This window comes from Megascapheus bottae, chromosome 21, assembly GCF_031878675.1.
Source record: "Megascapheus bottae isolate mThoBot1 chromosome 21, mThoBot2.hap1, whole genome shotgun sequence".
Lineage (NCBI taxonomy): Eukaryota > Metazoa > Chordata > Mammalia > Rodentia > Geomyidae > Megascapheus > Megascapheus bottae.
The window spans coordinates 35,802,238-35,874,326 of record NC_143529.1 but is presented as its reverse complement, the minus strand read 5'-3'; the positions used below and the strand labels follow the sequence as shown (position 1 = coordinate 35,874,326).

Below are 72,089 nucleotides of genomic sequence, written 5' to 3'. Positions count from 1 at the left end.
CCCATATAGAGTCGAATTACTATACACTCAAACAAATGGCAGATGATTATAGGTCTGTTCAAAAAGAAATTACAAGTGTGTGGGGGTGAAAAGGGGGAATAAGCACAAATAATTCCAGATCTCTTTGTAGAGCAAGGACTTCTCCAAGCTTAAAACCAGTGGAAAGTATATAAAGGAGTGGAAAGGAAACTGGATGAATCTGAATACACACAAAGAAAATAAGTGTTATTCAAAACCAAAAGAAAATGAAGGGCAAATACTTTATCCCAATAAACAAAATTAAGAAATGATTTAAAATAGTGTATAATATGCCATAAGGAAAGTTTAGAAGCTTCAGGAAGTTTATATACAATTGCCTTGCTAAGAAATAACAATGTAGGTAATCTTACAAAGAGTCAAGGAAAAGTAAACTTGAAGAACAAGAGCCAATGCTTCCTTTGGGACCTGGAGCACAGCTTACAGGGAGACAGGGGGTAAACCCCACATACTCATCTTTATTGATGGGTAAAAATTTACAATCTTCTTGAAAATCAATGGAACAGTATGTGCCAAAAGTTAATATTTTTTTTCAGTCCTGAGGCTTGAACTCAGGGCCTGGGCAATGTCCCTGAGAGCTTCTTTTGCTCAAGACTAGCACTCTACCACTAGAACAACAGAGCCATTTCAGGCTTTTTCTGTGTATGTGATACCGAGGAATGGAACCGGGGGATTCATGCATGTAGGTAAGCACTCTGCCACTGAGCCAAATTCCCAGCCCAACTTAACACATTTTAACCTCCTTTAAATGGAAGAAATCTGCAAGAGTATACACTTGTGCATGCGTGTGTGCGTGTGTGTGTGTCTAATGTAAAGTATATAAAAGTACTGGGGAAAATGAAGAAAATGGGTTCAAATCTTGCAGTGGAGCTCTTGGATTATTTGCTATCATCTTGTTGACATGACTTTCTAATGTGGGGATATTTGACATTGACATTCATTTCAGCCAAAGTAAAGAAAGTCAGTGACCATATGGACACTACTAAATGTGCTGGCGGCAGGGGCAGGGGCGATGCCCAGGGGGAAGGGCCTGCTGGGGGGATCCATGCAGGCACACTGGACAGCCTTGAATGCTTTCAGGTAGAGACTATGCGGGAACAGACCTGCTCCTAACAAGGAGAGTGACCTTAGCTGACTCCAACTCATCAACAGTGGCTTCAGTCAATGAAAAGGACTTTTCTCTATTCCCTTCTGGAGAGTTTGGAGTCTCTGCCCAAGAAAGACAATTTACAGGAGGCCTGAGCAGATGTAGGCAGTCTGGAGGTGGTGAGAGAAGGTGGGGAAAGTAGAGGAGAGAGGTGGAGGAAGAAGGAGGGTGAGAAGGTGAGTGGGAGGCAAGGCTGGACCCTGAGAGGCTGCCAGAATCGTCAGCAGCTCCTGGCGGAGGCTAGCGTGAGGAGGTGCACATGAGGAGACTTTGGGGAGACCTGAACACAGAGGGGCTGTGATCACGGGGCCTTAGGAAGGCTGGGCAGGGCCGAAGACGCACAGGCGGGGCAGGGGTACACTGTGCAGAGGGCTTTCATGTGAGGCCTGCCGGGGTCCTCCTGGAAAATGAACGACCCCAAGCAAGGATTTGGGTTCCTGTCTATTTGCCCAACAGGTGGAAAAATAATTGGCCAGTAGTTTTACATGTATTTGTTAAATGAATAAATCGGTAAAAAGACACATGAAACTGCCCTTCTTCCTTCCCTCCCTCCTCAGGACCAGAAGTTGAATTTGGCCACATGCTTGCTGGGCAATGCTCTACCACTTCCTGCTTTTTCTGTGTATGTGGCACTGAGGAATCGAACCCAGGGCTTTGTGCATGCTGGGCATGCACTTTACCACTAGGCCAAACTCCTGGCCCTAATTTTCTTATCATTTAATTTGGTTTGTCTTAAAATGCAGAGCTATTTCTATGTTTGCAAGCATGTCAACCTATCTAAGAGTTCTCCAAACCGTGAAACACTAAAGCAGTGCCAGCTCCTTGCGTGTGCTGTTAGACTACCGCTCTGGATCGCGTGACTGCTGGCGAGACACCTAGAGAGAGTCTGGAATCTATTTTACTTCTTATAACTGTATGCTAATCTGCTGTAATTTCAAAAAAAGGAGCTGCAAGGGAGAGCCTCTTGGTTTACACGTACGCATTGAGAGTGATTCTGTCTGTGTTTTCTTATGGGAGAGCCTGGGAAAAGCCAAATCATTGTCTCTCTTCAAGAGGTCATCCTCAACTTTTCTTCCTTCTCTTACAATTTTAAAATTACTGCTTCACGCTTTGATGGCCTCCGTCACTGAAAGCCATGCTTTGTTTTGTTTTTCTTGAAGCAATTCTGAGTTCTATCAAGTCTTCTCGGGATGTGGTTTTTCTGTTTCTGCTTAAAAAGATGAATCACCTCTGGGAGCTCGTGTGCAGAGCGAAAGTCTCTCCCTTCCCCTGACTCTGTCCCAGCCCCTCGGGGGTGCTTCCTGTTTCTGATCATTGTCCACAGCTGTCTGTGAGCAGACCCAGCCTTGCAGCTGGCAAAGACAGTTCCAGGTGTGTGTGGAGGGACGTAGAAGTGCCCAGGCCAGGGAGGTGGCCCTCAGCTGCCTTTGTTCTAACGGACCCTGCCAGGTGTTGCTGACCTGCAGGTGTGCTGTACTTTACACATGGAAGCACCTCACTCCCACTTCTCACCCCCAGGCTCCATCTTGCACCTCATGGCTCCAGAGACCCAGCTGTCAAGTGGCTAGAGCTCTGCTCTGGCCTCTGAGAGGTGCCTGGGTGGGTTTGCTGGACGTCCGATTTTGTCTCCATCTGTTGTCATGATGTCTGCATGCCAAGATGTTAACCAGCCCGCCCACCTCCCACGGCCTGGGGCAGCTTGGCCTCTGCCACCCCAATTCTTCCCCTGCAGATGGCCAGAGCCGTCTCTTCTAAACACCTGTGGCTTACCTTGCTCTTGCTGAATGCCATTGCTATCTCCACGTGCTCCAGGACGAGTGGAAATGTGGTGTGGGTGGCTCTGACCTTGGCGTGCCCGCCTCTGGCAGTGTGGGGAGGCACCTGTGTTCAGTGGTGATAGCTCTCCCTCGAGAGACCATGACTGGACAGCCACAGTCACCTTGGAGCCCAGGAGCCATCGATCTTGGTGGCCTTGTCCGTATCCATCCCCCGATCTTGGCAGAGTGCTCCACGATCTTGGCAGAGTGCTCATCTCTGGCTCTCCTTCCCACTCAGGCGTCTGGCTTCAGGACACCAAGAGATGACACCTGCCCAGTCACCTCCACCTGCTGGCCTGCCGACCTGCCATGCTCACAAGAAGAGCAAACATGGACTCTGGGAGTTTCCCCTCCAGATTCTAGCCAGCAACTCCCTGGTCCTCTGTGGGGGTGCTCTGGCTCAGGCAGGCTGGACTCTAGAGCACCTCAACCACCCCTACCCCTGTTTCCTTTCTGCCCACACATGGGCTGTGCCCACTCTCCTCCAGCAGGTGCAGCCCAAGGCTTGCATGTGTCCAGGAGAGTGTGAACGCCTGTGCTTGGGGCTTCCCCTCGGGTCCAGAGGTGCTGGAATCAGGCCCAGGGCAGCAGCAGACTTAGGACAATAGTGACAGAGGACAAAGCTGGGATCCAAATCCATAAGCCGAGCTCAGAGGCCCCAAGTTGGAGACATTGAGACATCTCTAGAGCAAGGCCAAAGACCAGAACCATGGTGGCAGTGCAGCGTGGCATGTGTACATAACCAAGCTTGGAAATCACTCCCGCTAAGTACTCTCAGGACGCTGAGATCTGAGGGTCGCAGTCTGAAGCCAGCTTATTGTCAATAAAAACTAACCCCCGCCCCCTTCCCCCTCAAACAACAAATCAGAAATGGAGCTGTGGCTTAAGTGGTAGAGTGCTAACGTTAAGCAAAAAAAGCCCAAGGCACCAGGACTGGTACATACACATACAGAAAAAAGAAAAGGGAGGGAGGGAGGGAGGAAAAAATCACTTGAGTGAGCCCCTCACTTTACAGTTGAGGAATCGAAGCTTCAGAGGCATTCCGAGACTCCCTGAGCTCACAGCTGGAAGAGCCAGACCAGGGCCCAGATCCAGACCTTCCTGAGCGGCCAGGGCCACACATCTGGATTGCAGCTGGTTACCTAGCTGCAGCTGAGTTGCTGCTGCAGCCGGCTAGGACATGGAAAGGTACAAGGTGGGAATCACACAGCAATGCAGTAGAACCAGAGCTGGGAAGAAAACCTCAGGAGCTTCTCTGACCAGAGTGCTGCCATCCCTGTGTGAGTACACAGAGAAAATAAACGTAGAAAGGTGCTGAGCTGGAGCCTGAGGGCAGGTCGTACCCACCACTGGGTACTGGCTGTGGAAAGGAGGCAAGAGCTGACCCTTAGAGGAGCAAGACAAAGGCCCTTGTCCCAGAGTCCAAGAGTCATTCCAGGAGGTTCCAAGGTGCTGATGACTGAGTCCATGAGCTCCTGGCTCACTGGGCCAGGATCCTTCTGGCCAGGCTGTGGGTCAGTCCACAGCCTGACCAACAAGTCAAATGGAGCAAGGTGCAGGGCTCAGAACAGCTTTATAACCAAGTCCTTACAATGCTAAGGGGAGGTCAGCAGGAACAAGACCAAGATAGAGGCAAATGCAAGAGGGCTCGCAAGGCGAGTCTGGGCAAAGCTGCATGCATCTGCACACTTGGACATGAAGCCTGGAGTAAGACGTAATGAAGAAGTGCACCGCTCACGGGGCAGATTGGCTTCTAGCTTGCAAACCATCAGCGCATAATTCTTGTGTGACCTTCAAGGAACACTGAGATGAGGGTGTTTCCTGTCCCTGTTGCTGTGAATGTCCCAAGTGAAAGGATAATGAGGAGCTGGACCCAAGTTCTGGCACCTAAGTCCCAGCACCTGGTGCGGGATCTGCCTCACGTCGCCCTCTTCTGGCCATCTAGGAAATGTCCAGTTCCTGGCTTTGAATGGAGAAGGAAGCATTTGCTAAAGTGATGGGTGTGTGTGTGTGTAAGCAAATAGGTGAGGGTCAAATAACCCGAGTGATGGGGTGGGGGAATCACAGTAAGTTGGGAAAAGCTGAAATAGGGGCTCTCATCTTAGAGACTTGTGACTTTAGAGCATTATGAAGGTGGCCAGAGGACAATTAGCATATCTGTCTGCCTCCCTCCCTCCTTCCCTCCCTCCTTCCTCCCTGGTCCAGCTGTTCCATCTTCTGTGTTTCTACAGGCCTTGTTCAGTCCTAGGTTAATATCAGACTGTGCTTTGAATTGTCTTCCTATTGAAGTTCTGTGCTCTAATCCAGCCTCAAATATAGAAATCTGATTTGAGTCTATATGCATCTCCCTCTGAATCCTAAATACAGTATCTAATTTTTTGCATTTTGAACAATGTTTTATTTTTGTTTATTAATGTTGCAGTGCTATTGTTTTATGAGTACTTGTTTTTTACAGACTTATTATATACCATCTCGTGGCTGCCTTGTCATTTTTAGTGACTCTCCTGCTAGATATTGTAATGGCTTTTTCCTTCCTTCTTTCTTTTCCCTCCCTCCCTTCCTCCCTCCCTTCTCTCTCTCCCCTTTTTCTTTCTTTCTCTTTTCCTTCCTTCCTTCCTTCCTTCCTTCCTTCCTTCCTTCCTTCCTTCCATTCTCTTTCCCAGTCCTGGGACTTGAGCTCAGAGCCTGAGTTCTGTCCAAAGCTTTTGTGCTCCAGACTAGTGCTCTATCACTTGAGCCACAGCTGAGACAAGAGTCTCACATAATCTCCTGCGTAGGTTGGCTTTGAACTGTGGTTCTCAGATCTCTGCCTCCTGGACAGCTAGGATTATAGGCATGACCCACTGGTTCCCAGCTTCCCTCTGATTCTTGATAAGGACAAAGGTGCAGAATGCAAGCCCACATGAGAACCAGATGATTTGGGGATGAATTAGGAATCCAGGATCACCCTTCTCCCCGGGTCTTCAAGTACTCCACCACTAGGCAAATCTGACTGTACTTAGAGCTGGAGAAGGCTGGCCTGCATGGGACAGACCCGCCTAGGCTGGACGCTGCCCAGAGTTTAGCTTGAAGCAGAGGGTTCACCTTGCAGGTATCTAGAAGACGAAGGGGCAGGTAAGCCGAGTACCTTGAGGTTGCTTGTCTGAAACAGACTGACCAGAGTTGTCCCCTTTTCTAAAGAGAGGGCCAGAGGAAGGGCTGCAGTGCTCACGAGGACTGGGGTAGGACTTCTCAGTTGCATCACCGGTAACTGTCTTCTAAGACTTCAGCTCTTTTCTGTTTTCCACTGGAGGTTGACACGCTAAGGTCACCCATGAGAAGCCTTTGAAATGCTCTGTTTGCCTTTTGCTCTTACTTAACATAGGTTTGAATAGCAGAAGGCTGAAATCACTGTTTAGTGAAGGTCACCATTCTTCTAGATCAGCGCTATGCATCCTTCCTCAGATTTGAGTCCTCCTTATCCTCCACTGAGTCTGCCATATCCTCCTTGTCAGGAAATCCTGGGAGCAGCTTCTTGAGGATGAACCCTGCGTCCACACCAAAACAAAAACACATTGCCCTTGACATGCAAGAAGTAGGGTCAGGGTGGTTTGACTCAACAGGCCGTGAGCCCAGCCAGGACACCTTGGAGCCTAGAAGAGTCTCGTCAGGGTTCCCATCCCTCAGCCAAGGGGTTGTGTTCTTAATTACTCTGCCAGGAAATGAGCAGGCCATTGCTGATGTTTTATTTTATCTTTGTAGGAATGATACACATTCCTATTCAGGAATGATGAAATACTTCGGGAGAGACTGTGACTCGTTTTAATGCTCTGCTTTCACAGACATTAAAGGCCAACCCAGATTTATTTGTCTGCAGAGAGACACAGCTGTTCCCAGAAAGTATCTGCACGCTTGGTACAGTTGGCAGCCCCTTTCCCGTGACTGGTTGTTTTAGTTGTAGGAGGAAACTGTATTTGCTGAGTTAGTTCACAAACGACAGCTATGTGCTTAAAAACAATTCGCCAGCCCACTCTCTCTTCTGCTATCGATCTTTTAACACAGTAACATTTAAAACTAAGTCCTTAGTTAATAAATAATGAATGGGTTGAATAATACTACTCAAATAATAGATACTTAACTAGCCACCAATGCCACCATCGTGGTGTGTTTCCATTGTACCACCAATTCGGTTGAACTCATTCACTAACACAACACAATACTGGAATTTGACACTATTCTTATCCCTAGTCACAGATGAAGAAACCGAGGCACAGAGAAGTGAATAAAAGGCCTGTTTCCATAGTTAGTCCCCAGAAAAGGGCTTCAGCCTTCATGCTCAGAAGGCAGGCTATGTTTGTAGCTGTCTGTTCTGTTGGGGATAAAAAAAAATCTCACTTATATTAATGTTCTTTGGTTAAACAAGCAAATGCAGATGTAGATGAGAAATGAGTGCCAGGCCTTCACCTTTTCTTTTTCTTTCTTTCTTCTTTTTCTTTCCTTGTTCTGGGGCTTGAATTCAGGGCCTGAGCACTGACCTTGGGCTTTTTTTCTCAAGGCTAATGTTCTGCCACTTGAGCCACAGCACCGCTTCCAGCTTTTTACTACGTATGTGGTACCGAGGAATCGAACCCGGGTCTTTGTGCATGCTGGACAAGTACTCTGCCACTAAGCCAAACTCCTGGCCTTCTTTTTCTCTTTAAAGAAAAGTACCTTCTATGCTACAATATGTTTGGGCATTTCCACAGACATAAACACAGATAAGTAAGTGCATTATTCCATGATGGATTGACAGACAATTGTGCAGATTTCCCTTCTTCAAGTTCACAAAAGTGCTTTTTCTCAGAAGTGAAGTCCTGTGGGAAGGGTTGCAGTTCCACACAGTTAAAATTCACCCTTTCCTGGACCTATTTTGCTTTATTCTCTTGTGTCCGCCAAGTGTTTTCACTGTGCCTAGCTGGGCAATGCCAATCTGGTCCTCTGTCGATTTGTGCTGCAGGAGGGAGAAATCTGAGATTGTTTCTGAACCATAATTGGACTTTGGGTGCCTTCTATGTGCTTCGGAGCTGGAAAGGGGCTGGTACCATAACAAAAGCTCTGCAAGATTCAACACTGGCATTGGAGTTTCCATGAGCATCAGGATGGCAGACTCCAGATGCTGCCCCAAAAGCTCAGATACTGATGGTGGGTCTAAGGCATTGGAGGGAGAAGGCATGGAGTAGAGACCCTGGAGTGTGTTCTTGGTCTTTATGACCTGCGTTTGATAAAGTGTTCCATGAAAAGTGGGGAGGAGAGACTCTGTGAGTTTACAAACAGAAATGAAAAGAAGTTTGCCAAGGCCTTGCTGCCAACCTACCCCTGCCCTCCAGAAATGAGTTACGATCAAGACCACCCAGCGTGCCATGCCAGCAAACCCTTACAGGGACTAAGGATTGTCTATTGCTGTTTGATTGTTTGGTTGTTGTCTCCCAGCAATATCCACGTGGCCTGTACCCTTAAAGAAAAGGACATGGAGTGGGAAAGAAAGAACGGCCTAGAAAAGCATCAAAAGTAAAGTTACCATGAAGTAATCAGAAGCCCACAGAATGCCCAGGAAGCTGCCTCACTGGAGCAAATTACATGCAATGCTATGGTTTGTCTATAAAACATCACCCAAACAGGCTCATATGTTCTTGCTTGGTTGTCATCTGCTGGGCCTTTGGGTAGGGAGGCCCCTTCTGTAATTAGTGGGTTTATCCCTTGACACTGAAGACGGGGTGGGGATGTTTCATAGTTCCTGAAACCCGGCGAAACTGGCTTTTGAGAAAGAGAAAGAGCAGGAAGAACTACCCAAGATGCCAGCCTCCCTCTGTTGTAGTAGGACGAGAGAGAAGCATATTGCTGCACTCACTCGTATTTCACAGTCTGCGTCGCAGCATTCTCTTCATCTGTGCAGACACAAATAGGAACACGGATAGCTGGAGTAGTGGGAATACAATCTGTGAAACCTCCCCTTTAAAGATTAATTTTAAGTCACGGAGCCGGGAACTCTGCAATTATAGCATCACTGGTGATAAGGGGCTGTCAGTGGAACGGGATGCCAGCCTTGCCTTCACAGTGCCTGAGCTTCCTCAGGCACTGGTGAGGACACAGATGGACTCAGGTCTGGCTGAATCATGCCGATTCTGTAGCATCGATAAGGAATAGGAATGCATTCAGTCATTGAAAAGCAGAGATCTTTCAATTAAAAAATCCTTTCCATGAATCACTACTATGCAGAATTATGAGTACAAAGAGATAAGCGAGGATGGGGATGTCTAGTATTCGTCTAGCATGCACGAGGCCCTGGGCTCAATTCTCAGTGTAGAGGTTGAGGAAGAGGTGAAGGAAAGGAGCCACATGGCCCAGTGGTAGAGTGCTTGCCTAGCATGCATGAAGGCCCAGCTTCAATTCCTTGGTACCACATACATAGAAAAAGCCAGAAGTGATGTTGTGGCTCAAGTGGTAGAGAGCAAGACTTCAGAAAGCTCAAGGACAGTGCCCAGGCCCTGTGTCCAAGCCACAGGACTGGCATAAAAAGAACTCTAGCTAAATAATAATAATAATAACAACAATAATAATAAACAGGGAAAGCATTGAACAGAGATTCATTTCCTATGGCAAACAAATAGGTTCTTATGGAGGAAACATTGAGAAACAGACTCAGAAGACAGGGAAAGGTAAATTTTAAAAAAAGATATAGGAAATCTTTGTGCTTTTCATGGTTCTTTTGCTGCACCGGAGGCAGCATCCCAATCGTGGAACCCATGGAACAATCGCCAGGGACATCATGCCATTCTAAGAGAAGCCCACTGAGTAGCCCTCTAAGAACGGGTAACCATGGTCTTCCCCTCTGAGGTGGTGAGCAAGGTCTTGAGCCTTCCTGAGGCAGGGACACCTCCCTGCTTGGTAATAGCCACTGGCCCTAAACCTTACGCATGCAGGTGGCTTTTTCTTAGATAAGCTCAATTACATTGAAGATGACCATTACCAAGTTCTATTTGTTCTTTTACGCAGTTTGTGCTTTATCTTATCACGTGAAAACCCTAGAGGCTTCCACTCCAGAGACTTCTTTCTCCTCAAAGAACAACTCCTAGCAACAGAAATCTAAACCACATGCTCATCCGTTGAGCTTTCTCTTGTCTTCTAAGAGACGTAGAGGGGAATGAAGAAGCAAAGGGCCCTTTTCCTTCCTACTGCAGCTGACTTGGGGGTGGGCGTTGAGTGTGGTCATCTCAGGGAAGAGCCCCTGGCCCAAAGGGAAAAGCAGTCCTGAGACTTGTTTTCCATCATCCTGATGGAAAAGAGCTGGGGCAGGTAGTGATAAGGAACTTGAAGGTACCAGGCAGTGGCTACCAGAACCCACAAGTAGAATCACAGCATCACTGGATCTGAGCTTGGTGGGTGAGGGCCAGCCTCAGGCATTTGAGTCAGACCTTCAGAGACCGCCATATTGGTGCTGGTGGGTCCCCTGACATCTCCAGGACAGCTGGCAGCAACCACAACCAGGCTGTGAGTAACTGAATTTGAATCAGCGTAAGAGAAATAGGAAGTCCAGAGGTGGAATTAGACTCAAAAGCTCCATTAGAGAATGACAAGGATACTTTCAGGAATGGCTTTCTCTCCTTCCTACTCTTTCTCTGCCCTAGGCTTACTGAGACCAACTGGAGTGAGCTCTTCTGCATGTGACAAGGGATGTGGCCAGGGGTGGCTTTGGTCAACATCACCCCTATGATGGTTCACCTTAGCTGTGGTTCATTTTACTGATTTCAGAGAGGCTAGACGACTGGGCAAGCACGATTGTGAGTGTGCCTGTCAATAAGCTGGGATCCCAAATGCAACAACGACAGAAACATGCTAGGAGGCCCACGATGCACCCTCGCTCATTCTCCACCAGCTGCATTTTGTTGTCAGTTTGCTATTGCAACTGACATCACCCTTCAGCCTTGGAATGGGTCAGACTTAACAGCCTCGTAGAAATTTGCACACAAACTTTCCATTCTTTATTAAATTGTCAGTTCCCTGATGGCAAGACCTTTTAGTTTACCAGAGAACACAACACAGTGCCTCAGAAGAAGTACATGCAGAAGATGTGAATACTGGTGGAATGAGTGAATTTGTATCCTACTTGTCCTTATCTGTCTCTGTTACTTTGGGGCATAAGTTGTTCTCTATTGCCGAGTCAGTCAGGTGCATGCATTTCTGCCTGATGTCTTGCTGCCTGGTGCCTCATGCCTCGTGCAGGATGCCTGGTGCAGGGGGCCTGGGACTCTGCCCACGACCATTACAAAATAAGCTGTCAGTGAAAGTTATAAAAACCTAACAAGTGAAACTTTCATCCTCCGTCCGTGTCTATGGATTGGAAAGAACACTGGCTGTGGTGGCATCTGGGTGAGGAACTAATGGCCTGCGGACACTAATAAACCCAGGCCACACCCAACACCTGGTATTCTTGCTTCCCACGAGAGGCCTGTCCCCACACATCTCACTGCCTGCGAGTGTCCGCTGGGGGTTGGGTAAAGCACTTCCCTCAACTTCTCAATTCCTGTGCAAAAAATGATCCATGGATGAGAAACAGTTCAAAGCATCTCACAGCAAGGAGAGTCTTCCATGGGGAAGCTTTTGGCAAGGATTTATCTTAGCTCGACAGGATAGCCGACGTAGGGGAAGTGGGAAAAAGAGGGACAAACATCTCCTGCTCCCCAAGCCAGAACATGGAAGTAAAGGCTTGGATGGTGGCTCTGGTCTGTGACCACTGAAAATGGGAGGACCCCTGGCAGGGTTGGAGTTGAGGAGGAGGTGTGGCCATGGTGGATGCCAACATCACCCCAGCCCCTGGGAACCGTCTATGGTCTGAGGAAAGCATCACCTGGGCAGTCCAGGATGTGACCTCAGTGGATGAGGAAGTGACCTCAGAAACTAGGGTCCTTTGCTGACTCACAGTCAGGTGATTACTGGCTTCAGGAAAGTGAAGAGGAAGGGAAGGGGCTGTTCTCCTGGGCAGACCTAACATTCCAGGCTTTAGATAGATATAAATGGGCACTGATTCACTGATTCTCTTTGTCTACTTCCAGCTGGCAAAGGGTATCAACATAGAAGTAGAAGGTGGAGGGCCGGGAGTTTGGCCTAGTGGTAGAGTGCTTGCCTAGCATGCACGAAGACCCAGGTTCGATTCCTCGCTACCACATACATAGGAAAAAAAAGCTGGAAGTGGTGCTGAGGCTCAAGTGGTAGAGCTCTAACCTTGAGAAAGTCCAAGGATAGTGCTCAGGCCCTGAGCTCAAGCCCAGGACTGGCAAAAAAGAAAAAAGAAAAAGAAGTAGAAGGGGGAGTTTTATACAGTAAGCAAGCAAGTGAGTGGAAGAGAGAGAGAAAGGAAGGAAGAGAAGGAAAGAAAGATGGAGAGAGGGGAAGAAAGAGAAGGAAATTTGAGTTCCTAGCAAGATGAGGAAAGATGGCTGGGAGACCATGAGCAGAGAAGAGCAACTTGAAAAACCACCCTGGGATTCTCCACTGTGATGCTCTTTCATTGGGTAATCTCCAGGCTCTCTGGTGTCTTAGCAGGGATGGGCTGGCCTTGGGCCAGGGGGCAGGAGAAGTTATACAAGACCGATAAGGTTCAATGGCTCACGCCTATAATCCTAGCTACTCTGGAGGCTGAGATCTGAGGATTGAGGTTCAACACTATCCCGGACACTAAAGAACCTGAGACTTTATCTCCAATTAATCACAAGAAAATGGGAAGTGGGGCTGTGGCTCCAGGGGTAGGGCAGTAGCCTTGAGCTGAAGAGCTCAGGGACAATGTCCATGCCCAGAGCTCAAGTCCTGTGACGGACAAAAAGATTGATAAGGGCAAGAGATAAATGCCAAGAGTAAGGAATGTCTGGACATTCAGAACTTCTAATCATACTGTGTTAGCAGAAAGAGAAAGGTGTTTTCAGTCTTCTAGTGAAAAAGACATCTAGATATGGTGAGGGGCGGTGGAAATTCCACAGACCATAGAAGGGAGTGGTCTCACAGGACATAGAAGGGAAGAGGTCTCCCAAGGCATAGAAGGGCATGGTCACATAAGACATCGAGGGGGAGGAGTGTGTTGAGTGTTAAAAAGTTAGGGGTGGATGGCATCCCTATTCACCCCCCGTGCCTCTTCCAGAAAGAAGGTCAGATTCTCTGATTTAGGCACCCCAAAACAGGAAGACTGGACAAGGAGGCATAGCAGCCCTCTGTAGTGGTGTCACAGCTGAACAGAGAGCAGAGGGCTCATGGAGTAGCCACTCACCAGACACTGAGGGAGGGAAGTCACTCATCAGATGTAAGGAGACACTGTTGTGGATGTGTGGCCAGCAATGGCATCTGTGAGAAGTTCAAAATGGGGTTCCTCCAGCTTTTGGCAGCTTGGTTCAAAGTTGGGGCAGTCAAGGAGGCAGATTAACCCTCAGAAAGAGAAAACAAGGAGACCAGTGACTCCTGACTCTGTCCCCTCCTGGGTTTCGGCACCAGATAGAACCTTTGCTGATAGAAAGTGACATGTGGTTCGGGCAGAAAAGAACTTATTAGGAAAAAAGCAAACTGCTGACCTTCCCCTAGTAAGGATCCGTGGAAAAGGGTGGACCGCTGGCAGGGTTGGGGTTAAGTAGAAACCTGGAGGAGGTTTCGCCACGGCGGATGGGGATATGACCTCAGCACCTGGGAAGTTCCCATGATCTGAAGGAGATGTGGTCCGGGAGATCCAGGATGTCACCTCAGTGGATGAGGAGGGGACCTCAGGGTCTGGGGTCCTTTGCTGGCTCACAGTCAAGTGGTTGACAGTCAGGTGATTACTGGCTTCAGGCAGGTGAAGAGGAAGAGGGAAGGAGCTCCTCTTCAGGGCAGACCCCACAGATTATTTTGGTTATTCTAAACATAGCCATGTGTTCTGTCCTGCCTACCTCATGGGGAGAGCAGGTGAGGAGCATTTATAGGGTCATTTGCAGGTATAGACAGTCTCTTTAAGTCTCCCGTTCTTGGATCTTAACATCTAAAAGCAGGTGTGATGGGAAGGAGATACCCTGCTTTGGTTTTCAGTTTTTACTGGCTGGTGTTAATGTTGGACTCTAGCTATTTTGATATTTATTACTTTTCAGTTCCATATCTCTACAGCTATTTTGCTTCACTTCTTTCAGAAGTGAATAAAGCCACGGTTGCTGCAAGCTACAACTTTTCTAATATGGAATCATCTGATTTTTTTTTTCAAATTATAAATGAAACATAAAATGTGGGCTGTCAAGTGGGATCCCATCTCATGGTGGGTCTCCGTAATCCAAGGACTTGGCCCTTGGGGTGCTCTCAAGAAAGCCATGGGGAGACCAACCCATGTCTTTAGAAAACTGTGTAAAGTATGAAAAGAAGATGGCTGATCTTGTACTCCTCCCCCCACCCCCGTCCCGCTTTGCCTCCTGGCAGGATCACATCTTATGACTCATATAACTATGCTCACAGGCACAAAGAACCCCATAGGGAGCATGTGAGGCCATGTCTAGGGAGTGCCATTGTCAGACAACAGCTCCCACAGACATCCGTAAACGTGCTGGAGCAGGCCACGGCGAGAATGGCATTTTCTAATCACTTGGCTTGGAGACAGTCCTTCGTGTCTGAGGATTTAACAGAGCCCTTCCACCAAAGGCCTCAGAAGTGTTCTCCCTGAGCTTGTGCTCTCTCTTTGGAACCAGTGACACAGTCACATCATCCTCTTGGTGTCACACCCAGAAGGTACTTCCTGAAGCCAGGGGTACATCTGTCTCAATGCCAGGCCAAGCTTTCTGGCCTTCTCACCCTCCACAACATACGAGGTCCTGCTCCTGCCTTCCCAGGTCCAATGTGAAAACCTGGTGTATGTTTAGGGGGTAGATTTTTTTTTATTTTTTTGTAAGCCAGGTGTCGGGTACTTGGGGATTCAGACTCTGCAGCGGCAGGGACCTTGTTCAAGTCCCTGCTTATCCAGTACAGGCAGGAGAGCCAAGAAAATGACAAGCCAGCAAGTTCTAACCAAACCGAGGCTAAGCTGCCCCAACCTTCCATGAAGCCTGAGTGCTTGCACTTCTTTTTTTTCATATATTTTTATTGTAATTAATAGAAGGGTTACATTATATTCACCAGATAGAAAGTGCATTACTTCACAAACATTGATACCCTTTCTCATGACTTGGTCCCCATTTCCATTCCCCCACCCCCCACCCCTCATCTTGTTTTCCCCCTTCCCTATCAGATTTCAAATAACCAAATACAAATATATCCAATATATCAGATAACAAAGTGAGATACTGTAACAATATGAGATAACCAAGGGACAGCAAAAGAAATGAGAGATAACATAGAACATTAAGGACAACAATCATTCATTATACGGCTTTTGTTTCTATATCCTAGATGTCCTTTCATTTAGCATCATACTATATGGCCTTATGTATCCAGGTTTTGTTCTATTGTAAATCTCTGCTAGGAGAGCCCAAGGTTTCTACTGATTATGACAAATGAGGGAAACCATTGAGCCTATGTTCCTTTGAGTCTGGCTTACTTCACTTAATATATTTTTTCAAAATCTTTCCATTTCCTAACAAATGGGGCCATGTCATTCTTTCTGACAGCAGCATAGAATTCCATTGTGTACAAATACCACATCTTGTTGATCCACTCATCAACTGAGGGGCATCTGGGTTGGTTCCATATCTTTGCTATGGTAAATAGTGCTGCAATGAACATCGTTGTGCAGGTGGATTTAGTATGTCCTTGTTTCTGGACACTTGGGTAAAGGCCTAGTAATGGAATTGCTGGGTCATAGGGGAGCTGTATGTTTAGTCTTTTGAGGAACTGCCATACTGCTTTCATAGTGGTTCAATGAGTTTTTTCATTCCTATTCTCTCTCGGTCTCTCTCCATCTGTCTCACCCCCTCCCCACAAAGTTCCCTCTGCTCTCACCTCTCTCTCCCCCTCTGTCTGCACGAGAATGTAAGCTTACTGAGATCAGGAGCCCTGATTATCTTTTTCACCTCCTATAAGCAAGCATACCACATGATGAGGGTTCAGTCTATACTGTTCTATTTACTGACCCTCAAAATGAATACTAAAATATTTATAGGTCAGAAAGGTAATACAATGTTCCTATTGCTGCCTCTCACCCTGAGTTCCTCCATATTCTAAAAGGATAAACTAACACTTTCTATGATGCTATTATAGAGAACCTCACAACTCACGCTGGACAATCTCGTTTAACCCTTTAAAAGCCTATGACATTGGTCTTGTTCTTGTCCAGACAACAAATCCAATGTTTTGCAGTGAAGCCTTTTCTTCAGGCCCTCCTACCTGTGGTAGACGAGTGGGGACTTGAGCCAGGTCCTGTCAGAGGGTCTGCGTTTGTTTCCAGGCTTATTTCCTGGTGAAATCATCCCTCATGTGACTGATAATCTGACAGAAGTGACATTTTCATGGTCCAAGCAGGGATGAATCTGGATTGATCACATCAAGGTTGTCTAGGACTCTGACAGCCAGTGACAGAGAAACCCAAGAGAGAAGCGAGCTCAAGGCAAAGGAAGTCATCACCATACGGACACACTGGCATTCTCCTGAGTGGCAGGACTGGGGTTCAACTCTGCACACAGCTTTCCTGACAGTGCAGTTCGGCTGGTGGACCAGCAAAGCCAGGTTGAAGGATGGCCAAGTCCTACATCCTTGCCCAAACAACCTTGCCACATTTCTTAGGGCTTCTGAACTAATTGTGGGCAAGAAATTTAGATATTTGTTCAACTTAGACAAAGCTTTTTAAAAATGAATTATAACACAATAAAATATATGTGAATACAAAACTCCATTAGTCCTCTCTCTCTCTCTCTCTCTCTCTCTCTCTCTCTCTCTCTCTCTCTCTCTCTCTCTCTCTCTCTCTCTCTCACACACACACACACACACACACACACACACATCTAACATACCCAGACTTCTTCATCTAATACAACTGAAGCCCACCAGCCATCATTCGAGCAGCTGAATGCAGAAGCTAGGTGCTTAGACTGGAATTCTTTTTCAACTTTGCCATTGTTGACATAGTGACAGGTCTATGGCTAATGGCACAGGGGGACTGGATCAGGGGCATTTGCTTATCTTGTCTGATTTCTGCACCTCAGCAGGAAACTTCACCAGTAGTTCTGTGTCTGTCCTAATGGTGGCTGAGCAGCTCCCTGACAGCCATGCATGGTGGCCTCTGCCTTTCAGCTCTGCCTGGATGACTGTGCAAGGCTGTCTAGCCTAGAACCATGTTGCTCATGGGAGTTTTGTTTATCCTTTCATTTGGAAGAGTGACCCTGATTTCTCTCTCTTTGAAGTCTGCTTTTCATGAACCAACAACAAATTGCTGAACAGGTAAGTCCAAAGTATTTAAATTTAACAATGACAGCTGCCCTGGTTTTTGTGAGCGGTCTATACATTTTTAGATTGTCTAATACAGGCCAGGCACAGGTAGGTCATGTCTGCAATTCCATCTACTCAGGACATTGAGATCTGAAGATCGTAGTTGGAAACCAGCTTGGGCAAAAAACCCCATGAGGCTCTTATCTCCAATTAACAGCTAAAAAGCTGGAAGTGGAGGTAGAGCTCAAGTAGTAGAGCTCTAGCCTTAAGCTCACAAAAGCTCAAGAACAGTACTCGGGCCTTTCGTTCAAGCCCCAGTACACACACACACACACACACACACACACACACACACACACACACACACAGAGTCATATAGCACAGATCATAGAGAATCCAACCCTTTTGATTTTTGATGACAATATCCTATACGTTCACTTTCACTATGTATAAATTTGGAGGTTCTGGGGAAAAATACATCGTAGTCTCAAAAAACGTAACCTGCTCTGATCCAGACAGATTCAATATGCTATAGTGCTCCAAACAAGAACGCTATATAAAGAGAAGTTGCTACTTGGTATTATTGTAGTGTTCAAATAAACATCTTTTTTTTTCTTCACAAAAGATTAGAGAGAACCAGGTGACTTTCAGTGGACATGGACTTCTAACAACCACTGCGTGGGGGAAAACCACAGTGCCATCTCCACTTGCTCTTGTCTAACCCTGAAGACGGGGATGGAAAGTTAATCCGTGTAGGGAATTGCAAGCAGGACTCTGACTTCAGTGATACATAACCATGATTCATCATCTAATTAATTGACGGAGGAATAGCTGTTGGCTAGAGCATTCTAACTTATTCTAACCAAACAGCATTTGCTAAATCAAATATTACAAAGCAATTGAGGAAAGATAAGCATGTGCAAGGTTCAAGGCATTGACTGCCTCCTCCTCCTCCTCCTCCTCCTCCTCCTCCTCTTTCTTCTTCTTCTTCTTCTTCTTCTTCTTCTTCTTCTTCTTCTTCTTCTTCTTCTTCTTCTTCTCCTCCTCCTCCTCCTCCTCCTCCTCCTCCTCCTCCTCCTCCTCCTCCTCCTCCTTCTTCTTCTTCTTCTTCTTCTTCTTCTTCTTCTTCTTCTTCTTCTTCTTCTTCTTCTTCTTCTATCATGGGGGGGGGGGAGGTCCTTGAACTCTGGGCCTGGGTGCTGTCTCTGAGCTCTTGTGCTCTACCACTTGAGCCACAGTGCCACTTCCAGTTTTCTGGTGGTTAATTGGAGATAAAAGTCTCACAGACTTCTTTGCCAGGGGTGGCTTTAAACTGCGATCCTCAGATCTCAGCCTCCTGTGTAGCGAGGATTACAGGCGTGAACCACCAGTGCCAGCTCTGGCACCTGTTCTTATATCCTGGCTGGTGATGTAGGATGTGGCTCTGAGCAGGGAAGAGGCCCTGGATGAAGCCTGGGATTCCTCCCCTTCTCCACTGCCCTCCTTTAGGTCACAGTGACATCAGCTATCCTGACTCATCTTCGAAGCCACTGTGCATCTGTGGTCTCTCTCTCTCCCTTGGTGTCCACAGGTGACTGTAAGTAACAAGGTCAAGTAGAGCCAACCTGGAGCCGGAAATTACTTGTAGCCCAGAAGCTACCAGGGAGTTTTCCAAATATAATGTGGGCAGGACTAGCAGAGATGGAGGAAATACAGCTGTACCACATGACAGAGACGAACGTCCCCTCACTCATGAGCTGGTGACCATGAGAATGATGGCCCAGAAGCCACAGTGTGTTCCAGACAGCACTGTACTTTGAATTTCAGTCCACACTCATGGAATCCATTTCCAACCAGTACTTTGTACTTCTTTCATGAGTGTTTTCTTCTTAATCCAGGGCGGCAATTTTTACTTTTATTCCTAAGTATTTTGTCTTTTTGTTATATAGAATAACTTAGTTTGCAAACAGGAACTAACTTTCTAAATACCCTGATTTTGATTACCACATGATTTGTATATATGTATCCTATACATGTCAAAGTATCGTGTGTCAGTGAAAAATGTAATTTAAAAATGAAGCCACACGTTCTTCAGAGTGGAGGTCTCTGGGCTTCCTGGAGTGGTCTGGAGCCTCAGCTTTCCATTCATATGGCTCTAAAACTCCATTCTTGCATGGGTCTTGCCTCTTGTGGGTAGGCCATCACAGACAGAGAGGTACGTGTGCGTGTGTGTGTGTGTGTGTGTGTGTGTGTGGTGTGTGTGTATGAGGGGGGGGAGAGAGAGGAGCATTTCTCTGGAGTTCCATCAGAATCTCTCGGGACCTACCTACTCTGAGCAAAACCCATCTCCCCACCAAAGATCATCCAAATTCCAGGTGTTTAGAAGCCCAAATCACTGATTAGCTGCCGATGCTACATAGACAAATCAAATACAAGATGCTCCATTTAGTTCCATTTCCAGTGCTCTGTTCCTTTGTGTGTTTTCTGTAAACACTCTCTCCCTGCGTGACTGCCTCCCCAGGCCTTCCCGCTGCCTGCCTTCACCCCCTTGTTCAGGCTCCAGCCTCCTGGCAGACTCCTCCACCGCACTGGACCTCCATTTTCTCATCTGTAAAATAGGGAAATGCTACAGTGGATTTTTCTGTTGTTAGAGAGATGGAATGATTTGCCAAAGAGCTTTGTTGAGTTCATGGATCTGGAGTTTGGGAGTAAAGCCAAAGGCCTGGTACCAACTTCAACACGGCCTTTCATGTGGATGCTGCAGCGTGCTGAGATGGCACAGAGCGCTGTACAGTGACACAGAGCTGGCTTAGCTGGGAGACTTTCTCTTCTTCCTATAAAGCCACTGACGCCACAATTGGGGGTCTCATGCTCATGACCTCATCTAACCCCGATTACTGCCCCAGAAATCGACCCCTGAGCAACATTAAGATACCATTCAAGGAGTTTTCCCACATGAACTTTAGAAGACACATTCAAGCCACAGCGCCATGGACTATCATAATTTTACCAATTTGGATTCTGATAGCAGGAGGAAATGGTGCCTGCGGGGCGGGGGGAGAGTGGCGGTGATTCTGGTGGAGGAGGAAGAGAACAGACCTGACTACAGACCAAAGCGAGGGACCACTGCTCTTCCCAAGGCAATTTTTAAGAGGTAATATAATCTTGCTCTGCCCCCCTCAACGCCCGCTTCCATCTATGCATTTTAATTTTGAGCACACAAGAACTTGGAATTCACACATTCTAATATAAACAGATAAAAATCTTCCAACAAAGCTGGGAGAATTGTAGCCCAAACATGGAGATGTTAATGGGAAAATAGCAGGTGTACGCCTGCCACGTCAGTTCCCACCCTGGTCCTGCTGGCTTCTTGGCAGTCACCCTGGAAATCGTGAAAATGACTGACACATCTATTCTCACACATTGGTGTGCCAAGAACAAGGCTCGGGTAGAACAATCGGATTTGTCTCTGCAGCACTCCCCGGCAGCCAAAGAGAAGGTAAGGTGGATGGCTCGATGGAAAGCCGACGGTCTTACACCTCCATCGCCACAACAACTTTTCTGTCTTCCCACCTTGGCCATCCATCTCTGGGAGATACAGACTTTTGTACTCAAATCACTTGAACTTGCCATGCTTACAAATCCCACTGTCTTCTCCGCTTGTCTGTGTTAGGAAGCCAGTGGCTAGGAAGAGATCCACCACCCCACCTGGGTGATAACCACCGGTCAATGCAGCATCCATCTCTTCTCGGTGAGCCTCCGCTGTGTCTGGCTGGGCGATCAACAGGGAATGAGCCGGGTAGACAAGGACGCTGGCTCTAGGGATCTCAACTGCTAGGTAATCAGAAAGAACCAACTTACACAACATAGTGATAAAGTGGTAGATTCCTGAAGGGAGCAGTTTAGAAGAGGGTGGGAGTCGGGGCTTGATGAGAAGCTTCCCTCCTCTCAGAGGCAGAGCTCAGAGATCTCTGTCTCCCTCCCCACACTATCTCTTCCTAAAACAACAGAGGCAATGGAATGTTGCATGATGGGAAGGCAACCAGATTGTAAACCATCCCATGCAATTCACAAAACCAGCTCACGACTGTGTCTCAGCCAGACAATGAGTCCAGGGGCCTGATTAAGGTGATGGAGCGTGCCCTGTACACAGTGCTTGAGCTCTGCATTGAGTTGATCATTTGTTGTCTTATATTTTTAGTATTTGAGAGTTTCTGGTTGATCTAGAAAGATGTTTGCTTTTCTTTTTTTTTTTTTCTTTTTTTTTTTTTTTGCCAGTCCTGGGCTTGAGCTCAGGGCCTGAGCACTGTCCTTGGTCTTTCTCAAGGCTAAAGTTCTACCACTTGAGCCTCAGCACCACTTCCGGATTTTTTCTATGTATGTGGTACCGAGGAATCGAACCCGGGTCTTCATGCATGCTAGGCAAACACATTAACCACTAGGCCAAACTCCCGGCCCCATGCTTTTCTTGTTTAGAACATAGATCCAATATTTTCTCCAAATTATTATTACTGTTACTATGAAGGAAGTTGTTGCTGAGAGATAAAAGCCATCTAGGGCATCCTGCTTTCTTCCTCTGGGTCAAAATTGGATTACTCTATGTTTGCATTCACTATTCAGTATACAGCAGCAAGTCTGTATACTGACCACACTGGCTAATGAACAGGACGACACTCAGCTAGAGCTTGGGTAGGGTTACTGGAAATTTGGAAAAGGGATTCCCGAGGTGGTTTCCTGGGGACGTCTTCAACTCTCAGCATCTCCAGCTCTCAGTCTCCGGTGGTTTTATTATTTTTTTCCTCCAGGACTTCTGTTTGTTGTTGTTGTTGTTGTGGTTGTTGTTTTACTGGTTTCATTTGGAATGGCAGGTATGGGCTCCCATGGACAGTTTTTTGTGTGGATATAGCGACTTGTGTGCAGGCCTTTCGCCTGGGTTGGTCTGGTACCACAAGCTTCCTGACCATCTCACTTCCTGGAGTCTAAGATGACAACCGCCTGGAGATGGCACCTGGAGATGTACCGTGTATTTTCTACTCGGAGATGGAACATGAGCTCTGGTATTATTTTGCGACTCTGGCATATTGCTTCACAAGGACTTTCTCTAGATATGGCTTGTTTCATTCTGCCACTCTTTTCTTGGCTACAGACACATCATACTCAGAAACTGAGAAGAAGATGGGTTCTTGGAAAGACTGCAGCATGCAGGCAGAGAGAGCTAGTAGAAAAGGACATAGCTTTCCACAAGAATAACCACCTTTGCAGGTGCTGGTGGCTTATCCTTGTAATCCTGGCTACTCAAGAGGCTGAGATCTTCACAGTTTGAAGCCAGCCCAGGCAAGAAAGTCCATGAGACTCTTATCTCCAGTTGGCCATCAGAAAACTGAAAGTGGCACTGTAGCTCCAGAAAAATTTCAGGGGCAGTGTCTAAGCCCTGAGTTCAAGGCAGAGGAGGAGGAGGAGGAGCAGGAGGAGGAGGAACTTTATTGTGCATGATTTGCATTTGCTAATTTCTCTGAGACTATCTGATCTTGTAAAGTCCTCACGATCCCATTTATGCATTCCAGGTTGAAAAAGATGCCAGGAGATAGATAATAGGGTATGTGAATATGCCTGCATGTCACATATACATGTATACATATATATGTACATAAGTATATACACATATACATATATTTGTGTATACATGTACATATACATAAATGTACATTTACATATTATGTATATGATGAGGACTCAGGAAAAATGTCTACTGATCCTACCCCATCAGGTTGCTTATTTTTCTATTCATTCTTTCTCTCTCTCAAGCTTGTCTTCCTTGGGAACAAGCCTGAGAAAGCAGCGTGTTTAGTGTTAGCCCCAACAGGTCAAAGAAGGCCATTTGTTGATCCTTGATCAACTTTTTGTATCAGAGTGACTAATCTGAAAGCCAGCAGTCGTGTACCTGGAACTCAAGTCCTCATTTGAAGTAAAAACAGGTTTCCAAGGCTTTCATCCCCTCCAGCCTTGGGGTTCTAGTGAGTGATTCACTTTCTCCTTCCTGTTGGTATAAATGTTGCCCATTGTTAAAAACCTTTTACTTGTTAGGCCTGAGTCATCTCCAAGTAGCCAAGGGATGAGTTGTTCGTTGAAAAAACAGGGAGTGAAAGTATTGTGTCGTGTCACATTCTTTTTCTTTTCTTTCTCTCTTTGTCTTTCTCCTTCCCTCCTTCCTTTCTTTTTTTAAAAAAGTTGGTGCTGGTCCTGGGTCCTGGGCCTGGGCACTGTTCTGAGATGCTTTGCTCAAGGCCAGTCTCCGCCTCTTAAGCCACAGTTTCTTGGTGGCTAATTAGAGCGAAGACATTCATAAACGTTCTTGCCAGGGCTGGGTTTAAACAATGATCTCAACCTCGCAGTTACTGGGATTACAGACGTGAGCCGCTGCTGCCAGCCATAAATGCCACATTCTTTAATTTGATGACATCTCTCCACTCTAACCAGGATGATACAGAGAAGAACCAGTCAACACCCATGTGTAAACTTCTAGACAGGGAAAAGTATGGCCCCGGGAATATACATCATTACCCAGCCAGAGTTCTGCCAGGCCTCTGAGAACTCATCTGCTCTGCGAGAAACCTTTCCTCCAGCTGTCTCCTGCACAGTCACACCCAGCTGGGCTCTTGTGAGAACTCAGTGGCTTTCAGGGCAGAGCCCCTGGAAGGACTGTGTAGGCAGTTTTAAGTACCCTGGCCTGGTAGACAAATGGAACTCCAGCCTCTTCCAGGAGGATGTCTCTTCAGAGGGATAGCTTTTCAGAGCAGTTCAACAAGAACTTGGCAACTCTATTAATCTCAGTGTCAGGAGACAGGGCCAAAAAATATCAAACACAGAAGCACCCAGGATACCTGAGTGAATGAGTCCAGAGAATGCTGTAATGAAAACTGGAGGTTGAGGAGGGAGATGGTTCTGAGGACCTGAAGTTGAGGAGAGAGGCCATTTCCGGTAGACACCCTGCACTGTGTACAGATTCCTCAAAGAGCCATATGGCCTGGGATGGGCTCAGAGCCCGTGAAGTAGCCGAATTACGTAGTTCTACTAAAATATATCCTTGTTTAGGAAAGACTGGATAGTGTACATTACGTATGATTCGCACAAGCTCCTTCTCATTGTTCTGGCCCTTGATAAGCCCCAAGTGTGAGGTGAAATTATCCCTTTGACCTAATTTAAGAGCAAGCTAAAATGTTGCTGTTAAAGAAATGTTTCTGAAGTAAATAATGAAGGAGAAATAAAAAAAGGAAAGTTTAGAGGAAAACCTGCCTTTCATAAACACAGGGAAATACAAAGAACCATAAAACAAATCTGCCCACACTAATCAGTGATAGTGAATTTCATATTTGCCAGTACTTATCTATGTAATTTTGAAATAGCTGTTGACATTCCTCATGTTTGATTAATATCATAGCACATGCCTTTTATTTTGCTATTCAAATCTCTTTGAAAAGCAATTCTTAGTGACATAAGATTATTCTACATTGGTCACCTAATTGTGCTTTGCATGAGTGTTAATCATTTAATTCGTGGTTTTTAAATCATAATTCACTGGTTTAGGCACATGCTGATGGCTCATGCTTATAATCCTAACTACTCGGGAAGCTGAGATCTGAGGGTCACAGTTTGAAGCTAGACTTTTTTTTAAAAAAGTCTATTAGTTCTTATTTTCAATTAACTAGAAAAGCTGTGGCCCAAGAGGTAGAGCATTAGACTTGAGTAAAAAAGCCAAGTGACAGCCCAAGCCCCTAAATTCAGCCCTCAGTACTGGTACAAGAAAAGTAATAATTTAGTAACTTAGACAATTCTGTGATAAATATGGTCAGTTATAAACATAGTGTGTGATAAGCATTATTTTCCTAGGGAAACAGAAGAATCATACTCGGGGAAGTATTTTGAAGGTACTCACTTATACTGCCACAGAATGGTGATTTTTCTCCCATTTCATTAGATATGGAACACTAACCAATGGCTCCACAAAATCTTTCAGGATTCAGTCTACTTTTCTTTTTCTCTTTTGGCCATTTTTGTCATTGGGAACTTGTGTTTCCCAGACCTGTGATTTGTCATAAAAACCCTTGGACTTCCAAGGATAGAAGAGAGACTCATTTCATGCTTGAGCATCTCAGACCCCAGAGATCAGATGTACATCTCCCATTGCCTGAGAGAAGCCTGTGCAGAGCTGAGATTAGAATATGGGTCTCAATCAGACAGCGCCAGGTTTAGCTAGTACTCATTAAAAGCTGAGTCATTAATTTAAGAACAATAAAAGCATTTGGGACACACCAAGTTCTTATCTTTACTATTGATGATGTTTATTACTCAAATAGGGAAAATACTCTTAGTTGAACGAAGCCAGTTAGTCTAAATAAAAATGAGGTTAGCATTATGGCTTGAATGTGAAATTCCCCCACAGGCTTATGCATCAAAATTGTGTTTCCAAGGTGGTGGGCCCTATTTTAGGAGGTGGTGGGAACTTCAGGAGTGGGTCCCCACTGGAGGAATATGTCACTGGAGGTATAATTTGAAGGTCACACTCAGTCCCCAGTCTTTTCTTAAGTCTCTGGTTCCTGTCTCCCACGAGGTAAACAGCTCTTCCTCCACACACCCCCGCCACCATGAGAATCCAAAGACTGAAACCTTTGAAGCTGTAAGCCAAGATAACTGTTCTCTCCTTTAAGTTTTTCCCTTTGGTATTTGGACACGGAGACAACCAATTGTCTAACAGTTATTTAATTTTTTGTTAGTGTCATCAGATCTAATGTGATTGGATTTAACTCTGTATTGGGCATATGATATTCTTTTCTGTATGAAATGTTTCATGATACATTTTTAAGATCCTCTTGTGAGATTAGATAAGTTCCCGGCTATTTTTTTCAATCAATAGTTAAAAGCTTTTGAGAGTTTCTGCTTTCCACTGGAGGTTTGCTTCTTTCAGTAACATCGCAAGGGGAAAAAGTATTTTCTGAGTCATCGCATGAAGATGCATCATGAATGAAGAATGCTTTTGTGTTCACTGTTTCTCCTACACAAATGAGCTGGTTTTCTTTCTTTCTTTCTTTTTTGTCTGAGCCTCATCCTGAAGGTGTGGTTTTCTCAGGAAAACAGTAATTCCCTCTGTACACTGCCTGACAGCACTCAATCCAGTTAATTCCTAGAAAACCCACAAACAACCCTGCACAGTCTGGGGAAATCCGCTCCAAGATCAGTTTCCCAGTTCTTAATTCTTTCCAATGAAAGTCACTCTTCAAGGTGGTAGGAAAGGGAAGGGCTGCCTGGAAGGCAGGAAGAGAAGGCCGAAGACCAGGAGAGACAGTTTCTTGCAGAAGTAAATCCCCGATGGGATGGACGGGACCTCCCTCACCAGCCAGGGTAATCTCTGATTGCACAGAGGTGGACACTGCTTTGGTTTGAGCCCGACTTGTCCACTCCTCAATTCATGTGGAAGGTTCATCTCCCCTAGAAGTCTTGGGTGCAGCTCCGCAGCAGAGCAAGTCCCACGTCCCAGGCTGCAGTCCCTGGTTCCAGGCCAGCACCATATAAGTGAAAGCAGACAGCCTTCTAAACACGAAGAGGTAATCCACTTACTTAAAGTCATATAGCAATGCATTAGTGCTCTAGCGAGCTACCTGAACAGTAGGCCCACAATAAAAACCAGTTTAGCTGGGTTACTCACCGGCTCCTTGTCTTTTGCCAAGCCTCCATCCACAAAAAGGCAATCACCAAATGCCGGCTCTTGCCTTGGTCTAGAACAAAAAGCCAAAAGAATCTTTACTTATAACAACCTACCCAATCTCTAATATTGTGTCATTAGCAATAGAAAAGAAACAAATATAGGTTCAAAGTGGACTACATCCTACAAGAAAAAACCCATATGAGAGTTGAAATAACAGAAACAGGTCCTCAGTGCCCCTGGTTACTGAAATTATTCCATATAGAGTATAATATTTTGGTCAGATGTGGGGCTTGAACTCAGAGCCTCAGCATAGTCTCTGTGCTTTTTCACACATAGATAGCACTTTGATACCCAGAGAAGCTTCTGGCTTTCTGATTGTTAATTGGAGACAAAAGTCTCACTGAGTTTCCTGCACAGGCTGGCTTTGAACAGCGATCCTCAGATCTCAGCCTCCTGAGTATCTAGGATTACTGGTGTGAGCCACCAATGCCTGAATAAAAGAATCATTTTTTAAAAAAATCTGATGACATGGAAGACATGGAAAAAATGACCAAAGGTGACGGAGAAGGGGATATTTTGTTTAAAGAGTAAAAAGTTTCTTAGTAATAAGAAGACAAAAGCCTGTATATCATGATGCACAGTTGATCAGAAATACTGCACTGTACACATATTATATAGTTTAATTTGCCAGGAAAGTAGATAAGTATCCATAGCTCTCCCCCTCAAACTGTAACTATACAAAATATGGAAGTTAATTTTGGTGATCCTTCACAATATATGTATATATCAAAACACCATATCATCTAACTTAAATATGTATGTATTTTGTCAGTAGACAAAAACAGTACTAATAAATCTTTTAAATAATCAGAAATACTAGACAATAAAAATGTCCTGGGATATTTTTAAATTAAGTCAAATTTTCTAATCAGATATAATCAAATATAAAGAAACAAAGGTAGATGAATTACGAAGAGCATGACATATAAAGAAAGAACAGTAAACGTGGACTTGAAGGCATTGTTCAGTTTTCAATAAGAAGAGAGAAAATGTAAAAAAGAAATGAAGATATAGACCATTGGAAGGAGCCGGGTTCCTGGAGAGATGATTGACCCTAGGGTTGGGGTTGGGAAAATGCATGTGAACCCCAAATATCCAGGTGTCCCAGAAAGCCAGAAAACACTCAGAGAATTACCTGGCTATGTCAAAGGACACAGAAGACACCAACAAGTTTCCCCTTGCCAGGTCTGAAATGACTTTAAGCATCAGAATAATGGCTGATATGGCGGCTGCCAGTGGCTCACGCCTGTCATCCGAGCTACTCAGGAGGCCGAGATCTGAGGATTACAGTGTGAAACCCAGGCAGAAAAGTCCGGGAGACCCTTATCTCCAATTAACCACCAAAAAGTCAGATGTAGGGCTAGGGATCAAGTGGTAGAGTTCCAGCCTTGAGTTAACAAGCTCTGGGCCAGGACCCAGGCCCTGAGTTCAAGCCCCAATATTGGCAATAAATGAAAAAAATAATGATGACTGAATATAAAAGCCTGTAGTGACATCAACTAGTTTTTTAGTAGAGTGTAAAGTTCTTCCCTGGTGCAATTTCAATGGAATAAATGCAGAAGAAATGGTGAATTAGAAGACCACCATTCAGCTATCATCAAGGCAGTAGTGGTTTGAGGGGAGAACCTTCCATGACTCCAAAAACCACTGGTGACAACGTAGGGTGTAAGCAGGCTCTCCAGTAACTCTTCACAATGTGCTTCATATTTCCACACTGAAAATGCTCGACTTTATAGGAGAGGACGTAGCTTGACTAAGTGGTTAAGCCATGGTGCAACAGGTTGGGGGGAGAGAGTGAGTGTGCAACAAGAGAGGCAGACAGATGTATAGACAGACGTATACACAGAGAATGATAAAAATCAGCCATAGTGAAAGGGAAGGAAAAAGTTATTTGAACTATTTTTTGTAGCTTTTATGTCTGTACTTACTCAAGATTCTGACTTTTTACTGGCACTCCCCCCCCCCACACACACATATACATTTCTTGGCCACATAATTTTCATGAGGAAAAATGCTTGGAAAGAATCAATTCACTTCTCAGTCAATCCAGATCTCCCTGATCAATATCAGTGTTTATGTCTAGTTTAAAGCAAGCTTAGTCACAGAAGATCTATGCCTCATGAAAATCAAAGATCTCTTTGGAATACATTTCTGAGTCATTTCCTGGGACTTCCCAACACATTCTGGATGTCCCGTGGCCCATTACTATTTTCACTTGAATGTATTTTTTGAATGTATGATTGTTGTATGTGTTTCCCAGTGCAAGAGTCACAAAAGGTGCTCAATCAGCTTTGTTAAATGCTGCTTTTATTCAGCCAGGACTGTGCAAATCCTGAAGTCAGTTTGCTAGCACTCATACTGGTTAGAGATAAGCTTTTACGGGAAGAACTGAATTTCAGATAAGAGAAAAGTAAAGGCCTGGTTTGGTGTCTCTTGGACTATGGCATGTGCTGCATAAACTTCTGAGCCACATTCTTGGGTCTTTTGCTCTTGTGATACATACTGCTTTACCCTTCTATGAAAAGTATTGGGAAAGTTTGTGTACCTGAATTCTAATAAAATAGCATATTAGAAAATTCATTAAAAAAAAACAAACAGCTGTGAGTTTGGCCTAGCGGTAGAGTGCTTGCCTAGCATGCACTAAGACCCAGGTTCGATTCTTCAGTACTGGAAGTGGTGCTGTGGCTCAAGTGGTAGAGTGCTGACTTTGAGAAAGCCCAAGAACAGTGCTCAGGGGCTGAGTTCAAGCCCAGGACTGGCATAAAAACCAAACATGAGTTAGACAGCAGAAGAGACCAACTCCAAATGTAAGAGAAATTTCTAGAAGCAGAAAGTATTGAGAGGGAGAAGAGCTGTAATAATTAATATTATTATTAATAATAATTAATAATACAGAAGAGATTTTTTTTAAGTTCCCTTAGCTGAACCCAGAACCAAGTCTTCAAATGGAAAGGCCTGCCAGTGTCTGGAAGAACAGAGGGAGAGCCATACACAACGATGTTTTCAAGGAAAAAGGAAATCTGTTTTTGGCATCTAAGGAAAATGTTTTAAAGGTTGTTTCAGGAGGAGAAACATGTGATCAGGCTGTCATCAGTCTTAACTTCTACAGCACGAAGCTAAGCATCCACAAATCAATACTTCTATACTTCTGAAGGAAATTATAGTAACCTGGGAATTCTGAAATGTAGCAAGCTATTATTTAGGTGTAAGAATAAACAAATCCTCAAATAAAAATTTAGAAAGACTTTTGCTTCCCTTTTGGACTAGAACAAACTACACTGACTTGTTGGTTTAAATAATTTCAATCTTATTTTCTTACATTTTTGAAAATGAGGTCTGAAATCAGCGAAGGTGCTCAGAGCACTGTGTTCCTTCTCAAGATGGGGAGATGTTTCTGCTCTGCCTGTGCCAGCTCCCGGAGCTGCCTGTTCAGCTCGGCCTGTGGTCCTGCCCGCCTCTAAACAGCAGAGTCTTCTCCGGCCTTTCTTCCATCGTCATATCTCCTGAAGACTCTCCTGCTCCGCCTCCCAAATCCACCAGAAATGACCTTGTGTTGACATTGGGCCCCTTAGCATAGCTCCCCCCTCCAAGTCAATCCATGAGTGACTGCACTGCCACATGGAATTTCCATCGGCAGTTTCCATTTTTACCGTCTAGAGGCTTCCCACATTCCTTTGCTTGCGCCCTCCATTTCCATCTTCACACCTACAAATCTCCTTCCCCTGCCTGCTCACCCACACACCCTCCTGGTTACATTACCTTACTCATTGCATTCAACACAATCACCTGAGCAGATCGTCACATAACAATTCATACAATGCCTCTCATATATTTCGCAATAGAAAAGACCTGGCCATCTTTTGTTTTATGGGTTAGGGAGAGGCATTATTATAATGACTACTTCTGTCAAACAGGGCCCTTGATGAAAAGATGTAATACCGCATAAGTTTAAAATTCAACATATTTATGTGTAAAACACCAACGTGAAACCTCTTTTGACAACTCATAGACACTAAAAACAAAAAAAAGGAAAATAAGTGGATAACAGGAAAGTAAAACTGGCTATGTTATGGGGCAGGTACTTGTGGAAGGAAAGAGGGTCAGCAGAGTGAATGAGAGCCAATGCTGTCACTGTAATTCACATAAAAATAAGATAATAGAGCAACGAGACCTGCTGAAATTGTTTTAAGAAGGGGAAGGAGAAAGGAGGATGAGTGAGGGGAGGGATTATTTTGTGGTACATTCTGTGTGTGTGTGTGTGTGTGTGTGTGTGTGTGTGTGTGTGTAAATGTCATGAATGAAAGTCTAGGTATATATAAATATCTAATACATGCTGATAAAAATGCTAAAATTTGTCACTGGAAATAAAGACATGGGAATAGTCTACAAGATTTTCACATAATGATTTGTGACATAACAGAGCTGTCATCATGAAACAGTGCTCAATATTCTTCACTGCATCATTAATATATAACCAGAAAGTGCACACTTACTGATCCAAACACGATTATGGATTTAAATCAAGAAGCTAAGAAAGAAATCCAGTGTACATTGTTAGGAAACCCAACAAATCATTTGGTAAAATATATATATATATATATGTGTGTATATATATATATATATATTTATAAGATACCTGTCCCAAGACAACAGTACTATGTAAATGCTGAGCAAAATCCCTACTGTTAAAATAAAACCACAAAAATAGTGGGAGGAAATGTAAGTGAATGATTCCCTAGCTTTAGTGGAAGATTAAATCTGTAAGTATAACTCCTAACCAAGGATCCTTATAGGAAAGTACTAAGTATATCTGAAGATAGAATCTCTTAAATAATAACAAAATCCATTCCAAAAGGTGCAAACATTTCAAAGTTAATCAAAGAAAGATCAATGACAACTTACCTATTTTTTAATTTAGTAAAAAACGTTATGGTTATTAAAAACTTGATATACAGAGGGGTTGCAATTATATAAATCGGATGAGTACATTTCTTTTTGTAAAATGTTCTTCCTCCCCCTTCCCTAGCTCTATTGATAACTTATAAATGACAAAAATAAATATCCTTTGTATTTAAGGAATATGTAAAATCAACTAACAGATAACAAGAGAGAAAACGGACAAAGACAAAAACAAAATATTAAAACATAGATGTTCTGGGAAACAACTGCACAGAAACAGTAAACACAAAAAGAGCCTTAACCTGTGAACTTAAAAAAGTAATCTCACCTTTCTTCCCTCCATTTGTTTAGTTGTGGATTGGCTCTTGAACTCTGGGCCTCAGAGTTTTGCTTGGCTTTTTCACTCAAGGTTGTCACTCTACCACTTGAGCCACAGCTCAAGAACTGGAGATAAGAGTCTCTCAGATTTGTCTGCCAGGGCTGACTTTGAACCCAGGTCTTTCTGAGGATCAGCTGAGTGTGAGCCGCTGATGCCTGGCTGATGACGCCCGGTCTTGATGTGACCGGCTCACATTCTGTGCAAGGTGACAAACCCTAATCCCTAAGGTTGGGGACTCTTCACACCATCAAAGAGGGCCTGACTGGTCCCGGGCCCCTGGAGTGGTGCCCGGCTGGCACAAGGCAGGCCAGGCCGCTCACCAGGGCCTCTGCAGCACTTCCCCAGCTCTGTCCCATTGCATCCTTGATACATCCTGACCCCAGAAAGCTCATTGCTTCAGGCTTAACTACTGAAAGCCAGCAGCTGTGGTGAGCAGTCCAGGCCCCGCTGAGACAGCATCCATCCATCAGGCAGGAGAAGGGACCCACCCCTGTGCCCGTAGACCTCTGTGCCTGTGTGAGACCCGCCCCTCCCACCCGGCCTGTCTCTGCTCTAGTCCTGTCCCCATCCAGACACAGCCATGCCCCAGCTTCCTCTAAGTGGATCCCACTCCTCCCTCCCTCTCAGGAATTCGGGCGGGGGGGGGGCATCTCTCGCTGTCCATCCATCCAGGGGCAGAGGGGGGTGAACTCCCAGGGAAAAACCAATGCTTTCCAGATACACCCTGGAGCTTGACATTCCAGCAGCCTCCGGGTTTATCTCTAGGTGAAAGTTGACACCTTTGAAGATTAGACATGTTGCTTCCCTTGGGAAAAGGATTTAGCCGCTCTTAGCCAGCACAGCCAAGGGCAAGGAATAAGGCCTGAAATAAATTAATCCCTTACATAATTAAAATATGAATAGCAACTTCAGGGCATGCGTGCCCACCTCCACTCCCAATCATACCTCTTCCCCTCACACCTTCTCCTTCCAACGTAGGCAGCAGCTATTTACACACGCAGCCCGGAACACAGAAGAAAGTCTTCAGAGCGGAAGAAAGGTGGGTCACTGGGGATTGGGGATGTGTCCTGGACAAGGAGTGTGTAGTCAAATGGTCCCCACTCCCTGTCTGTCTGTCTGTCTGTCTCTTTGCGTGTCCCTTTCTCTCTGTCTTCTCTCTTTCTCTGTCTCTCCCTCTCTCTGCCTTCAAAGCATCACGGATAGCTTCCTTCCTTCTGCCAGGACATGCCGCCTCACAGCCAGTATACCAAGAAACCACAGACTGAAACCTCCGTAACACAGCCCCCAAATAAACCTTTACTCCTTCCTCCTAGGAGCTGACTACCTCAAGTTTTTGCCCTCGTCACAGAAAGCTGGCTGATATTCAGTCTTTGGCTTTCTTTTTCTTTTTTCAACTCCCACACATTAATTGCAGAAAAGTGTACACAGAAAATGTACACACAAAAATGTACTTTGATCACATTCATCCCTCTTTTCTTGATTTCCCCTCCTCCCGGTTTTCCCGGCCTTCACTGGGTCTCATTTTGCTATTTTTATGAATCTGTTTCATACATGTTCCTCCGTCATACTCATCCCTATCACTCTCTTTCTCCTCCAAACAGCCCTCCTCTCACAATCTCACCTTCTTAGGTTTTAGTCCTAAATGTGAAAGAAAACATGGGTTTAGTGTATCTGGCTCAACATGATCGTCTCCAGTTCCCTCCTTGCAAATGGTATCCTTGTATTCCTCTTCATGGCCAAATAAATACTCCGTGGTGTTTACGTATCACATTTTCTTTCCAAATTAGCTGAGAAAGGTGGAAAACCAGGTGCCACATTTGACTAGGCAGACAGGGAGGCAGGCAGCTCTGGAGTCTAGACTGGGAGTGGATCTTTATTCTTAATAAAACTGAACAAGAAAGGCAGAGCTCCCAGACTCCTCTTCAGGCTGTTGCCAATGAAGCTTCCTGTTGCTTCTAGTTGTCCCTGTCTCTGTTGCCAGCTATCCCATGGCCACCATTGTTCCTCTTCTCTCAGATGCCACATGTCTATGGTTCCTGAGTTAAGCTCCCTTTCTAGTCGGGAAAAATGACCTAAGGTGCAGGCCTGGCTCTGTTCAAGTCCATCAAGAGTCATTTCTGGCCCTCACGAGGCACCAAGAAGGCTCTAGCCTACCCTCCCTCCCATGACTCATCTCCCAGAGAGGTGCAAAGCAAAACTCAGTGACTTTGCATGCTTGGCTGTAATCAGTCCAGCTCTGCAGTCTCGTCAGGAGAAAATCACCCCGCTTTTCATCCGGGTATGCTGTCATCGCTGCTTTTCCATTGTGAAGGAGGGGAAAGACTTGATTACATGCTTCAATGTAAGATATGCAATTTTCCTAAAAAGACTACTTACAGACACACATTTTCAATCAGAGTTGCAGAGCCTGGGGAAGAAAATGTTTGATTAATATTCCATCAAGGGTTTCAACATATGGCTGTGTGTTGAAAGGATTTTAGAAAAATCAACTGAGGCAATTGCAACTCTGGTTATGAAGGTAACAGTGGGTGACTATCAAATACGCGGGCATCTCATTGTACGTGAAGGCAGCCGGGACTCGAGACTCTTGGGCATAGCTGCCCTGACATCAGGAGCCAGGCCTGTGTTTTCTAAAAGACATCACCAGTGTGGTTATTGGTGTCCGTGTCACAGTGACCGTACAATTGAACCAAACATATTGCTTGTGTGCCTGAAGAACTGAATAGAAACCCGGCAGAAGATCAATCCTCTGGGTACTGTCTTTGTGGTATCTGCCCATCTTCACGTCAGCACAAGCATTGGATGAGTGCTTTACTACCCACAAGACAAATAACGGTCACCTAACCCATATCCTCTTCCTCAGGAGACACAGGCCCTTTGGGGACCGGTGGCTAGTGGGGTGAAAGACAAGCCATACTTCCTTCAGCCTGGGCCACCATGTTTCCTCTTCCTCTGATCTCAGCCCATGAGAACCCTGGAGTGTGTGTGGATGATCGAGGAAGCATCTTTAGCCTGGGCTTGAAGGACGTGACAGCCTGAACACCTGCTGAGGATGGGGTGGTGAACTAGAATAGAACATCTAGAAGGTTCTCCCACCCCAGCCAACACACTGGAGATGAGACCTAGTCCCTCGCCTCAAGGACCAAGCAACTCTAGTATGGATGCATGGCTGTTTATATCTCACCGGGGACAGTCATCTACAGAGGGCCAGTCCCCTTGGAGAAGAATAAATGATAACCCTGACCAGCAGGTCTGAATCTAGCCTTGTCAAGAATGCCCTGGTTCAAGACCAGGACGGTGGAATGTCAGAGAACCTGAAGGGATTGGTTTCTGCAAGAGGACACTCTGATGCCCTGCACTTGAGCTGGCTCAGCAGGACCACAGCACTTACAAGAAGAGGACCCTCGGCCACGTAGCAAAGCCTGAAGGAAATCCAGCTCCCAGACATGCGACGGGCTGTTTGCTACAGGTAATGCATTTTCAGCACAGTCATTTCGAGAAGCTTGGAATGGCAGGTCATCAGTGACTTCTGTCTGCAGTTCCAGGCACTCAGGAGACTGAGACTAAAAGCATTAGAGTTCAAGGCCAGGCTGGGTAAAATGTTTATGGAGCTTCATCTCAATAGGCGGGCATGATGGTATCCACCATTCCAGCTACAAGAGAAAACATAAATGGAGAGATCATGGTCCAAGCTGGCCATAGCAGAAAGCGACATCTTAACTCAAAATAACCACAGCAACCAAAAAGCTGGAGGTACGTGTCAAGTGGGAGAACACAAAAGCCCTGAGTTCAAATGGCAGCAGCGCAAAAATGAAATTACAAGGAGCCTTCGTGTCCTGAAATGATAAAAAATATTTCAGTATATATTTCTCAGCCCCCAAAATGACTCTAGCACCCAGCGAAGTGACCTGGCTCAAGGCACACAGCCCAGGGAAAGATTAGAAGCAGGGATCCTCACACCTCACTGGGGGAATGTCGGCCACAGGGCCAAGCTGTCGTCTACCCCAGAAACCAAGGCGTCCTCTTCTCCTCATGCACACGTCCCCCTGTGCATCTGTGGATCTGCAGACCTGTGGCCCGGAAGCCTATGCAAGCTCAGAGAACCAGGCCCCCCGGAAGTGCTCTGCCCCCTCCCAGCATCCCTGAGGTGACATTGAACTTCTGTGGAGCAGGGCCAATGGCCTGGGCTGAAGGCTGAGGTGCTCTGTCCACCTGGATCTCACATTCCTACCCCATCTGAAGAGATCCACTTCAGTCACAATGCAGACAGGAAGCAGATACCTGTGACCAATTACAAAGAGCTTGGAAGGCTGCTTCTTTGGGCTATTGCTTGCTTTTTCCAACCACGGGTATGGAATCCTAAGCTCCTGTCTGTGGTTGTCAGGGTGTTTCTAGGGCTGAGCTTGACCTGAGTCTCAGCTCCTGCAGCAATCACAGCCCGACACATTACCTTTGCATATTTCCCGAGAGTCTCTCCTAAGGGAAAAGCCTTGCTGACCTCCTTTGGCGTGCCCATCTTCCCCAAGGTGGGAAGTTTTAGACTGGAAAAAAAAATAATGTGTAAATACCTTACAAATGAAAGATTGAACCCATTGCTGTCGGCTACGAGAAAGCTTGCTACTTCTCACCTTGAGCTATAAATAATTGAAGATATAATCAGTGAAATTCAGCTTGCCTGCTTTCTCCTCGGTCTGGTAGTGATGTAAAATATCTCCAATGTGAAGCCCTGTTCAGAGGGATTCAGTGTATTCTGCCCACGTCTTGTGAATTTTCCATGGGTAGCCCAGGAAAGCGGTCAAGTGTTCAAAGGCTGAAAGAAGAAGGTTTACAGGATGCCATTTTGGTAAGTGATCGTAGAAGAGTTTTGTGAGATAAAAAACCTCATGACTTAAAATTGTTCGACTTGAAGGTTTTCATTAGTTCACATGTGAAATATTAAAAAGCTCCTGAAAGCCCAGTGACTCATACCTGCTAGGAAGTATTTTACCACTTGAGCTGCACTGCAGCTCTTTCGTTTCGTATTCTCTTTTGGAAACAGGGTCTCATTAATTTTGCCCGGGATGACCTTGAGTTTTCACCTTCTTGCATTTTCCTCGTGAGAACCAGGGAGTACAAGCACGCACTCCCATGCCTGGCTTGACAGTCTTGAGGAAAATTGGGCAGGTATTTCACAGGCTATGAAAGCTGGGGTTTGTTTGGTGTTTCTCTCCTTGGTGGGCAGGGAGTATGCCATGGCCAGGGCCGCATCACCACTGCTGTCTTTCCCATCCTCCAAACCCTTGACCTCTGAACATATACACTTACTTCTTATGTGTGTAAATGCCAGTCCTGGGACTTGAAATCAGAGTCTAGGTGCTGTCCCTTTGCTTTTTCCCTCAAGACTAGTACTCTACTAGCCACAGCTCCACTTCTGACTTTTTGGCTGGAGATAAGACACTCATCAACTTTTCTGCTTGGCTGGCTTTGAACCATCACGCTCAGATCTCAGCCTCCCGAGTAGCTAGGATTACGGCTATGAGCCACTGGCATTTGACTGAACCAATACATTTAAATGAACCAAGCTAAGAAAAGTCTCTATATAGCTTTTTATAAAATCCATCTTAATTATAGCTAATTAAGGCATTGCAAAGCCACTAAAAGACACGAACAGTTTTATTCATAATAGACCAGCCCCAGAACCACCAAAAGCATGGGCATGCATGTGACTTTTTTTTTTATAACTCTGAAGAGAACAAAAACAAGACTTTATTTTTTTTAAATTTGTTTATGAGAATAATAAACCAGAATCCTGATGTCACAAGCACTGAATAAAGAATTTGAAAATAGACACCAGGCATCTTAGAAAAGTAGCCAGGACTCATGAGCCACCCACAAAATCGATCTGTGGGTTCCAACTGGGGTCAGTGACAGTTCACTTAAAGGTCATTAACAAATACAAACTATGATCAATTATTTAAATAGAATTTAAGACAAAAGGAGCATAAAGCCTTCCTAAACCAGACCCAATCGATGGACTGAAAATAACATTGTACTTCCAAGATACCAGCCAGGCTCAGATCAATAAAATTACTTCTCACCATAGACCTTTTACCCAAGGCCAATCTATCCTCATCAATACCTTTTAACCAAACAAGCATTTGATGTGTTGTGGAGAGAATTCTATGTGGTTATTTTCCTGGGGGGGAAAAAAAAAGCTTTGTAAGTGAAAGGGTGATTTATCCCATGGTTCATGCAAGCTGACATATCTTTTACGGGGGAGGTTTGCGTTTCAAAGAAATTGGAGAAAACCCATTTTGTAAGCTGGGTTCTTATGGAAGAGGCAAGACTCGTATTTAATTCCACTCCTGACTTCTGGCCTCACGAAAAAGGACATTGGCCCTTTTATTTCCTGTGACAAAACCTTCCCACACGGCCTCCCTGCACTCTCTTCTCTCACACTTGGGAGCACAGAATCAAAATGCAGAAGAGTGACAGGGGTATTCTCAGGACAACCCAAGTCTGTTCTAATTCTTATCAACAGAAAGAAAAAGCTCCATATCTTGGCCCCTAAGGTACTGCCAGGGCCCCTATAGTGAATGGCACATCGGTGGTGGAGGGTCACATAGCGAAAGCCACTCTGTTGTTCACAGGGGGTATTATTTTAACGACTCTAAAAGGACTCCCCATTCGCGGAACAGGACGAGATGCTGCATTCTGGTGTCTTCATTACACAAATGGTGTCTGTTTCCTCCACTAAAGACTCAATGCCTTTCTAACCTCTGGAGGGTCTGCAACTTGCCACCCGCTTGGAGAGTTGATTTAACCTTTCATGGGACTGCTCAAACTTTCCCAACTGTTCCACTCACCCCAGGAGACAAGGAGAGAAGCCAGGGGAGGGGCTGAGAAATAGACAGTGGCCCAGTTATTGGCTGGCGTAGAGGAGATACACATCTGTGCACCCACACCCTTTGTTCCTCAGCTCTTGAGTTGGTTTCCAACTTGGCACACACATTTTCTGCAGTAGTCAAACCGGGTGACCCCATCTTCTTAAAATCTAAAGGCTTGTGATCCTTGTTATCACCCCAAATTAGGATTTTCCCATTTGAGAGTCTTCTCAGAAATTCCACATCTTTCTGACTTCCTTGGTAATTCTAGATTTGATTCCTGCCATTGGCCTCTCTCACAAGAAGAAGACTCATGCTCCGATTCCACCTGATCTCCTGAATCTTTGTGTCCACCCTGGTGACTGCCCTGGTGGACCAGAGCTCTTCCAGACTGCGCCCGTTCCTTCAGTACTGGGTATTGAGATGAACTGTGTTCAAGTTGATGAGAGAGCAAAGATAAATGGTTTACTGTCAAGCGAGGCAAAAAGGCTGGAGTCTCCCATTGGTACCTTGGAGCCTGTCCTTACTGATCAGAAATCTCAGAGAGAGGAGTAAAATCAGAGGCTGGGCCTTGAGCACACTCTCCCGGCTGCTCTGAAGAGTCAATTCCCTTGTCCACAATGGCCATCTCTGGCTGGTCCAGGGCACCCTAGCTGCATGTGAACGGGCATCGCTCAGCACACTCACCGCTCGGGATTGTGGTGGTGGGCTCTGTCCCAGGATTTGGGGGTCCTTGGAGACGCTCGTCCTTCTCTTATTTCTTAGGCAGTGTGCCTTCAGTTCTGGCCAGTTCCTCCTTCACCTGGCCTGCTCATCTGTGCTGTGCTCCATATCTTGTTCCTTGGTCCCGTGTTCCAAGTTTTCTCCTGGAGAACTCTTACTTCACACCAGTAAAGTCAGTGGTGAGCAGGAGTTAAGTGCATGTAGTGGAAGGATCTTGAACAAGAAATTTCATCTCATTATCCAGCCTTTCCACTGCGCAGACAGATTATATTCTATCAATCAATGTTATTATCAAGACAAGCATGAGCCATACAAGCATGTATGATTATGAACTTGAGAACTTCTTTTTTTTTTTTCTGTACTGGGGTTTGAACTTGGGGCCTTGTGATTGTTGGGCAAGTGTTCTGCCATGGGACAACACTCACGGCCTAGGAATTATTCATTACTGAGGTATGTGGGTCCTTTTCTAGTTTTAAACCATGGCATTAGTTTTCTGAAAATTGACTTGTCTATTTTCCTGTAAATGTGAATACTATTTCACCAATATGGAATTAATTATATGGAATAAAGCTACATCTCCATTTTATCTTACTTCAAAGTAAGTTAGAAACTTAGTAAATATGTGCTCATGTTTATAGGATGGGGAATGTCAGACTTATAGGCAGTGTTAGGCTGTTATTGGCCCATCAGTCTGTATTGATAATTTTGTATAACTCACAATGATGTTCTTGACATTAAAATAGCTCTTGGCACAAAAAAATGGTTCCCTGCCAAAAAGATAAAATAGCAAAACCAAAGAGAAGAAAATTAGATGAATCCTCATCTAACAGGTAAAAAAATAGGATACACCCCAAAAAAGAAATAAAGAAAATAATGTTGTGTATGACAATAACTGTCATAAAATTCCTATGTTAAGCAGGACAATCATTACTTTAAAAATTAAGATAGGGACAGGGAGTTTGGTCTAGTGGTAGAATGCTTGCCTAACACGCACCAAGAAGCGGGTTCAATTTCAGTACAACATATATAGAAAAAAAGCCGGAAGTGGTGCTGAGGCTCAAGTGGTAGAGCTCTAGCCTTGAGAAAGGCCAAGGTCAGTGCTCAGGCCCTGAGTTCAAGCCAGGACTAGCAAAAATCAAAAACCAAAAATCTCAGGTAAGTGACAATCTGGGGAAAGATATTTTCACATTGTAGAAGCCCAACTTCATAAAGAACTAATTCATCAAGACTCTATTCCGGCTGGAACCATGGAGGGTGCCGAAGAGAAGAAAAAGGTTCCTGCTGTGCCAGAAACCCTGAAGAAAAAGCGAAGGAATTTTGCTGAGCTGAAAATAAAGCTCCTGAGAAAGAAATGTGCCCAAAGGCTGCTTCGAAAGGCGAGGCGGAAGCTCATCTATGGGAAAGCTAAGCAATATCACAAGAAATACAGGCAAATGCACAGAACTGAGATCCAAATGGCTAGAATGGCCAGAAAAGCAGGCAACGTCTATGTACCTGCACAGCCTAAAGTGGCATTTGTCATCAGAATCCGAGGTATCAGTGGTGTGAGTCCAAAAGTCTGTAAAGTGTTGCAGCTTCTTCGCCTTCACCAGATCTTCATTGTCACCTTTGTGAAGCTCCATAAGGCTTTGATTAATATGCCGAGGATTGCAGAACCATATATTGCCGAAGGGTACCCAAACCTGAAGTCAGTCAATGAGCTCATCCACAAGCGTGGCTATGGCAACATCAATAAGAAGCGAATTGCCTTAACAGATAACGCCGTGATTGCTCCATCTCTTGGTAAATATGGCATCATCTGCACGGAGGATCTGATTCTTCAGATCTATATACTGTTGGAAATGCTTCAAGGAAGCAAATAACTTCCTGTGGCCCTTCAAGTCTTCTTCACGAGGTGGCAGGAAGAAGGAGGTGGAGATGCTAGAACAGGTAGGATCAGATCAACAGGATTATTGGAAGGAGGAACTGAGGTGTCTGCCATGCTATTTTTGTAATTGGGTCTGTTAATAAACAGTGATGCTGGCAAAAACCAGAGTCAATTAGAGAAGACAAAGATAAATAACACATTTAATTCAACAAAGAACTAAAAGCATTAAATGCTAATATTAGTCAATATGGGAACATTTAAACAACCACGTGATGCTCTCTCTCATCTTTAAGGATAAAAAAGTAGCAAGATCAGAGAACTTTTCTTCCCATTTTCTGGGAATGTAATTTTGTTCAATATGCCTTACAAGGCATTTCTTCCATGGGAATATAGAAGCCTAACACAGGCTGGACGCAGTGAGGTCTGATCTGGTTTGGGAGAAAGGCTCCCCTTCCCAAAGCCTCTGGTCCTCGGGGAGCCTGGGTCAGATGTGAGTGGCCAGGGGCTGGGCCTGTGGCCAGGACTCTCCTAACAAGACACGGACATGTGGCCAGCCAGGCCAGACCCTCTGGTCCTCTCCACGGATCCTGGCAGGCCAGAGACCCCGGGCCCTGTTTCCATTCCCCTTTCTGCAGCCCTCCTCAAGCCCTCAGCAAATGTGGGTTCATTTCTCTCTCCAGAGGGCTAATTTAGAAACCAGAACAGAACCAAAGCAACACACCAGCAATGGTTTAGCATAGTGAAAAATAATCTGATTCACTTTCTATGTACATTTCTTCATGACAAATGTAGGCAACCTGAAAACACATTGAAAAGGGAGGAAGATCAAAAACCAATCAGAGAGAGAGACAGAGAGGGAGAGAGAGAGAGAGAGAGAGAGGGAGAGAGGGGGCGGGGATGCTTCCACAAGGTTCACAAGCCAGCACCACAGGCTGGCAACCCAGGCCTTTGAGGGGGGACATTAGGATCCACACCATAGCATGGACCTTCCAGCACCCCCAGTTTCTTTGTGGATCCTTCCGCATACAGTGCAGGCACACTAGGTGCTGCAGGTACCCTGCTGGTGGCCGACATGGCAGATTTGTCCTTTCCCAAGATTGGGAATGAACAGAAACCGTCGGCTCTCATGGTTCCTTCTTTTGTCCTCCCACCCCTGGCCTAAGGTCAGTTCTCTCCTTGTCTTCCAGGGAGCTCAGCCAGAAGGAAGTCAGAACGCTAGCTTTCTAGTTTTGTTTTCCTCTCCTCACTGTGTCTGAACAAGACTCCTCTGCCCTTCAGGCCCCTCGAAGGCCCCTTGAAGGGTGCATGGTGTCCTCTTCCCTCACCTATGGCCATCCTTGTCTGTGGTTTCCTTCCTTCTGGGACCAGCATCTTGGCTGAGGGTCCAGGGCAGATGAGGGGACAGAACGATCAACACTGATTTCCCATACGACTAATGCAGACTCCAGACTAACACTGGACTGAGACTATGGGAAATGAGGCTGTGGAGGGCGGGCCTGTCACTAAAGTTCTTCAGAGAGAAAAGAAGGGAAGAGGGAGGTGCTGTGCTAGATTGTCTGCAACACAAGCATCAGAGAAATTGGCAGGTGGTTCCATCCCAGTCCAGATGCCTCAGAACCAAGAAGTTGGTGGTGAAGCTCCCAGGTCCTAGAAAGCCTCCAGGGCTGCAATGAGACATCCAGAGTCCAAAGAACAAAGAACCAAGACCAAGAGGAGAATGCCATCTTGCGCAGTAAGGGTAGACGGAGCTCTGCTTTTGTCATTTGGCTGTCCGTGGAGACCTCAGACTGCTGTACTGTGCCAGCCCAGCCTGGGGTAACTGACTTTCCTGGCAGTCAGTCTCCTGTGACAATGGACACCATAGACACAGACAGAAGCCAGGCATCACCAATGATGCAGGCACCTCGCCACCCCGTCAAGCTGATACCTAAAAGCTCTACCACAAAACCCTCCTAAAAATTAGGAGAAACAGGGAAACAGGGAGACCTCCCTGCACACACACACACACACACGCACACACACACACACACACACACACTGTAGGACTTCTAAGAGCCTTTACAGCACTGTGGTACTTTAGGAATCGCTAAGGGACTTGAGATGCTTCGTATTTGCTTCACAGGATGAGTGTATGCTGCCAGGCATATTCTGGAAAACTCTTCTCTGATAAGATTAAAATTAGAATCTCAATGTTCAAAATTACTTTTGAAGCTAAGGATGAGCTAAACATGTCTTTCCAAGGCAAAGGGTAAAGGAGACCAGGGATCAGCATTAAAACTCTTCCAAAAACTGTTTAAAATGCAGTTTTCAGAGCGCTCTCAAATAAGTCTTTGGAAAGTAAAGCCCCCACAGAAAATGTTGGTAGAAGTAGAGAGAAGGCAGAATACTAATAACAGATGAACTTGTATTGTCAATCACCATACATAGACATTAATTAGATCATTCTCACACCCTCTCTGTAGGTTACAATATTTTGAAAAAAAATAAAAACTTAAAAATGTATTTAATAGAAATCTGAACAAAAAGACCAATCAGAAAAAAACCAGATAAAAAGCAGTTGGATAAATATTTGAAAATGAGAATCCCATCCTTAGTCATTGGGGAGTCCTAGAACTAAACGAACTAAAGAAAAAACTCCCACAAAACACCATATTGTGGTTTGTGATGGCAAAGTCTAACAACAGTGAAAATAAACAAATAATAGCTACATCCAAATGTGGCAATGTGTGCCTGATATCACAGCCACTCAAAAGGTGCTGTAGGAACATCAATGCCGTGGAAAAGGGAACAGCAAGATTTCATGTATAAAGAATGCCAAAGATGGGCACAACTCACCCGTGCAGGTGGAAATCAGGGGGCCTCTGGCCTCTGGGGCCTGAGATGCCCTGCTTCTTGCCTTCTTCCTCTGATATGCTGGGTACGCCATTGGGTTTATACCCAGAAAGCCCATCAAACCACACTTATGAAAACTTAAAACAAAAACCAGAAGAAAGCACCAAGAAGAAGAGAAGCAAAGGCAGCTTACCTGCATCCCTGGCTTGCACCCACACGGCAGCACCTGCCTTCCGCTCTGACCTGGAGGCCAACAGTAGGGTGTTTGGAGGAGCCTCCAGTGAACCTCACATGAGAAAGAGCCTGGCAGTACTCACTCCTATGAAAGCAGCATCAGTGCTTGAATGAGGACCTAACACAGTTCAACCCTATTAAAACGTGTTTTCAAACAAAGGCCTTATGCTTTCAATGTGTGTGCCAGGAGAGACAAGCATGTCATCCCACTATATGGATCAGAACTTCCAGAAGCTAATGCGGGACCACAGCTAAGACAACAGCCCTGGCTGCCTCACATGCATCAAGAACTGCAGGCCTGAGACCAAGTTGTGCACAGGCCTTCACTTGTGAAAGGCTTTCTCAGCATCTCACAGATTCATCATTACCTGAGCCTTGGTAGGTATGGACAGCAAGAGGTGAGGACGAATGCATCCTATCAGCATGGGTGCTGGCTTGGGATAGAGACCCATGGTAAAACACTGGTTTAGCAAGCTCAACGTCCAAGGTTCAATCCCCAATACAAAAAAAAGTTTAAAAAGGCATTGTGTTACTAGTCCCCCAAAAGAAAATGGAACCAGGTAATAATTGGCCATGTCTGTAATCCTTGCTACTAAAGAAGCTGAGATTGAAGGATGGAGTTTCCAGGCTATTTTGTGTGCATGCGTGCGTGCGTGCGTGTGTGTGTGTGTGTGTGTGTATGTGTGGTGAGGTATGTTTCTCAACTTGCTATAGAAGGAAGCATAAACAGGAGGATTGTGGTCCCAGCAAAAAAGGGAGACCCCTCCATCTTAAAAATAACCAGAACAAAAAGGGCTGGAGGTGTGGTTTAGATCAAATGTAAAGCCCTGAATTCAAACCCTAGTATGGTTAAAAAAATCAAGACCTTCACTTCAGTGAGAGGACATGACAGCTTGAAAAGAGCATGTAGGAAGGTCAACCCAAGGACATGGAGAACAGTGAGATCAAACGGGTTCACTCGCTGTCCAGAATCTGAACACCCAACATGCCCAGAGCCGCCTAGAGTCCTAACTAAATCCAGTAGTGCCTGGAGGGTGGTTAAGGAGGTAACAGAGACCGTTCCAGTGAGGATCGTGGGGTGAGTCCATCTAAGGGTACCTCATCAGAGAGGAATAGGAGGAAGCAGACAGAAGCAGAAGATCGCTTTGTGAAACTTGGAGTACAAAAAGGATCCATTGCAGGCTTCCTCTGGCTTGAATGTGTCCCCCCAATGGTCATCTGCTGGAAATGTAAACAGGCAATTCACAGGTGACAGCTACTCGCAGATGGGGCCTGGAGGGTGGGGACTTAGGGTGAGGAGTCATCAAGGGGCAGGGGGCTCCACGTTGGCATTAGTGGCGTCATGAGAAGAGGAAGTCATGGCACCCTTGCCATGTCTGGTGCTATGATGACTCTGCCACTCTGCCATACAGCCATGCCCTGGTCTGGTACCTCATCTTGCACTTGGTCTTGCACTTTCCAGGTTGCCCTCCAGAGCTATGAGGTGACTCAGTCATGTCTGCACACCCCAGCGCTTGTGCCGCCCTCATCTGGAAGGCAACACCCAGGAAGGTGCTGTGCCCTTGGTTAGCCATGCTGAGAGGCGAATGCCGTCACACATGGCGGGTGGTGAAGGTTGATTCGGTCTTACCAGGATGAATCTGCCCAGTAGTCAGGCTCTTCTGGGGCTACCTTCTGTTGGTGTGTGAGGGCAGCGGGTAGAAGCCAGTTTCCTGGGCTGCCTGGTTCACCCCGGATGCTTTCCGTGTCCCTCTTCCCTGACTCCCCTGGGCTTCCTCTTCACCTCAAGCCAGTGTCTGAGCTCCAGTGTCAAAATCCCTCGAAAAGCAATCCAGCTCCTGAAGCGGGGCCCAGGTGATCTGGAAGCTGACATTAGAAACTCATGATTCTGAATGAACCCGCTGTGGCATGAGGTCATAGACAGTTCTGAGGCTCCTGGGTCTGTGTGCAGGCGCCCTGGTCCATGGGTAGGGAGTCTGGGCACAGTGGGATCGAATGGCTCCGTGCCTTGCATTTTTTTCTCCATGGCCAGCAGGCCAGCTTGGTCATGCCTTGCCTTGGGCAATGGCAGAAACAGTGTGTCTTTGCCTGCTGCATCTCTGTGTCCCCCCAGTGGACCCAAGCCTGTCACATGGTCCAGCCCTTCCTAAAGGTGTGGGGAGTCACGGCCTATAGTTGTGGGTCCTGAGAAATCACATGGCCCAGGACACACAGTCTTCCTCACTTGTATTTTTCTCAGAGCCGCTTCTAGCGTCCCTGTCACGACCATTGCTCGTGTTATTCCACACCACAGCTGGCCACATCCAACCATGCTCACGTCCCTTCTCCTCACCCCTCCCCCAAATAAGTGAGTGCCCCATTTCCTTCTCCCAGGGTGTTCTGAAACAGTCTCATTACTTGTTTCTGAAATATTTTGTCCTAGCACTTGTTTCTGGGGCAAATGTTAGCAAATCCTGGAATCAAAAAATAGCAGAAATCTCCAAGAACCTGAGAGTCTCTGACTCAAGGTTCTTACTTTAGTGATGTGTTATCTGAGGTGCTAGGGGAACTCAGGATAACATGGTTGATTCATTTTGTTGAGAAAGAAAACCAAACTTCTCTGACAAAGACCATAGAAGAAAAATGGGGTTGGAGGCATGGCTCAGGTAGTAGAACACCAGCCAATGAGCCAATACATGCATTAGATAATGTGTTTGAGTCCCGGCCTTGGACAAAAAAAATGAGGAGAAAGAGAGTGAGAGAAAGGAAGGGAGGGAGGGAAAAGAGAGAGAGAGAGAGAGAGAGAGAGAGAGAGAGAGAGAGAGAGAGGAGAAAAAGGAGAGTTATCCTAAGCACATGAGGAAAATAATATTCTGCTTGTATTAGTATTCAAAGAGATAAAAATAAGGCAAGTATATATTCTGTCTGTGTTTAATTTTATTGGCTTTAATTGTTCGGCTATGTAGTAAAACAACCAGTGCATTTAGAATTTAAGATAAAACATTAACTAATATTGACAATTACTATGAACTTAACATGGTTCTTTGGTTGGTTGTTTCTGTGGGGGCTTGGGAAGCAAACATTGGAATATTCTTCCCAGCGGAGGAGATGCATTTAAAAAACAATGGAGCTGAGAGTGACTTGCAGAGAACTCACTGACAGAAGATGAAGCAAATAATCCATTGTTGCTAAGAAACCCATCTTTCAAAGGGCAGCAGCTTCGTGTCTCTGGAAGCTGTGCTCAGATCTGCCCCAGGATGGGGAAGAAAGACCTGTCCAGCATGAACAAGCCAATTCTCTTTGGGGGTCAGGAAGAGGGAGAGGATAAGCAGAAGTTGGAAGCACAGTGGAATCTGAATAAACTCTTGCTCTTCTTGCATTTATTCCCCATTTCGGGGGTCACGTAGCTGAGCGGGGCACCATTCTGGCTTTGCTGCAGACAGTACTTCTGATGTGTGGTCACCATGGTAACACTTGCTGCAATCCATTTTTTTCAGGAGCTCAGAGGCTGCTGGTGGCTGTCTCAGGCTACTTGAACTCACCGAATTTCACTTGGGCCACAGAGGTGCCTAATGAGTGACCTTTAGGTACCAAAGGGCTAGAAACATTTTCAGAGCACCCTGAAGCAGCTCCCTTTTCCATCACAATATCCCATGATCAAGCATGATGTTTGATGACTTCCAGACAACTGCCAATTACTCACCTTTCCTTACCTCCAATCACCTGCCACCACCTCTCTGACCACCTGCTCCTTGATCCCGCAAATCAATGGCAACTCAGTTGGAGGAGGCCCGGTCTCTGTAGCATTGACACCTCCAGAATAAACTGGTTGGGGCCAGTTTAGGGATTATGCAACAGTTCAGATGGGCCTGGATCCAGATCCCTGGATGCCAGAAAGTAAGAGTACAATCAGAGGTGTCCACGAGGAATTCAACATTAAGCTCCTACTGGAAACAGGGATTTTTATCCCTGTTGGAGGAAAACAATGTAAATTCATAGGCCATCTAGAAATGCTACCTATCCTGTGTAAACCACACCAACTAACTCTGCAACCTTGAGAAGGGCAGGATTACGCAGTAACAATCCATTTGGGCTGAAGAATAGGGGTGGCTAGACAGATAGAGGATGCTTATGAAGTGTCACAGCCAACTTGTCACTTTACTTAGATACCTGGCAGGCAGTAATGGAAGGAAAGGATCTTTCTACCTCATAGGAAATCTGAACCTGGAAGAGGCTTCAGATATGGACTTCCGGCCCAAGGCAGGAAGAGGATCTATTATGTGGTTTAGTTCAGAAAGACGACCAGAATTTGTGAATCTTTCACATCCATCTTCACAGTCTGAATGGACGAAGATTCAGACCTCAAAGCTTGAGCTCCAGACAAGTGTATCAGGAAAGCAATCATCATGGACAAAAGACACCAAGGCATCTTGGAAAAGAAAACCAACTTCCTTGTGCATTTGATTATTTAACTCTGATCATATAAAATAATAATATTTATTGAAATGAACTCCAGGAGAGGGAAACAAGAGGGTTTCTCTTTGTTGTTTTCTTTTCCTTTTGTCTTATTAGTTCATTTGTTTCTGTCTTTGGGAAGCTAAGCGTGGCGGGACACAGAAATAGAGGGACGAAGGGTGGACAAGTGCAGGAATGGTACTGGCTAGACACTGTTGAGGATGAGCTACACAGCTTATGGGTGGGGAAATACTTGGAGAGAGTGAGGGAAGGAGTAAAATGGCAATCCCTCTGCAGAGGGATAACAATTAACCATGTTAAGTTCATAGTTGTTGTCAATATTAGGTAATGTTTTATCTTAAATTCTAAATGCACTGGTTGGGGGCCGGGAGTTTGGTCTAGAGGTTAAAGTGCTTGCCTAGCATGCATGAAGACCCGGGTTCGATTCCTTGGTACGACATATAGAAAAAAGCCGGAAGTGGTGCGGAGGCTCAAGTGGTAGAGCTCTAGCCTTGAGAAAGCCCAAGGACAGTGCTCAGGCCCTGAGCTCAAGCCCAGGACTGGCAAAATAAATAAACAAATAAATAAATGCACTGGTTGTTTTAGTACATGTCAGAACGATGAAAGCCAATAAAATTAAACACAGACAGAATACATACTTGCCTTCGTTTTATCTCTTTGATGACTAATACAAATAGAATATTAAAAATGTTTTAAACTAGCTTCACACAACAAAGTTTTAACCATCTAGCAGCTTCCTCCTTTGCAGATTCCATGAAGCCCCACTAGACAGACCTGCTCTGCTGCCGCTAGAGAGACTCCAGCCATGGCTGCCTGCCAGAGCTCTCTGACCCAGCTTTTAGCACCCGGCTGTCAGCTGTCCCCCTGGCAACATCTCCCCTCTGCTGCTCCCCCTCCCCCAAGCTACCAGATAGGGAAGTCCCTCTTCAGTCACCTTCCACACCCATTTTCCTTCTCTCTCTGAGCCTGACCCATAAATCCTGATGCTAGGGGCTTTTTCCATATGCAAACTTGACAAAGCATTGTTGTTCCTTGTTGCTCTGCTAGACTCTGTAATCCTGAGATCTCTACCCTGATTCAGCTTCCAGTTTCTATAGGAAAGTGGCAGGCCACGATGATTCCAAGAAGCCATCTCTAACCTGTCCTCTTGCTGCTGTTTCTTGTGATGTCTAACTTTATGCTGGCACATCCACTCACTCAGACCCTAGACACAATTTCAAGGTATCATCTAGCTTTCCCCAGAACTCTTCTTGTGGCATCAGAGGAAGTGACTTGCTTGCTATTTCCATGATCAAAGCAGGGCTCAGAGCACTTTATTCAGTTTTGGTCCCCTCCCAAAGTTTGAAAACTATATTAAAAAAAGGCTAGAGGAAATAGCATGGAAATATTTTCATCATCCGAAAACAAGCATCATCCAAGTTAAAAGTTGGGTGCATTTCCTTCAAATCTCTTTTCTATTCATTTTTGGAGATTTTAAAGTTATTATGATCATTTGCCTCATTCGGAATTGTGCATAATGACACTCGAGTCTGCTGATAAAGGGAATGCAAGCTCATCACAGGAAAGCCGCTTTTGCTCTCATCCTGAAAATATCTGAAGATCCAAGCCCATCATTATGAGTTCTGAAGCTCCATAAAATCACCACCCTGGTTTTTGGCAGTAAAAATGGTCATTATGTTGTTCTCTCCATCCAGGCTTTTTTGTGGAAGGGGAAGAAAATATCTTTTTGTTTAGTTATTTTCACATCATAGCCACGAATAGCTTAGCCCTCCGTAACAAGTGCCAGCTCAGAGGGTCATTGCTTGATGTAGACAACCAGACTTAGAAGAAAATCTAGGCGAGTGGAGAAATGAGACATGAAGTCTGTGGACCAAAGGCCACCTCCCCGTACCATGTCCTGGTTGTGGAGTGTCCTCAAGACTGAGGCTCATGTTTCCAGCAGACAGGAAAAGCAAAGTCTGTCAGAGCCTGGGTGAGGGCTCAACTGCCTGCACTCTTGTGTTTGGAGGAACAATCATAAACCAACCATGGAAAAAACACAAAGTCCCTGGAGTCCAGAGCTGGGATGAGACCCTGGAGTTTCTGGGCCTTGTCAGTGGAGACTGGAGGTGACTTGTACAGCTTCACGAGTCCTTCTTATGCACACATCTCCACACTCCACGTTCAGGGAGATGGTGGCCTAGAGCTGACATCATAGAAATTACCAAATGCGGCCAGGCACAGTGGCTCACGCCTGAAATCCCAGCTACTCAGGAGGCTGAGATCTGAGGATCAAGGTTCAAAGCCAGCCCAGGCACAAAAGGGCCTGAGACTCATCTCCAATTAACCTCTAGAAAATGGGAAGTGGGGCTGGGTTCAAGGGTAAGGTGGTAGCCCTGAGCTGAAAAGCTCAGAGACAATGCCCAGGCCCAGGGATAGGGTGGTAGCCTTGAGCTGAAGAGCTCAGAGACAATGCCCAGGCCCAGGGATAGGGTGGTAGCCTTGAGCTGAAGAGCTCAGAGACAATGCCCAGGCCCAGGGATAGGGTGGTAGCCTTGAGCTGAAGAGCTTAGGGACAGCGCCCAGGCTGAGTTCAAGCCCCATGACCCACAAAAAAAAAAAAAAGAAAGAAAGAAAGAAGAAATTACCAAATGCTGCAAGCCTTTGTCTCTGCCCAGGTATATTTTAAAAGCCAGTTGTTAATTTTTGCTGTGCATAGCAACTTCCCCTCCCCAACCCCACACTCCTTGGATGCTCTGACACAACAGACCGGGAGGAAACTAAGTGTAATAAGCAAGGACTAGCGGAGCTCAATGCCTTCCCCACGTGAACTACAATTCCCATAATGCATGCATCACAAGAATCTACAACTATTTTGAGTTCTGTAGTCTGAGTGTTGCAGGCCCTGAGAAAGAAGAGAGAACAAGATGTGGTAGACACACTGACTGCCGAAAACCACAGCCCCTAAATAGCAGAGAAAAGGTCAACCAACTATTTTTCTGACAGTGTCATTTTCTTCTTTGATCCCGTCATCTCTTATGTAACATATTAAGTATTTTTGACACCTACCAGGCACCAAACACTGTTCCTTATACCTGGCACTGGGCAAGTTTATATTTCATGGAGAGGGGGGGTATCATTAACACACACACCATGCACAAAAGGCAGAAGGCGATGTCAGAAATCCCATCGTACCAGGGCATTCTTATGCTATCCAGATCCAACCTATGTTGGCTGGAACAGTGTGAGCCCTCCAGACCCCACCAGCACATTGTAGAATCCTCTCCCCTGTGCGGCAACTGTGCCTGTCTTTCTACTTGCTGGTCCCGGACCATGCCTGGGTTGTAACCCTTCCATCTCCATAGCTCGTAGTAATGGTGCTTTGAGATTCCTTCCTGGCACCTTCTGACCAGTCCAGCATCTGTGGCACTCCACGATATCCCCAGCACTGCCCAGGCATAAGTTGATGTCATGGCAGGGTCAAGGTTTGCACTATCCTTACACGAACCTACAAAAACAAGGAGGACAGGGTGATGATGTAGGGATCTTTCGAGCCCCGTGAGTCAGCCATGGACTGGTGACTCCTTATGGAGTTGATGATTCAACAGCTATGGTAGAAAGATTGAAGCCACATTCACAAAAATTTCCTGACGAAGCAAGCAATCTCTCTCTCTCTCTCTCTCTCTCTCTCTCTCTCTCTCTCTCTCTCTATATATATATATATATATATATATATATATATACATATATACATATACATATACATATATATTGAGAGAGAGACATGCAAATAGATTCAATAGATAGATATAAAGAAAGATAGTTACATAGTTATATCATTATAACTGGTGATTATTTTTGAAGAGTAGCATGAATTTATTATAGAATGAGTATTTGTGGAGCATATACCACGTAGCAGGACCCCCTCTCCCCCCGTGGCTCACTGCTGTGATGGCATGGCTGGCCCTCACCTTTGCTCATGGGACAAGCAGCCATTTCCTGTCAGCTGAAATTTTCTTTTCTTTTTCCTGTCATGGAGCTTGAACTTCGGGCCTGGATGCTGTCCCTAAGCTCTTCAGCTCAAGGCTAGCCCTCTACCGATAGAGCCACAGTGCCACTTCCCGTTTTCTAGTGGCTAATTGGAGATAAGGACCTCGGGCTGGCTTCGAACCACAATCCTCAGATCTCAGCTGCCTGAGTAGCTAGGATCACATGAGCAAGCTACTGGCCCCTGGCTTGTGAAATTTTCTTTTCTTAAGTGTCACTTCCAAACCTGCTCTGGGTCTTCATGTCTAGAGTAGTGAGAGATCTGGTTAGAATTCCTTTGCCTGCGTGAATATGAATGTTATTTGCGCAACATTAAATGGATATATCCTCTTTGTTAGAAGGGTTCTGTGATGTACCAAACAGAAACCCTGAAAATTCAACCTTCACTTTGTTATATTGCAGCTCTTTGCTGCAGTTTGACCACCAGAAAGATAATTCTCATAGTCCTTGCTTTGCTGATGGTGAAAACATTCTTAAACAGATGGAACCATGTTGAATCATGTGTTTACAGTCCAGTTAAAATAATAGGAAATCATATATATATATTTATATGTGTATACATATGTATGTATTTATCTGTACAACTATATGTATACATATATATGAAATATAAACCCTGATCTAGTGAACCCCTCTGATATAGCCCTTGACAAACTTGCACTAGTGTAACACTGAAATGGCCTATTTGTTACAAACTTTGAGGAAAAGAATGACTGTTTCTAAGCTTGGCTACAAGAAAAATGGTGTCAGTGCTTCTTTATGTTGTAGCACTGATCTAAATCAGATTTCCTGGTACAAAGGATGTCTGATGTTATATTCTGAATAACAGCAAAGAGTTCCTAAGCTGTGACACAGCTTGGAATGGCATCTACAACTATTTTATTATCAATGAACGAATCCTCTCAGATGAAATGTGTCCCTTTCCTTTCTTCTCTCTCTCTCACCATTCATTTTCCTCCCCTGCTCCTCTGCCTTTCCTACATGTCCTCACAGTTCTCAGACAGAAAGAAACACGCTGCAGCTTCAGGGAGAACAAATTCCATTCATTGCAGGACTTATTTCCCATCCTTATATTTTTCTACTTTAGTGTGTTGCTCTGGAGTGAAAGCCTCCTAGAATAAGGGATGAGAGGACCCACACCTGCTCCCAGCGCCATCTTTCTCCCACATAAAAATGACTCCCCGAAAATGTAAGGAGGGCAAAGATATTGGTTTCTATGTGTTGGAAAACAGAGGTCTTATAGAAGGCTTTCCATTGCCCTTCGCCTTAGAGAGTCACGAGGGTTTTGTTTGTTTGCTTTTAGCAGGAGCTCTCGAGGCAGAGATTTGAGAATGACCTTTGGAAGTTTCTGAGGTCTGATTCTTCTTCAAAAAAGAGTGAGCAAAACCTGGAGAAGTCTGAAGGAGAGTTTGAAGCTATCCATTGCATGCAGTAAGCACTCAGCAAGTGCTAGCTCTTGTGATTGCTCTGAGAAAATCTCTCCAAGATATACTGTTAAGTAAACACTACACATGGCTAGACAACAAATGCACCAGAGTGGGTTTTTTAAACCATTAAAATTTTCTTAATTTCTTAGTCTTTAGTCTACGTACATTCGGTGTAAATGCTTCCAGATGGAGACACGATGAGAACACGCCAAAGTGATAACAGCTGTGACCTCAGAAGTAAGGATACAGTGAGGTAAGGCGATGGAGAATGCCCATGGTTTACAACTATGCTGTTTAATATTTAAAATATATAATTCCATCAGTGTTCATAAATTCTTTAACAAAAATATATAATTCCGCTGGGTGCCAGTGACTCACACCTGTTATCCTATCTGCTCAGGAGACTGAGATCTGAGGATCGCAGTTCAAAGTCAGCCAGGGCAGAAAAGTCCCCGTGAAACTCCAATTAACCACTCAAAAATGAGAAATGGTGCCGTGGCTCAGGTGGTAGAGTGCAGTAGTAGACTGCTAGCATCCAGGCTCTGAGTTCAAATCCCCCCCCAACCATTAAAAAATAAATAAAACATACATATGTGAGATATATACTCACACGTCCTTTGTCAGTCAAATTACCAATTTAATTAGCAATTAAATAATTATTACTGTGTATCGTTTGTACTGTGAATGAGGATCTGTGTGACCTCTCCATGTAGACTGATTGAGGCTGGCCCAGCCCACCCCTTCCTACCTCTGGTGACCACACAGAATACTCTCCATGTCCATCCTTTTAGTCAACCCATAGCATTGGGGCTGTGCACTGAATGTGCAAGAATGCCAAATTACTGTGTTTGACGTTTCTTTTCTTTTTTGTCTCTTTTTTTTAAAAAATTGTAATTAATAGAGAGGTTATAGTTATATTAGCCAGATAGAAGGTGCATTAATTCACACACATTGATGCCCCTTCTCATGTTTTGGTCCCCCTTTCCCTCCCCCCACCCCCTCCCCTCATCTTATTTTCCCTTTCCTATTTCAAATGAACAAATAAACATATATACAATATATTAGATAACAAGGTAAGATATTGTATCTAGGTTTTGAGCTATTGTAATCCTCTGCTAGGAGAGTCCAAGGTGTGTACTAATTATTACAAATGAGGGAAACCATTGAGCCTATGTTCCTTTGGGTCTGGCTTACTTCACTTAATACGATTTTTTTCCAAGTCTTTCCATTTCCTTTTTTTTTTTTTTTTTTTTTTGCCAGTCCTGGGCTTGGGCTCAGGGCCTGAGCACTGTCCTTGGATTTTCTCAAGGCTAGAGCTCTACCACTTGAGCCTCAGTACCACTTCTGGCTTTTTTGTATGTATGTGGTACCAAAGAATCAAACCCAGGTCTTCGTGCATGCTAGGCAAGCACTTTAACCACTAGGCCAAACTCCCGGCCCTTCTTTCCATTTCTTTACAACTGGGGCGATGTCCCACCAACAATTTATTTGAGTCATTTTTTTCCCTTCACATCCTCATCAGCGTTTGCTATTTTTTGTTAACATTTATTTTTAAATAATCAAACTCACTGAAAATAAAAATGTGCAACTCAAAGGTACAACAGAATGCTATTTTTATCAAGTTGACAAAAACTTGCAGAGATCTGTGATCCAGGGGACTGGCGTGCATTTGGGAACCAGAACATTCTCACCTCTCCAGTCATCGGGCTAAGGTTAAGGGGCCTTTGGCATTATCTGCCCCTTTTGGGGTGTGCTTATACCATGACCCCAGCATCCCTAATCTGGAAGTCCCCTGTGCAGAAACCTCTCCTTTATGTGCACAAAACTGAAAGGTCCCATGCAGCATCTTCCCCATGGTGAGAAGTGGGAAAGAGCAGAGCCTTCCGTGCAATGGCCAACCATGCTGGCTCCTGGGCAGTGCCACATAGCACTAGCAAATGTATTGGTGACCCGACATGTCCCACAGGCATCTGTGAGCCCCTGAGATGAGGCGCTTTCATCGAATTGACCAGGGGTACAATTTTATGTAATTTTAATTACTTTCAGTTAGATCTATTTAGCCTGCGGATTCTGTATTGGGCAGCAAAGGTCTGGGTTGCAACTGAGCCGGTTAAAGAGGTCAGCTGTTACTCTTCTTCAGATGTGTTCTTCATGGCCTCACTGATTTTAGTGTGCAGAACTACCTCTGAAGCTCCAAACATCACAGAAATCATACCGGCTACTCACCTTCTGATTCCAGCCAGGGCCAAAACACACTCCTAAAAGCGAAAGGACGGGAGAGGTGGCTCAGGTAGTAGAACACTTAAGTGTGAAGCCCTGAGCCTAATCCTTGATACTGACAAAAGGAGTACAACTTAAGAGGTCTTCCTGAAGGCAATAATTGCTCATTTGCTGAAATTCGGCATGCACTTTCATAACTTATAGCTGTATAACTTCTAGTTATAAACTCCAACATAAGTCTGTGAACACATATGAACACATGCCTGGTTACTCCTGGTTATCACTTTGTCATAGCCGTAGAGAATCCTACTGTCATTTATACAGGGCAATGTTTATTGTGAGGTCCTTAGAAGAAAGTAGCTTGACATCTCAAAGCAGGAAGGGGGAACAAAAGCCCAAGTTTAGCCAAATCTACTATCATCAGGAGCAAACAAGCGAGGGAAAGCACGAGGCAGACAGCAGGGGTGTGAGAAAAAAACATCACAAATCTCTGCTTATCTCACTTTGCACAACTCGGAAGCAACCTTAGCATTTTCCTTCTCTTCACCAAAAAATGTGGTGTAATTCTTGACTTGAGAAAACTTGTACTTAGCTGCCATGGAGTGGAAAGTTTATGGGGTGATCAATTTGAGATATGGACACATTTTGAAGCAGAAAATTAGCTAGGACAGTTGTCAGAATTTAGAGAATGTTCCACAACATAGCCAAGGCAAGGAAAAGAATTTTACGAGGAAAAGAAGCTCAATTTATAGGACTTATTCACTCCAAGCCACCGTAGTTTAAAATGATTCATGTGATATATCGCTTTCCTGATTATAAAATAGTATAACACTCTGTGGGAATTTCAGAAACTGTATAAAAAGTATAAGAATATTCTCTTCCAACACAGTGCTATATAATTCTCTTCTGAACTTTTTTTTTCTATAAATACACTTATTGCAGATCAGATGCTCATTCTCCCTGTAATTTTGCAATTTGGTTCCATTCAATGAACTCTTTTCATAATGTGCTATGATAAAGATGCTCCAGGCTTTCAAAAAATGTTCCATAATTTCAAAGTGAGGGAAATGAAAAAATCATGTAAAAATAGTGGGGCAGTCTATTAGGTAGCTAGAAAAAAAGACTGAAATTTTATTACTTGTTCTTTCGCTATTCTAAAGCAAAATCTAATAAAGAAAAAATTCAAGCATCGAAGTATGAAAACATGTAAAGACTGGAACTCAGCTTCCAGATGAACCTTTGTGATTTGCTGCCTCCCAGCTATGTCACAAGACTGAAATTTTTTAGTGAAGGATGACACATGACTAGATAACATTTAACTTCTTCATTAAGAAAAACCATAGATCAATCCCAAAGAAAAATAGACAAAGAATATTTGCAACCTTAATGGTGAGTGCTGAATTAGTATGCAAAGAGCACTTACAATAAAAAACGAAGGAATCTGTAATACTAGCTCTCTAGGAGACTGAGATCAGGAGATTGTGGTTCAAAGCCAGCCTGGGAAGGAAAGCCTACGAGACTTTTATTTTTGAACCCCTCAAAAAAGCCAGAAATGGAGGTGTGGCTCAAATGCTAGAGCACCAGTGTTGTGGGAAGAAATAAAAGAGCCAAATAACAGTTCAAGGCCCCCGAGTCCAAGTCCCAGTAGTGGCAAAAAGGGAAACTGAAGTGATTTAGAAGAGGGTCACACAAAGGAAAATCATAAATGTTCAGGATCACATGGCTCACTTCAGTAATGATGACCCTTTCTTCTTTAAAAGACCCTTACGTCTCCCCAGTGTCTCTCTTGGTGGCTACTCTAGATAGTGAAGTTTATACGTGGTGACTTTGACTCCAAGATGAGTGATGCTGGAGATGCAAAATCCCACATTCCATAAAGGCGTTACCTGGGAAACTGGCGCAGACCCACCTTCCCCTTCTTATGTTGGACAAATGCTCTGCCTACGTGTTTTCAGTGTACTGGTATTTGGTAATACAGAGGACGCAGGGTAGTAAGAAATGAGCACCCTTCTCACAGTCTACATTTCACTGGCCAAAGCAAGACCATGGCCACATAGAACTCAACGCGTAAGGGAAGTCCAGTTTCACCATCTGCAGAAGACAGGAGGACAGTCAATTATTGGTAGTCCCCAAACTACTGCGTGCCAAATACTTAACCGATTGGAATACTTAATGTGATGTTTTCCCCTTACTATTTCTTACAAAAATTAACTTACAAATGAGCGTAGAGTCAGCCCTCTGTAGCACTGAGTTCCTTATCTGTGGATTCAACTAACTGTGGATAGAAAACACTCAGAAAAAAAAAATCTGTGTCTATACTGCAAATGTACAAACTTTCTTATCATTTCCTAAACAATACTGCACAACCATGTAAGTGGCATCTATATTGTATTAGATTCAGTAAGTAATAGAAAGAGAATATTAAAAACAAGGGTGAGTAGGATCTACTAAATATTGCCCCATTCTATACAACAGCTGGAGTATGCTGAATTTTGGAATCCAAAGGGATCTTGAACTAATCCCTGTGGATAGTGAGGGATGTCAAAAAGGAGAAAATTACTAAATTGGTTTCATGAGAATAATTTAAAATATTTCTGTAACAATCTGTTGTGTGGCTCCGTGATGATTTAGGAACCCATTAAGGCATCTTGCGCATTTGAATTCCTCCAAAGGTTTTGCTTTTATAAACACCACTAGGACAAATATTTTATCAGGATAAATATCTTACATTTCATTAAAGGAAATTGCTGTCTGCAGAACCAGGAATGAGTCACAGGGCAGGAACATTTCCTGGCTCTCCTTTCTTCTTTTTACTTCTTGTCTTTTCTACAAAGATTAATACATCACAGAACAGAATGCAAAATAAAATTTAAAAGGGGAGCAAGAGAACTCTGCTATCTAGGAAAATGCTTCATGTACTCCTGCAATTTGTTACTGATGTACATATTTTATGCCAATGCTGAGGCCTGGACTCAGGCCCAGGGCATTTCCCTTTACTCAAGGCTGGTGCGTACTTGAGCTACATCACCATTTGTGGAGTTTGGTGGTTAATTGGAGGTAAGAGTCTTATGAATTTCCCTGCCTTGGCTGGCTTCCAACCACAATCCTCCGATCTCAGCCCCCTGAGTAGCTGGGATAATTGGTGCCTGGCTCCACTGATGTGTGTGTGTGTGTGTGTGTGTGTGTGTGTGTGTGTGTGAAATATATATATATACATCTATATATATAGATATAGATATAGATATGGTTGATAGTGGGGCTTGAACTCTGGGTCTGGGTCTGGACACTGTCCCTAAGCTTTTCAGCCCAAGAATAGTGCTCTACCACTTGAACCACAGCGCCACCTCAGGTTTTCTGGTGGTTAATTGGAGAGAACAGTCTCAGACTTTCTTGCCTGGGCTGGCTTTGAACTAAGATCCTCAGATCTCAGCCTTCTGAGTAGCTAGGATTGCAAGCATGAGCCACCAGTGCCCAGCAGATAGATGCTTTTAATTGACAAGGCCATTCTATGAAATTTGTAGACAGCTTTGTGAGCACTGAACAGAGCAGACTGCCATGCTACCTAAGAAATCAGCACATAGGGTGAGGCCCCCATCCCCACCCCTTCCTGTCCAGCTCCTCCTCTTCTGCAATGCATATAAGAGGTCAGGGCGTTTGCCCTGCCTTTCCCAGCCTCAAGGTCTTGACTGCAAAGGATAGATTAAAGGCTTGTCATTCAGAGATGCAAAAGAAATATTTTGGAGAGGTCTATTAAGGACCTGCTGCAAAGCTGTCTGGCAGGATTTGCTCCAGAGGGTTTTGGTTGATCATTTAATGATATGACTTGGGGGTGGGAGGAGAGGGCTGTGAGTTCTGCTAAAGCAGATAAAGAGAATGGATGCAATGACCAGCACCTGGCTGTCTATTTTTCAGCCTAAGTTTCTTCCTCCTCCCTGCTCTCCAAAGCCCAGGAGCATTCACCTACACTGGAAAGAGAATTTTGAAAACTCACCCATGTGATTCTTTTTTTCCCTTTAGCACTTCTCAGAAAAATTAACTATTCCAGTAAACACAGTCAGTCTTCTGCATCCTCAGGCTCCTCATCTGTGGATTCAACTTAACTGGGTAGAATATGTACAGGGAAAACATTGTGTCTGCATTGCAAATACTTTATCATTGTTTCCTAAACAATGCAGTGCAACTATTTAGGTGGCATCTACACTGTATAAGACGCAGGAAGTATGGTGAGTTTAAGTCCTACAGGTTTCCAAATTCATCCTTCAGCATTCAGGGCTTTTCAACAGAAGAGGGACGGGGAGGATTCCAGATCCAGAGGGTGAAGCTAGGTTTCCTGCTAAATATCTCCCAATCAGAATTACCCAGCTCCATTGCCAGTCATCTCATGATGGAGACCCCCAGCTCCAGGGATGCAGTCTCCAAGGTTTCAGTTTGCTTTTGTTCGGTCATGCCTCCAGCTCCAAGATGGGCGCCCTAGCTAGTAACTTTATGATTTTGTTTCCATGGCAAGGTTGACTACCTGCTCCCTTAACATCGTATTGGCTGGAGCACGTCAGGGTTTTTACTGGCACGGAGATTATTGTCGGAAAACTTTGAAAGTTAAGTGAAAACCAAGTACAGAAACAATTCCACGATGCTTTTACTAATGAAAGGAATCAACTTTCACTTACACCCTATTTAGAAACTATGTCTTCAAAACAGTTGCACTCAAAAGCAAAGCACTGGGACAAAGCGATCCTTACTTGAAATCTTTGTTACTTGGCAAAGGGGGGGGGGGGAGGGAGAGGGAAAGAGAGAGAGAGAGGAAGAGGGAGAGAGAATGTCAGGAAAATGAAGAATTAGCTTACAATTTAGAAAAGGGGTTTTTACAATAGAAAATACACTGATGAAAAAATCAGAAATTTCTGAGTTACAAAGATAAGACAAAGCTGTCAAATAAATTCAAATTAATTATATGAAAAGACACTAGTTTTCCAAATGAAAATGATTGCAATAAGACTTCAAATGTTTGGTCAAATTAAAATTCTGGCTCTATATACCTCTCCTAAGTCACATCTAGAATGTTTGGGGAGATGCTGGGATCGGGATCTGTCTTCTTACCCACACTGAACGTAATTCTTACAAACATTTCTCTGGGAAGCAGGAAGCAACCTGCTAAGTTGATTAGCAAGGCTAATCAAGAGAAAAAGACAAAAATCCAATCATAGAATGTGATGAGTTTAAAGGGTTCAGAACTCTATTTATGGAAAGAATTCAAGAAGCACGAATCAAGGAAATACCACCTTCATACTGGAAAATCCTGATTGCTGAGATTCGTGCTGCTCTTTCTACTTGGATGTTGGACAGTGAATCTCCTGGACTTTCAGGTCTCCACTCCACTTACCTATTTAGTTTCATCTCATTCACCTTTGCAGAATTCTCTGAGAATTCCACAGACTCTTGCCTGCCCTACTTCCAGTGGTCCTGGGGTCTGAACTTAGGCATTCTACCACTTGAGCCGTGCCCTCGGCCTGGCATTTTACTTTTAGTTTGGTAGTAATGCTTTCTGTAGAGGAGTCGTTTCTTCATACACCCTTCTCTAAGCACATGTTCAGTAGTCTCTGAGAACAGGACTTGGGGGCATCTCTGAAGTTTCTGTCTCAGTGCCCACATGGCTTCCTTTCAGAGCCATCTTCGGGCTCACATATCCCTCAACTTCCCCGCGGGAGGCTTGTGAGCTGCTCCTGGGAAGCTGGTATGGCTCTGGCATCAGGGAGGGAAGGGGGGAGACTGCAGGACCTAGCCAGGCAGGGAGAAGAGAAAGCTGGGATGGACTATACTTCCTCCTTTCCAGGGTGGGGGTCTTGCTGTCTCCTACTGAGCTGCACGGTGGTCCTCAGGAGTGGCTCTGCTGAAAAAGGCTGCGACCCTCATCATCTAGTCACCATACAGCCTTTTGGTCAACAGCAGGAAGCAGAACTCCCCTCCCCGCTCCCCCAGTGTAAGGTGGCCAGCCTGTCCCCAGAGACGCGGGCGTTCATCCTGTCTCCAGATCCAGGGTGCCTGCCTAAAGGGGCAGTGACTCCTCCTCCCTGACTGTGTCCCCTTACTGTCCTCCTCTTTGCATCATGGGCCACGAAGTAGATGCAGGCCTGCTGTGCCTCCTACAAGGGACAAGCAGATCCCCCCTGCTCGCTGCACCCGCAATCTGAGTCTCCTTGCTTGAAATTTCACGGAAATGCCATGATATTTTTGGTGAATATTGACATATACCAGCTCTGATTTCTGGCTCTTTTTGAATTGCTTCCTTTCCTCTCCCTCCCTCCCTCCCTCCCTTCCTTCCTTTTGTATGCCTTTCTTTTTTCATTGTCTTGAATTCAGAGCTTCACTCACTTGGCTTTTTCACTCAAAGTTGGTCCTCTCATACTTGAGCTATACATCCATCTCTATCTTTTTGCTGCTTAATTGAAATAAGAGACTCTTGGACTCCACCCCCCACCCCCCCAGGCTGGCTTCAAACCACAATTCTCAGACCTCAGTCTCTTGAGTAGTTAGAATCACAGGCGTGAGCACCAGTGCTCAGCTTTGAATGATTTTCTTGATTTGAATTTAGACCCAGGGAAAGACATGTTAAATGCCTGGACTTGGGTCACCATTTGAACAAACAAGGTCAAAGTTCTGGTAAAAGGAATTTCTTCTTCTGAAAATGGAGTGAAACCAGGCAAGAAGTCATAGCCATGTTTCTGAGATGAGTTGCTACAGGGCTAGAGATGTGACTGTCCACAGAATCTGTGTCCGGGAGCCGTAGAGAGAACCAAGGACCAACTGAGGCCCATCTCTGGACAGCACATGTCTTTCTTGCCATTTTGATAATGTGGAGAGCAGTGGAGGGGAGGGGGGTGAAGACATCCTTTCACAGACCAGAAACCAAATGTCTTCCAACCACCATTTAACTCTGAAGGTCTAGATCAGATTTTTCTCAGGAAATGCATTCTACAGAGACTTCTTTCAACCTAGATCCAATTACTGCAAACAAAGCTGTCCATGTCACCTCCTTAAGAAAATTGCAGTGCTTAAATAAAGGGACGGTAGAGAGCGGAAGTCTCCACTGGCTGTCTGACTGTCAAAGGCCATTAAGTCCATTACTTTCCTGAAGACAATCTTTCAGCGGTCCTTGTCAGTTCCCAATATAGAGCCTTATGTGGCACAGCCAGTGGACCTTGTACATGAGTGGAAATGACAAAGTGAACACAGGCTTCATCACTGCTATTTTTACACCAGTGCTTGGCCTCATCCAGGGAATGCAAAATTCACCCAGAAAGGGATGCTCATCAGCCAAAGCTCATCTTCTGTTGTCATAGCAACACCCCCACCCTGCAACCAGGCCACTGAGAACCCTTTCTGCCCCAGCACCATGGCGCTCCACCACTGGAGTCTCACCGCTGCTGTAACTTCTCACAATACCTGATGGATCACCCCTGGCTTGAGACCTGAAGCTCCAGCAGCCCCTATTTCAGCCTCACCCCTCTGTTTCTACACCCCAGCCTCTCCTCCTTCTTTCAGAGAGAGAAAAATAAGAAGTGAGGCCATTGTGAGGCACCAGATAGAGCTTGTTAACCTCAGGACTGGACAACCACTCCCCTTGGAAAGTTCTTCCCACCTACCAGCCTCTGATACAAAGGACCTCTCACACGGTGGCTGGCGTGCCTGGCTTTGAACATCTACCTCTCCCATCACTTCTTGTGTCTAACCTAGAAAAGGCAATCAGTTTTGCTAAGCCTCAGAAAGGTCAATACGTTGCAAGCAGCACAGTAACTGTGAGGACTAGACAAGATGATTCATGGAATGTAGTCTGGGATGAACAGCATTCTCTAAAAATGTCAGACTCCTTGGAGGTCCGTGAGTGTGGCCTTATTTGGAATAAGATCTTTGCAGATGTGATCGAATGAAGCTGGGCTCATGCTAGAGCAGAGAAGGTTGGACATCAGAGATACAGAGGGAGGGAGGCCTTGTGATGAGAATTGAACAATCATGCAGCAATGAGTCACTAGTACATAAAATACAGCCAAGGACTATCAAGAATTTCTGGAAACCAAAGGTAGCAAGAAGCAAGGAAGGACTCTTCTTTGGAGCCTATAGGAGGGCAGAGTTCTGCTGATACCTCTATATTGCATTGCCAGGCCCCCAGAGCCACCAGAGGGTAAGTTTATGATGTTTGAGGTACTGACTTTGTGATCATTTGTTACACTGTTTCTCCTGGCTCATTTTGGCAGTACTGGGACTTGAATTCCGGGCTTCCTAATTGCTAGGCTGGTGATCTACTGCGGGAGGCAATCCCTGTCTTGGTTTCTTTCTTTTTTGAAGTTATTTGGAGATAGTCTTGTTGTCTTTCTGCCCAAGCTAGCTTTGAACCAAAATATGCATTCTGGTCACTCCCAACCTGTCTCTGTGTGAAGCAAGGCTGTTCCATGGCCGCTCTTTTAGAACCTTCCAGTATCTTGATTTCCATTCTCCACATCTGCAGTTCTCACCATCCTTTCACTCAGAGCCCACACACCCAAGTTTTCTCTCTCCAGAGACAAACATCCCAAGCTTCTCCAATGCTTGATTCTTTCCTTAAAGAGCCCCAACTTTTATTGGTAGACCAGATGCTCTCAGAGGCACGTGTGAACTTACATCACTGCACGTTAAAGCAATGAGTCTGAAAATACCTCTGGGCTAAGTGAAGCAACTGGAGGATGGTGGTGAAGACCTCTTTGTTCTTTGCTCAAGACGACACCAAAGCTATTTCTAAGAGCCAGAGAAGATGAGGGCAATGTGAATACATACTTGCCCCAGGTATTTTTTCCTCTTGGATGAAGAAGAGGAAAAAGTTCCATCAAAAGGGCTAGGGTTGGTTCCTATAACTCTGTCATTCCTTGGTTTTCTTATAATCAAAGTGAATTACTGAAGTGAATCATGAAATGTCTTTTGGAATGTATTTCATTATTTAATAAAGACTTGACAGAATTGAAATAAATTCTAAAAGGATGGCAGTCTAAGCTGCGCAAAAAATAAGACATTATTTCAAAAATAACAAAAATAAGAAACCCTGTGGTTCAAATGATAACAGCACTTATCTAGTAAGGGGCAAGGCCCTGAGTTTAACCCTCAGAACCACAGGCATGCTGGGTACATGGAATTCAAATGTAACTGAGTGCTCTGAACTTCAATGGCTAAATCTGAGCAATGGACTCCAGGATTCTTGATGATGTAAGCTGCGCCATATCTACTCTGCATATTTCAGTATCTCCTGCCTCTTGACCTAGGGGAAAACTTAGTATGGACTAAGCCGTGATCCACCTTCTGCCTTTTTTCTTTCTTCCTTCTGTTCCAGTTCTGATGCCCAACACCTTGGTCTACTTTGTGATGCTATAACAGAATGCCTGACACGGGGAAGTGTATAAAGAACAAATTCATTTCTTACAGTTCTGGATGGTGGGAATCCAAGTTGAAAGGGCCACAGGTGGTGAGGGTCTTCCTTCTGGCTTATGGGAGACAGACGCTGGAGAGAGGGGGGAGACAGGGAGGGAGAGAGACAGAAAAAAGAGAGAGAGAGGGAGGGAGGTGAGGGAGAGAGAGAAGAGGGAATGAGAGAGAGGAGGGAAGAAAAAGAGAGGGAGGGAGGAGAGAGAGGGAGAGAATGGAAGAGAGGGAGTAAGAGAGAGAGGGGGGAGAGGGAGAGAGAGAATGCTAAGTGACTAAACACTTTCTTTTATGGCAATAACATCTCATGTGAGTCCCCAGGCAGGGCTGTGGGAGGCACAGGCCACTATGCAAGCATCTCAGACTGGCCATGGGAGCGTGACACGTCCCTCTCAACCCTGTGGCTTTGTGACACCAGATGAATGTGCCCCAAGAGAATGGCTTTTCAAGGTTTGACTATTACCAATAACCATGTGACAGTAGAGAGATGTCTTAGTGTCTCAGTACTTCAGAGTTCACAAAATCAGAAATAGTCATCTCTAGCTCTTCCAACTGAGTGGATAAAATGAGCAAGTATTTACAAAGCAGCTTCCATACTGCCCAGCATGCCATGGCAGATACATGGTGATTCCCTCCTTCCCATCTCTCTTCCACTTGAGAAGGCCTATTAACCACATGTGTCCCCAGGCCCTGGGGACTGAACACAGGGCAAGTACTCTGCACACATGAGAAGTACTCTGCACACACGGGAAGTACCCTGCACATATGGGAAGCACTCTGCTCACATAGAAAATACCCTGCACACACGGGAAGCACTCTGCATATGGACAGTACCCTGTACACTCTGTCTATGCATCCACCCCACCTTGAAGACAAGACACCTGCAGTCAGGTGCCAGGAAAGGTTTCCAGACTCTGGAAATCTTGGGAAAGGTGACACTTCCTCTAGCAGGACAAAAGGAGATTTCCCCAAAGCCACTGGGGCTGAATGGAAAAGCTCCTGTTATTCCTGCCAAGCACAGAAGCATGGGACAGAGCTGGAGGTGGCTGTAATAGAAGAACTAAGGGACGGTGAGGAACAGAAACAGAGAAAGTGGGGGAAGGGGTGGGGGAAGGGACATAGAGTCTCAGCAGTTCCCCCGGGGTTGGAGTCACCACGCAGATGCCCGCAGCCTCATCCACAGGTCTATCTTCCCTGCTAACCTAGAGTTTGGCTAAGGGGCTGCAGAGGCAGTCAAGGAGAAGCACAACTGAGTCCAAGGGAGAGGAAAAGATGGCATAAGTCTCCATGGAGACTTCTTCCCCTCATCTCCACACTGCCCTGGCAGCCGCTGCTGAGGACGGCGTTGACCTTGACCACCCACCAGCCTGGATGCTGGAGAGGCTCAGAGTCCTGACAGCAGCCACTGAGCTCGGCTGGCAGAGGAGCAGCCTGCCTCCGAAAGGCCTCCTGACTCACCGGAGTCACTGCTTTGCCACTTCTAAGCGGCAAAGCCAGGATTCAGACTCAGACCCTTGGGTGTCACTGAGAGCCCCAGTTCTAGGACATGCCCGGAGACACACCTCTGCCCCATATTTACAAGCCAGTACTTTGACCTGTCTGATGACCTTCTCCTCAAGCAATCAGAACCCCAGGAAAGCTCCATGGCTCCCTGGCTCCCTTGCCAGGGAGAGAAATTCCTGGCTCTTCCTCCTGGACACAGTCAAGGTTGTAAGAAAGTCGCCCTGTAGAGCAAGAAGGATGCTGGCCACGAGTCAGTGCACAGCTAAGTCGTCTGTGGGGGGAGCAGAGTCCTGTGGTAGGCAGCTGGTCTTCTAAGGCTGCCAGTCCAGGCTCTGCATGAACCGCCATGGCCTTTTCAGGCCCTTCCCCTTTTCTCCTGGGGCCCTACAGCTCCCAAGTGGGTGATGCAAGTCAGACGAACACAGTGATCCTTTGCTTTAACCATTAACCATTTTCCCGCCAATTATTTAGGCAGAAGATATGTGTGTAAGTCCCTGTCACTATTGAAACAGTTATAGCCAGAATCTTGGGATTTGTAAAATATGGTTACAGAGCAGATGGATGAGAGCGCCATGGCAGGCATGTCTTCCATGTGTGTCGTTGTCAGCTGAAAGACAAAGAGTTTAAGATACCAAGGCAAAGGGAGAAGTGTTTCGAGATGAACAGATGCAAATGCAAATCCTTACTGGAAGATGAATGGAAATGCCAGGCCTGTACAGCGCGGGCAGTTTCTGGGAGTGACAGCTGGGACTCAGGGGTATCTGAGAAGATCTTGGAGGCCACATGCAATCATGTTTCCCTGTGACACTCCTCAGGAAGGAGGCAGAGCAGACAGAACGCTATGTGTCCCTTTCCTGGGAACAAGAAATAACTAAACCCACACTGAGTAAGGGTAAAAGTTACTTAAGGGATGGCTTTGTTGATATAATCTATGACTTAAAATAATTGCGCAAACCATGGGAACCCTGAAGTGTTCTTGTAACTTTACATAATTAAACTTCCAGGGAAGATGGAGTAGGTCATCAAAACCTTATAAACTGAAGCACACGATGTGCCTTGACTTATATATCTTCTGCTCAGTGAAGCTTTGCGCTCATCTCTCAAATGAGATGTCTTTTTGCTTTTGTTTTTGTTTTGGTCCCAGACCCTTGGATTAGATGACCATCAGATCCTTCACCTTTTGCTGATTCATTACTCATCTGAAAACAGTAAAGACTGGAAATGCAGGAAGCCTGATATAATTTAAAAACCCCTCAGTCATGCATGCCATGTTTTTCTCTTCTAATTTCAGACTATTTAATTGTCCATCTAATTACTTTTAATGTATTGGAAATCAAAGACACAGACAGTAAAATTTAGGTCACCCTTGGATTAAAGAGAAATGAGGTTTCCTCAAATTATTCCTTCTCTCTCCCCTTTTCTCTATGTTCCAATACCTGAGTTTTTCCTCCATCCTATCTACCAGCACCTATGTGAGCTCCACTCTTTTCCTCAATGGAATCCAAGCACTTTGTCAGAGACTTCTCCTTCTAACAAGGAAATCATCTGTGTGTAGAGGAAGGGAAGAGCCTTAAGCAGGTCTTGACTGAGCCTCCAGCTTCCCAAGCTGGCGACTCTAAAGGCTAGGGAGCTGTGTGATTTGCCCAACGTCAGCAGAGCAGTGGAACTGGGCAGAAATAGCAAGGGTGAGGGAAACATTTTCATATTCATCTGACAGCTGAGAAGACTTATGTTTTAGCAAAGGGACCTCAAATCACACCCTGTGGGCAGTTCTAATCAAGATGCAAAATCTAGATATAATTCATGGGTTGTGATTTAGAAATCCTTTTTTCTAAAATATGCTTGGATTATTAAGAATCTTTTGTTGGACCTTGTGTCCTTGAATTGAGAATGGCTGTGTCCCAGGGGCAAAGATTCAGGTCATTGTTTTCTTTAATGCTCCTCTTCCAACTCTGACCTCCTGTGAATTCTTCAGAATAAGGAAACAAGGTTATTGTATTATCAACAACAAAATGAATCTTTTAAAATACTGCAGCCTTAGTTATATAGGTGATTACACTTCACATTAAAATTTGTGTTGGGCTAAGAGCCTAATATGTAAGATAATTAAGATGATAAAACCACTTTATTTTTTAGCATGCTGCTTGTAGAACTTTTTAATGTATGCGGGTACATTTTCTTTTTCCTGAGCCCACCTTGAGTGTTCTGTTATTGAACCATTGCATAATGAAAAAGAACATGTATAATAGTGTTTGGAATTGGAAAAAAGACAACTCCCAAGGGAAAACCAAGAGAATTAATTAAAGGGAGTATTGTTCCAAATGGAGACTCAGTAGAATTTCCCTTCATACTTTACATTAAGAGTTCAGTACTCACTATTTCATCATTGGCAGTCATTATTCTTATGATGTCATCCGAGGACTACAACTCCCAGAATGCACCGTGCCTCCTCCCCCTGCATCCTGGCTCACTGTTCTTGGGAGTGCTTATGGGTGGAGATGAGAAGCAGTAAGGAGGAGTCACAGCCCCCGAGGAGAAGCAGCAGTTGACTACTTCCTCATCTTCAAGTTGCAGGATCCAGATACCTTCATCAGGAGATACAGTGGAAAGAAAGGGAAAAGAGAAGAAAAAGAAAGATCATTCCAAGAGAGCTGAGGTCAAACCCAGAAACGCCACCAATTTAACCTCCCATATTGTGGCTGTCTATGTGTTTGCCTCTCCCCCCTCTCTGTTTTGTGTTGTGACTGATGCCAGTCTCCCAGATGATGGCAGTAACATGTCTGTGAAGTCGCTGATCATTCATGTTGTGAGATTTGATGTTTGGTTCCTTTGTGGCTACATTAGTGAGAAGTTAGAAGAGGTACTGTCTTATTTTAAACTGCAAAATTGACTTAAAATATCGTAAGCAAATCTTTGAACTGTTCAGACTTCGGCCTAGGAAGACGTGTCACATCCAACCATGCTCCACTGCTTCAGAACAACATAGATTAGATACTTTTTCTCAAGTCTAACCATCACCCAAACAGCAGACGATTCAGGGAAAGAATTCAATAACCATGGTGAAACGAAACCCAGTCCCAAATCTCCAGGTAACTGTTCTATGGTTCCGCTCAAGGCGAATGCTCTCTCTCCCAATCGTAGACCCTGCCCTGCTCTCCCACAATGACAGCAGTGGGGAGTCAAGGCGGCTCGCCTCCGTGACAAGAACCCTGTGCTCCTTTACACCACCATGTTTCAGAACTATTATGGCAGCATAGAGAGCTTGACAATAAATTAGTCAACATACTTAAGTCAAGGAACCAGTTACTGGTGGTCTTCTAGTAGGGGAGGCTGTGGACTTGTGCTCAGGGAAGGCTTCGTGTCACCAGTAGAGAAAGCTACACACACCACTCCATGCACCAGCAACCACACAGTGTAAAAAGCATCACCACGGCCCCAGTCCCGTGTGCCCTGGGCAGAGCATGACACCCCAGTGCAAAATCTGGTTGCAACCCGCATCATCCTTACCTAGCACCCAGCACACTGTAATTTCCAGGGTGGGAATTGCTTTGGTTGGTTTGTATTTCACCCTGGGCACTCATTTTTACACAGATACCAATCCACATAGAATAACGTAAATTAGACCTTAGAAAGGAACAAAGGGAAATTCAACATGCAATGCCATGTCTCTTCAATCATTTTCTCCCCCTGAGGAAACAGAGAAATCTTTCACGGAGGGATAGAGACAAGAGGGCACTAATGCCTGCTCTTAGCTGTGCTTGTTGCTGTGAAGATTAAATATTCACCCCTGAGAGGGGAGCAGAGAAAGGAGCAGGTGGTAGTGGATGGTGCCGCCAGTGTTTCGTGGAGTTGAACATCACGTGACCCAAATGGCCGGGTCCTTGGCAAGCTGTCACTGAGGATTTTGGTACTTGCTATCTCACTCCTCCAGTATTTCCTAGGTGGGCCTAGACCGGCTTCCACTTGGAGCCTGTAGTGCTCCTGGAGTGGGGTCTTACACTGCATTATTACCAGATCGGTGACAGCTATGTGCCAGGCTGCTCCAAGAGAACTCCAAAAGGAAGCATGCTGGGGCCAGGAGCTTAGGCTAGTGGTAAAGTGCTTGCCTAGC

At 45.1% G+C, this 72,089-nt stretch overlaps 1 long non-coding RNA gene and 1 pseudogene across 1 annotated transcript; one reads left to right on the top strand and one right to left on the bottom strand.

Annotated features, from left to right (window-relative positions):
* Window positions 1-41,220: 41,220 nt before the first annotated feature.
* Window positions 41,221-43,002, top strand: LOC150048963 (large ribosomal subunit protein uL30 pseudogene; annotated as a pseudogene).
* A 15,991-nt stretch (window positions 43,003-58,993) lies between these two features.
* On the bottom strand, window positions 58,994-61,124 carry LOC150048962 (uncharacterized). Its single transcript, XR_016539116.1, has 3 exons — window positions 61,026-61,124; window positions 59,763-59,860; window positions 58,994-59,125 (listed from the first exon to the last, which is right to left on the bottom strand). It is a non-coding gene; the product is annotated as an uncharacterized LOC150048962 (long non-coding RNA).
* Window positions 61,125-72,089: the final 10,965 nt, after the last annotated feature.